Raw genomic sequence first — 72,089 nt, 5'->3', positions numbered from 1 at the left:
GTTGCTTGACTGCTTTTTGGGGAGGGTTTCTGATTTTTTTTTTTAATGGGAAACATAGGTTCCAAATGCTAGGGTATTTTTTCTCAATTAACACAAGAAAAAAGCCTTTTTCAAGCCTTTAAACTCATCTGTTGTGCTTCAATATAGTGAAAAGTAAAAATACCTTAGTTTTAGGAGTGGTATCAGCCAACTGAAAAATTTCCCTGGTTAAAGACAGGAATCAATGGAAATATTAAGTTATTGTTACAGCTCAGTCATGTGTTCTGTTTCCCAAGTGCTCTGTGCTGCCAGATTAAACTGTGGTTTACAGGGTTAGGCACTTGTGCCAGGTATCCTGCTCCCACAGGGCAGTTGCACTCCAGACAAATGTAAACTTTCCATGTGGAGCATTGCAATGGCTCTGTCTAAGCCACAGAAGCCCAAGAAAAATTTCTGTAAGGACATAACCTAGAAAAGCTCAACAGCTCACTGATGGGGTGGGAAGGTCACAGGGAAATGCTGGTCACTTGGATGCCTCAGATTGTAAATATCTTTCTGAAACATTGGGATGTTTTGTGCATCTGCAGCGAGTGAGCAAAAAGGAGAATGAGGCATGTGGGAAAAGACTGAAAAGTCTGAGATACTGAGAAGTGCTTCTAGTTGCTCTCCAACAAGCTCAGTGATTGATGATGGGTTTTTGTGTCTCTGGGTTGCAATGAGTATAGATACTCAGCACCAGAGCCCTCTGGGGTGAGCTCAGGCAAGTTTAGTTGTGCCTCTCTGCACAATAACATGACTGGGTCCTCTGCAGGTCCTCACAAGACACTCCTTCTATAGTAATCATACCATGTTGTGCACTGCAAATATTTTCTTAATGGCTTAGGATATTCTAGAAAAAGAGAAAGACTATTTTACTTAACAAAAATAGACATGATGATGGAATTTTGCTTCTCTTCTATCATTTTGGAAGTTCAGATTAATACTACAGTAATTTCTAAGATGCCTGTGCTACCAAATGGCAGTGTGTAGTTTATCTCCTATGTAGCTCTGGGGAGCAGAGTCTTTCTGCAGTTCATTTGGGGTCTTCCTGGGGTAGCCCCTGCTCAAAAGATATATCAAGAGGAAGATGTGCTGCCTCACCATCTTGAGATCTGCTCATTGTCCTCACTATGAGCCAGGGAATGGACAAAAAATTGTAATCAGACTTCAGGCCTCCACCATCACACCTTCTCTCAGTATTGATGTAAAAGGACATGAAGCCTCCACCCAGAGAAGTGCATCATCTAAGTGAGTAGGCAGGTGAGTAACCCCTTTCCTCCTTAGTGAGGCAAAGCATGTGTTTAAATCCTATCAAAGCCTGTTGGATTTAAACACATACTTAAAGTTTGGTGAAGTTGAAAGACAGAGGTGGAGCTGAAAGGCAGAAGTGGAAAATGAAACTGAAGAAATGCAACTCTGCCTGCTGGTTTAACAAAAGGCTGACTGTACTGTACGCTCGCTGTGTGTGGATTCTAGCTGCAGTATTTAACTTACACAAATGTCCTGCTACAGCCAGCTAATACCTGTAAGAGGATTGCCATGATTTTCAAATAGATTAGGATTTAGTTAGATCCTAATTGCCTTCATTACCCAGATGATTTGCCAAAGTTAGATGCTAGGCATAAGAATGTGGTTTTGCTTCTACAAATTTTGGGCCCCCTACATGTATTTGACAGAGAGAGAGAAATTTCAGTCTATTCTGAAGCTAGTTTGCATTTGGAATATATATTTTCTGGAAACTCATCTCCAGGTAAATAAATTTTGCTAAAAAAAGCTCTCAAGCACTAAGTTTTAGAAGGAAAGTGAAGTGAAATCCCACACTCAGTGAAGTAATCTGTTATGGATTTTTTAAAATTATATTTTCTGAGGTAAAAAAATACCTCTCCCCAAAAACCCCCAAAAACCAACACCACCACTGAATTTTCACTACTTGATGATTCTGAAACCAGCTCTGGGAACAGCAAGTCAAGCTGCTGAGGTGGGGGGCAAAAAGCACCATTGCTATCAGGTCCCCTGGGTTCTGTACTGCTTTGCTCTCTGATGGCACACAGTTCATTTCCTGATCTCTGGAGAGATGACAGAGATAAAAAAAAGAAAGGAAGAAAGCAACTCTTAATGCTAAGGAACGAACATGGAGTTCAACTTGAAATATAGGGAAGAGAGTCTTTCAAAAGTTGTAGCTGTATTTAGCATCAGAGTTCATGAGATCCACATGTCCCATCTTCTTTTTCTACAAATCCCAGAGGAGAAAAAAAACATTTATTCTGATAGCCTGGAAGGAAAAAAAATGTCTGTTCATCAATTTCCCTTTTTTTAAGAGATAACCACTGACTCTACCCGTATGTTATCTTTATCCTGAGGCAGCAAATTTATCATAATTTATTCTGGTATATTCTAAATTTACCATGTTGATTACCACTGTATAAACAATGTCTGGCATTTGCCTCAGCCAAAGAATTGAGGCTGGCGCTGATTTGGAGTCAAGATCTGTGGAAGAGCTTCAATTTACTGAAGTGGCTGTAATATCAGTACAAACACCAGAGATAGATAGCTAAGGATATGCTGGTTTTAAAAGGAAAAAAAGTAAGGATTCTTCTCCTGTGTGATGCTAATGAGCCACTTACTGAAATGAATCTGTTTGGAGAGGGAAGTCTGAATGACACAAGGTTAAAAAACATTAGAAAGTGGTCTGCAGGAACAGCTGACTGGACTCCTTCATGGAAAAGCTGCTCTTAATTCTTCTTAGGTATCAGTGGATAAGGGTTAAGAAAATCTTTATGTAATTACTGCATACAAATATGAGTAACATGAAAGGATTCTCAGAAGATTAGACTGAAGCCAGTCCCAATCTTTGGAGACTAAAAAAAGAATTTAAGGGAGGACCAAAAAAAAAAAAAAAAAAAGGGAGAGACTGTCTTAACTAGAGATAAGTTTCTATTCACAATAAAAAAGAGATTTTTTTGATCAACTGGCCAAACTGCGTATTTTCTGAAAAATGCCCGAGACCCCCCCATGCAAGCAAGAAGATGAAGCAAATAGAATAGAATAGAATTCCAATGTAATTCTTCAAATCTCTTCAATCATAATTCCAATTCCCATAGTAAATTCTGATACTAAAATAAATTTATGAACAAAACTTTTAAATAACATGATGAGCTTTTTCATAAAATAGCATATTCAGGATTTAACTTCTATTTACATACTTAAAATCATGTTTGTCTGTTGTCCTGTGCATCATGCTTATTCTAGAACACCATTTTGGCATTAAGATCTTGGATGAACTGCACCTGACTTTAATGAGGCTGAAAAAGTCTTATTTACCTCCCTGGCTAACTCTTTCTTATGGTCTTCTTTTCTTCATGTGATAAATACTTGGTTAAATTATATGCCTTCTTTTCTTACAAAAAACTAAAAAAAAACCCCAAAACAAGACCAACAAAAAAGCACCCAAAAGAAAACAACAAAAAATACCAACCCAAAACTAACCAACCAAACAAAAAAAACCTAACTGAAAACCTCACATGAACTTGTCATTTTAGAGTTCTGTCTTGTGTGTTGGCTGATTAAAATGAAAAATTAGCTCCTGTTATGTGTGGAGCATGCATTGTCATGATCTGTGTAAACATGAGAGATTTTAGGCAAGAAGTGTGTGCATGAGCTTAGCAAATGCTTCTTTGGAAGCATCTTAGAAAGTCTGTCTCTAATATTCTGTGGTTTTGTTTGTAATTCTTTATCTTTGCTTAATACTGTTAAGAAAATTCAGATTTAAGCTATGTTTCTGATTTTCTGAGTTAAGAAAGAAAGATCATTTCAAATTGTTTTCCTCCAACTTGGCACTTTCTACTTTTTCTGCTGTAGTCTGGTCTTTTTCCCTTAAATTTAGTATCAAAAGAGGATTCATTGCTAAGGAACAGCAAAGAGAATGGCTGAGGTTATTTACAGCAACAATAATAAATTTACTTTCTTCTGTTTTCAAAGACACAGTGCATCTCAAGGGGAAAGCAGATGATAAATGTGTCTCTCCACAAGGGATGTGGTGTCAGAAAATTCCGTTTTCCCTTAGACCACAATTGCCCTGGGCTCATGTGTAGCTTCAATTGCTTCCTAAACTCATGACATTGGTTGCTGTGTGGATGAAACTGGATGGAACAAAATCTTACAGGACTAAATATTAGAATGCATTTTTCATGTCTCAACACTCAGTTGTGTAATTTCAGCCTCCATTCAGCATCTTAGATTTATGCTACGCACATAGAAGCAACACAGGTGTATCTTCTATATAAGAGCAACAGGAAAATATGGGGATCATATATAAATAAAAATAAAATTCATCACAATTTTGAAGTCTGTTTTGTGCCAGTTATCATATGCATAGCAAACTCAAAGGCTGACACAAGTAAGTGCACAAGCATGCACTGACCTTTGAGCACGTCACCAGACCTGTAACATTATATGCTTGTAGGTAGGCACTCTGTTTCAACATTTTACTTTTTTGGGATCTATAAAGTATGGTGGCTTTCCACACTGAATCCAAAGAAAGTTGCTATTTTTGATCTTTGCTCTTTACAGGATTGTATTCTGATATAGACCATTCTTCATGACACAGCCAGTAGTATGGAATCTGATTTTTGGGGATTTTTTTCAGTACCTGTCAACCAGGAAATGAGATTATTTTAAGAGCAGCTGAAATTGTACCTTTTTCTTTTTACTCTGAGTTACTTGATGGTGTGCTAAAAGAAAGCCCTAAAACCCTATGTTGCAGATCAATTCAGCCTCTGACCTCTATGCCTATGCAAGGTACGAAAGAAAACAAGAATTTTAGGACTCCACACCAGCACCGGGTGACTTCTTGGCCCCCTGCAGTACAGATTTAAACATCTTCATTTGCAGCAGGGCAGAAGCCATTTGGGACAGCCAAAGGCAGCTGTGGGATTTGTTTTTTAATCAGTCTGTGTAATCTTCTAGGACAGTTTTACCAAACTCTGTGCATGAACAGTATGACTGTGATCTTTAATCTGTGTGTTTGAAGCATGAATAAAAAATGAGGGTATATCTCTGCGAAGATACTTGCTTTATCCAGTGAAATCAAAATAATTTTTACTTTAAAGTGACAACACCCAGCACCCAGCAAGTATTGCAATGTTTCATTTTCCACCATATATTGTGATTCTTTTGCCATTTTTTATTCCTGAATCTTCAGCTTGGTTTTCTGTAAAGTCAGCAGAAGCTGTGAAGACTCCTTCTGTCATTCTTTTTCTGTGTTCTGTTCTGAAGGGTTTCTCCATACTTATAATACTAAGTACATTTTTATAGGAATTGATTTTAATGGAACAGTTTGAAATGTTAAATTTCTCTTAATGCCATCATGATCTCCTGGCTCTTGAAGACAGAGACATTTGTTCCTGCCTGATACCTTTTGAATAATATTCTCCCTAAATACAGTATTAACCAAGGGAAAATACTGTACTGCCTTCTAAATGGCTTAAAGGGCTTTTTGGCTGGAAGACAGAGATTGTGTCTTTGCTAATGTAGTCTTAAGAGTGTCGTATTGTGAAATACAGTATTTTGTTGATAGTACAGAACAAACACACTTTACCAGGAAAAGAAAGCTGTGGTAAACCATTCTGTGGTAGAGGAGTTTCTTCTGTGGTTTTAGCAGCTAACCCATGTTATTCATAGATCAGTTTGGAGAACAATTTGAGATTATTCAGAATATTATGGTTTAAAAAAATGAGTAAAATAATTGCAAGTATTTACATTCCATTCATGTACTGCCATGTGTCTAGTAATGCCATTAAGAAAAAGCTCAAGTTCTTTCACAAAATATAATATAGCCTAAAAATAAATATAACATTGTCTTGTAGTTTAGCAATTATTATTAAAAAGTGCTAGCCCTCCACAAAAGAATGCAGTTTCTTTCTCCTCACAGACTGTTGCACACTAGGACACAGGCTAAAACAGAGGAGTGCACTATCCAACAGTCTCACTGCTCAGGATAAGGCGTTATAATGCCACGTCAAGGGACACAGAGCCAGGTAGGAGGCTCTGCTTGCCTCAGCTCTCATGGTGCTGGGTGAGATGCGAGTGGTTGAATGAAATACACTGCAGAATATGATATTACATGGACAACTTAACATGTTTTTTTTTTTTTTTAACTTGGGAGAAAAATGGTTTTATGGATTTCCAAAGAATGGCTTGCTTTCTTCACACAGTGTACAAGCCACCATGCTTTGATGCACTGTAGTGAAAATGGTGGAGGTGCTAATACTAGCGTTTTGGGGAAGAAATTGTTACCAGAGTCAAGGAACATCCTCTTAGTCTCTGTTTGTAACTAAAATTATAAGATCAAAGGCTGAGGGAAATGTCACAGCTGTCTCCTAGGAGACTGCTTTACAACATTCCAAAAAGGCATGGAGTTGATTTGGGCAACCAAACACTAATCTTGGTGCTCTAGTATGAATGGAACAGGGAGAAACCTGAAGATGCCATAAATAGAATTGGCAGTCAAACAGCCTACATTTCCTGTGAAAATTGCCCTTTATGTGAATGTTGGTTTCCCCACACCTGTTTTGCATTGCTAACATTTTTTTGGAAGTTTTTCTTTAAATTTGTTTGCTGAAGTTTAATCAGCTGAACTTCTCAACTGACTCAGCAGGGTGGGCACAGGATCTTGAAGGTAAGAGTTTGTTTTCTCAGAATAATATCACTGTGTCTGTTTAGTTTCATCCATATAGTGGAAGCTGTTTCCACTATGATGAGTCTAAACATAAAAGAAAAGACAAAAAAATATCCAAGACTCTTTATATTTTCAGCATTTAATTTAAACAAGGTATTATGGTGTCCTTGAATCTAAAGGAAATTTTTGCTCCTTTGACACTGCAAAATGTGATGCTGTAAGCTAACTGGATCTTTTCCAGCTCTACCTTATGTGCCTGGGTTGGCCTAGAACCAGATTTTAATGTTGCTATTGGGAGTACATTTTCAAAGTAATAAACAATTAAACAGTAGCAATGTGGTGGTGAGCAAATTTCTTTACTGTTAGACTTCAGTTGGCTCAGGTTTCTGTTTCCAGTGATTTTACAAGCAAACACTAAATTCCTTCTTTATTCTTTCCTTGGATGACTTACAACCAAAACAGAGCAGGAGAAGTTTAGTATCAGAATTTTATAAAATAAAGTAAATGTTATTAATTATTTAATTCTGTGATTCTCTGACAATTACCCAGAACCAGACTTTTTCAATCAATGGTCTCTCTACTACTAATTTTATCATACTTTCTGTTGATGGAATTATAGGACCAAGGCTACATACTATACAAGGTCTTGCTGAACTGTAAGTTATATTAGTTTGATTTCTATGGACTGCAAGAGTCATAGAGAAAATAATATAATAGTGAATGAGAAGAAAGCTTCGAGGGAATTTTTAAGGGCTATTCAGCACTGACTTTCACACTCTTGTAGATGTGGAATCACTCATTTAGATGTGAAAATCTGTCCCCATCCTGTAATTTTGTGCATTCTTGGAGGCTTACTTTCAAGTGTGTTACATACATTCAAGGCAGATTTTCTCTGTCCTGAAACACAAATGGAATGCTCTATGCTTTCTAACACATTAAAATGTCTATAGGAGTGTTCTGTGTGGGTACTTCATGGTGTCTGTGCTCAAAAAATAATATCTGAATATCAGTTGTGTGGTGTGTTAAATTTAATGCTAACTTAATATCCAGTCACAATAATGGATGGACTGGTTAGTGGAGAGAACTCACCCTTTAGTTAAAATTCTCAAAGGAAAAACATATGAGCAATAAGACAGAAAAATAAAAGAACTGGAAAACCAAATTTCATTGGGAGAAAAAACCAAACTCAAAAGTCTCATCCTGTACTTTGGATGCACTGTTTAGTGTCAGTGGAAATGTTAGATAGTAATGGAGGGGATGCTGGGAATCCTGAGAAGCAATGCCTTTTCTTTGGCTGCTGATTCCTCTGATCCGGTTTCAGCAGCATGGGCGTCCTGACACATGCAGTGTGCCAGTGGTTCTCCCAAACCTGTGGTGCACGGATAACTGCCCTGAGCTGCAGAATACTGTGCTTCTACCTCACTGGAGGCCACAGACATAGCTGCTTTGAGGTGTGCTGCCCTAGTTGCAGTGCTCATGTGACTATTACCCAAGGTATTTTATTTCCTGCTCTAGCCCTTTCTTACACTTGAGCCAGTGCCATGAAGTCTTAGCATGCTTCGTACTTGCACAAATGGAATAAAGCAATGCATGTCCTTGCAAGCTGAGATCAAGATGGTCCCACAGGTAAAAATGGTGTAAAATAATCCAGGAAGCCCTTTCCCTCCCCACTTGTAACTAGGCTTTTTTTTTGTGCTGCTTTCCCAGACATTTTCTCAAAGCATTCAACTGCAGTGTCACATTTTAAATCCTTGTGCAGTTGATGTTCTTTCCACTGACTTTAAAGAGCTTTGGATCAGGCCCTAAGTAAATAATGAGAATTTCTTCCACCTTAATTTATGTTTAATTTCCAAACTAAGCAGTTATGTCTTTCATCTTTATTCTTTATATTTTCTCATGACTCTGCTTGTTATTTTAAGGAAGCAGTAATATATACAGCATCTATATACACAGACTGCAATATATGTATACTGCCTGAAGTACAGTGGATTGTCTTGATGTTGGGAGGAATATATAACTGTAAGAAACCCTTTAGAGTTCATCCAGAATACATTGTTACTTATTACACTGTAGCCTGGATTCAGTCGGAGGTGTATTCAATAGTAATTTAAGATTTTTATTTTTAACCAGAGCAAACTATGATAAATGTTTTGGAAAATATGCATATTCCATGAGGATAAGAAGCACTCTTAGTATCGAGATTGCTACTTAAGACTGCAAAAATCAGGAAACATTAGATGTTCAATAACAAAGAATAAAGCCAATTATCTCATCTACCAACCAATGGAAAGTGGTTCCCAGCTGTACATTTTCTAGTGTTCAGTCCCCAAACGAAGTGCTTTCAAGTCCATTCCTGTGCACGTGTGCATTATGTGAGGGCTTTTCAGTATAAAATCACATCACACTAGAGATATTGACTTCTCCCTTCCACTTTCCAAATTAACTGTTGTCTATGAACAATATCATCACTGGCATGCTGGCTTTAAGCTGGTTTTGCTAGGACATGAAATGCTTTGCATCACACTGTACATTTTGTCACAGAGCAGCTTTCATTTTCATTTCTGAGTAGAAGGATAAATATTGCCTTGGCAAAGAGTGGAAGCAGAGGAAAAAGAGATGGGAGATTACTGTGGTAGTCATGCTTCAGAAAAGCGTCCTGTAAGATGGTCTGCATGTACCCCACCACCCCATAAGGATGGAAATTAACTCTTTCATTTGAAGTAACCATAGCTGAGACAATGTTACCTTCACTTTACCTCAGTCATGTTAGCTTTGAACTCCACAACTGATAGAAAGGCATCTCCAGAGTGGAATTTGTATTCCAGGTGCCTCTCCTCACTGCTAGTGGAGAAGGTAATGGATATCTCAGTGCCTGTGGTTAGTTGGTGTTTTGGCAATGTGGGATTTATTGAAATTTTATGACCCTTTGAGGAGCAACAAACATTCAGGAAAAAAATTGTATCTAGACATTTTCTGTGTAAATGTGCCCAAGACATATTATGGGGACACACAAGAATTTTGGGGTGTTTTCACTTCTGTAGATGAGGGAAACAGCAAAGCATACAAATGCCAGTATTCGCATTCAGATATTTACTTTATTTTAATCATTTATTATTTTAACTAATATTAAAGACCTGTGGCCAGTTTTGCAGGGGTATTGAACCTTCAGTCTTACTGCTGAAACTGTTCAGAGCTCACATTGAGAACCTATGTACATAGTCAAACTTTTCACACTACTATGGATGTGAAGTTCGTCTTACAAATTTATGACTTCTCCTGATGAATTTTTTGTTTCTCTGTGAGGATAAAAATACCCAGTCATTTCTTGGTTCTTAATAGTAAGGTAGCATGAAAATAAATCTGCAAAGTACTCTGTTAATCTGGGTGTGATGGAGGAAGGTAAATGTGGGTAGAGTTCCTAGCTTTGTATTTAAAGCAAGGCTGCATAACATGCCTCTGTGTAATGGTTAAAGATACAATAAATGCAGAAGACAAAAAATGCAGTATCATGATTTCACAAATAACACAGGAATTGTCTTGAAAATCTAATGCAGGATCACAGAATTAAAACTGCATAAAAGTGCACTTGCGTGAAAAGACAACTGATGTGGGTAGATCACATGAATTTAGACAATGTTATTGTGGCATTTCTAAACTTAAGACACCAGCCTTTATATTTTCTAAGTATCCTCTGGACCATGAAAGTTATAAAATATTTTTTCAATTTTCTCAAAATGTTGTGAAGAGTTAGGTTTGTTCTTACCCACAATACTTTGAAAGTTTAGACTCAGGAAAGGAAGGGTGATTTCAAGTAGAAGCTGATACACATGGTAAGAACCCCACCATTCCTTGGCATCCTTTGGTTATAATTAAACATTTTTCAGTTCTGTCACAGATTTTCTTCATCTAAATACATACAATCTTTATTAATGTTGAAATTCATTATACTTTTATTAACACTCACAGAACATATGTATAGACCCTTGAAATATTTAACTATCCCTGTATTGTACTATGCCAAGAATGCAGAATATGCTGTTTGGCTGTTTTAAATTCCCCTTTTGCACAGACAAGGTGCTGAATCTGAGATTCGACACTAATAGGAAATAAACAGCAAAGCTGGCAGGAAAACAACTGAGTTTCTCTGAAAATCAACTCCAACCACACCCTAGTTCCTTTTCAAAGTGGGATTCTCCCAGTCCTTCCTCCTTCTGTGACCAAGGGAGAGGAAACATATTACAGAAATTTATTAAGTTCTTTATTTGTATTCTTGTAGTGCCTTTAAGTCTCAGTATTGGCCAAGGTAAAGATGTTTCTTTGTCTAGAGACACTGATAGAAAAAGGATATTGTGTGAAACTACAGCACTTAAGCCAATAAATACAGTATGAATTTGGAAATTATGCAGTTTCTTTAAGGTTGCATGTTTGAGTGTGATGCCTAAGTTGTTCACAGTAGGAAATAAAGAAATTTATTTTCTTGCTTTAGAAATACCATGTCTGTGCAGAGAAAATATTTAATTACTCTGAAATGTGCATAGAGTGCTTTCCTGAGTGTGGTTTTGGCACATGATATAGGAAGCAAGTATAACACTACCGTTCTCTTGATCCTGAGTCCTGGTGCAGTAAATATAAAGCTTTTATAGGTACAAAGTGCCTCAGGAGTTTACAAAATAATCAGAGTTTACAAAATCAAACTTCAGAAATTTAAACATATGCACTTACAAATAGAGTTTAGAGAATTGTGGATAGTAGTATCTGTGTAAATATAGACTTTTTCACCTCTTTCAGTTTCATTTCCATGCACAGTGTACACAATAAGCATAGTCGATAACTTGATAGTTGCACACTAGTGGGCTGTTAAATTTGCTGGTAACATTTAAGTTTCTCATAAACATGAAGTTTTTTGTGAAAGTAACTAATGAAAAGGAGATTACATTTCAGAATCTTAGCTGGTGAAGAGATAAGAAAAAAGCTGCAAGATAAATATGTCAATATCATTCCTGAAGCGGGGTAAAAAATCTCAAATCTAGCAATGTCAACAAAAACATGTTTCTCTTCAGATTTAATTTCCATGAGAAACTATGTTAAATTAAAACCTTCCAGTGCAGTGTCCTTCCATTTTTTGCATTTTTACTACCTAGAGATCAAACAGTTTGACACAGCAAAAATTCTAGTGAGTTAAGAAGAACTGCTGATTGGTTTGTTGGCTGGTGGCCGGGGGAATGTTATGACCAAGTAATTATGTGTTCTGGACAGATGTATTAACCAGGCTTCGGGCTGGAGCCACTGCATATTATTTTAGTCATAAGACTAGGGGAACTGAATCATTTTCAAAGAGCTGGCTGGCTGACACTGCCTTAGTGATGCCTGTTCCAATGACTCTTTGGCAACAACTTCCAACGTTGCACTTATGACACAGTAAACAAAAACTACATTAAAGGTTTGTTTTTTAATCATAGAGAAGTTGAACATTTCCACTGAGCTATTTTGCTATTTATCAAGAAGCACTGAAGGTTATTGTACCGCTTCCATCCTTGTTTCCCTTACCAAAGAAGGGGAGCTGTTTAGCAAAACTGTTTTAGATCTGGTGATAGTAAAAATACTACAGAATTCAAGGTTTTTATCAGTTCATTGAGTTCTTATCTCCAAACTTGCTGTGTCATGTTTGTTTATTCACTCACTTTTTGAGGTAAGAATGTTTTTTGTTTTTAATTGGACTGCCAAGTAAAATGTAGGGGGCTTTCATTGTCAGCCTCAAGTTAAGAGATTGTGAGATTTCTTCTGTTCTGGTAAGTAACAGCATTGTTTTGCAAGATTCTGAAATATTATATTGAGAGGTGAAGAAAGAATTTTAAAGGGAAAATAAATCTGTATTAAATGCTGTCTTTGTTAAAAAAGTGTAATTTTTACATACAAAAATAGCATAATGTGTGCATACATTATGATTTAGAATCTTCTAAAAGTGATACTTGTGGTATTTCAGTAAGATTTGTCACTTGGTAAGTATTAAGAGGCCTTTAAGTTTTAATAAAAAAAGTTGCTTTATTAATTTTTCAGCCACTTGATTTTTGCAACTACTTTATAAATGCACATTGCCAAGGTGTAGTTAATTTGCAAATGCACATTGTACAAGGGTTATTTTTTGGGGATGGAGGTGTTCTGTGTTTTTAGTAGTTCCAATCTGACTTCATCACTGGTTCTTTCCCAAGGACCCAACATAGAACAAGAGCAGCCCTTCATAATGAAGCAGGAAAGAGTCTGTTGTTTTGATTTCCCTCTACAGTGATGGATTATGAATGTAAACTGTTATGTAAGGTCATTTTGAACATTGCCCTGGAGGCAGTATGTCAAGGGAAGCATAGCAAACAAGTCAAAGATTCTCTTTCTTGGAATCGCAATGGATTTAAATGAGAAAGGCTCTTTGCTGCCCTCTGATTCTAAGGGCACACTTTGTGACTGGAAAAATATAGATCTGCACCTAGGGCCCTGGCAGCTGGCTACAGGAGGTTTGAGAGGAAGCTTTATTTTTAGGTCTCTTACTTGCTCATTTGAGCGTGGTAAATGGCAGACTCCGTGCTCCAGGTTCACCTTCTGTAAAGCACAGGTGATAAAGTGTTGGGGCTGACGACAGCTACTGTAGTGCTGAATGTCTGTGGCTTTTGGGGTCTTTTGGTTTGGAGGGTGCTATGAAAAAATGAATAGTAAAAAACACAAGGGAAAGAGTATGTTATGGTAAAATGTAAAAGTCAGTCAAAACTCTCAGAACTGTGCAGGGCTAAATTATCCTTGTCCCTGGTGATTCATGGTGCCTTTTGATGTGCATGTTGGAGTCCCTTATAATTTGTACACCCCAGTCAATTATGAAGGACCAATTTGGCCTGCAAATTTGTCTTCCACCCAAATCCTGTTGGCAAAAGAGGAGTTTGTCTGCAAACTTCCTTTCCATATACCTCAGCTGCCAAAATCCAGGGTCACTTTGCTAAGACAGTGAACAAGGGAAAAGTGAGATCCTGTTAAGGTATTTGTTCTCTTTTTTCCATCAGGGTAGCACAGTGTTTCAGAAAAACGTAATGTTTTTTTCAGAAAGAGGAAAAGAAAGGGAAAGATACATTAATCTGACACCTGTAAAAACACATATTTTATTGTTTCTTTGTTTTTAAATATTTTTAATAAATGGTAAATTGTTGCCAGTGAAACATTGAGTATTGCCAATTTCTAGATATATTTTTAGCTTGATAGAAACTTAGTAAACAGAAGACAAAGAGATACTTCTCTAACACAGACCCACTGAATGGAGACTCAAGGGATGCCTTCTGTCTCATTGTCAGATCAGTAATAAACGTGGCCATTGCTCTGATTTGGATCTTTCAAGAATCTTTTTTGTCCTGGGAAGCTTTGAAAGAAAGTAGATCTCTTTTTCCTTTTCAGAACCGTGATATGGAATAAGAAAAGCAAATACTTAATTTTCTACATAAGTCTTCACACTCTACATGTTTGTGTGTATCCATGTATGTCCATCTGCCTGGGTGTGTGCATAAATGATGCAGATGATAACCTGAAAGCCATTCAGTGGAAGACTAACAGATAAAAATTAAAGCCTAAAGTGGTGTCTATAAATTTGTTCCAAACTCCCAAGGTATCTGAGTCTGTCCAAGAGAAAATCTGAAAATGTTTTCAAGACCTGCTTTCTTCAGCAGGCCAAACCCAGAACAACCTAATCCAAAAGGAGACCCTCCTTTTGCATTTGACTGGTTTGGAATGAGCCCAATGGATCCAACAAGTTGATGTAATAAGAAGCTAAGGGATTGCATATGCATAAATAAAACCCTGCTGTCAAAATTATGTTAATTTAAATCCCCAGAGTGCTCAACAGTTATTTATCAATTCCTTATCCACCAGGATGAGCTTAAATTGTGAGCTGAGTCCCTGGCAGATTTATGCAAGTTTCTTCTTTTCCTTAGTTAGAAAAATTTGTTGTGGGAATTTTTTGTTGGTGGTGGTGTTTTTGTGTATTATTTTTATGTGTTTGACTTTTTTGTTTGGCTGATTTTGGTTTTGTTTTTTTAAGAGTGAAAATAAACCAAATCCTTCTGGTTTAACAATGATTTATTTTCTTGTATTACATCTGAGATGTTACCACTAAAATGTACAGCCCAGACCTTGGAGTCTCATGAGGCAAATATGTTAATGGCTTTTAGATTAAAATAGCTATTATCTCATTTACTCTGGGAACAGACTATGAAAGCTAAAAAATTAACAGTATATTGAATAAATATACTCTAAACAAGACCAAAAGTTGTTTTTTAAAGACGAAAAGTGGAAGATCACAAGACTTCAGGCTGGCACTTTTTAATAAATTGTGCTGACAATTGTGTCAGGCTGCTATAATCCTTAGGCTACACTATACATACTCCTACAAATTTCTTTAAATGGAAATAAACAATGGTCCTCAGGGAGACTGGCTTAGCTTACAAAAAGCAAAGTAACTCACTGACAGTACAAGTGAAAATCATCTTTTTTCCTTCAGTTAATTTCTTCAAAGTGTGTCTATACTACTAAATTATGAAAAATCTATGAATAAATGAAATGTAGTCTCAACTGGATGTACAGAGAAGTGGGATGGATAAATGCCTTCAAGCATTAGGACCAGAAATCAATGATTTTTGTGATTTTGAATGGTAAATGATCAACTGGTGTAATCCTGGGAGATGAGACCAAGAGTGAGCATTTACCCAGTGACATCTCATTGCTTCTTTCGTATTTGGAAGCCAATGGAAGGCAGGAACTGCTACCTTGAAAAAAACTAAATCCTGGTCATCTGCAGGTGGGGGACACCTTTCCTTCATCAGTCAGAGCAGCTCTTGAATCCTGGTTAGCACATCATTTTAATTAAAAAAAAATTTAGTAGTTCAACATTTACTAGTGCCCTTAAAAGCCAAAGCATTTTCATCTTGTACACAGCATGGGGCTGATGCCAAGTGCCACCTCTGCTTTCCCCAGTGTGTTCCCCAGCTGTAACACCCAGCTCAGCCTGGTGCTGGGCTGCTATCCTGCTTTTCAGTGATTAGATTAAGTGTGGGATTTAGAGGCTGATTTGTTTGGCCCTGTTATCTTACAAGCTAGATTTTTTTTTTTTTTTACTGGCAAGGCTCCTGATACAGATAAGTTATGGATACAAAGGAAAGCAGAGTATAAATTAAGACATTTTGTTTTGGTTTTGAAACAAAGAAAAAAATACAAATTCTGGTGCTTACTGGGTTAGCAATGAGGATGTTTACAGGATCATTTGAGTGGGGACTAAAAGGAACATTTTCATCATTTCTGATTAATAGGTGTTTGTACAGCACCATGAAGATGAGAGGCATGTTAAGTGTTATTAATTAATATTCTTTTGAGATATTTATAAGATATTTATAATATTTATGTATTTATAACAACAAAAATGTTTCAATATCAAAGCGAATTATCCCAGAAAAAATGCCAAGCTTTTGATCTGCTTATACATCACATCACTGCAAACCTTTTCCTTTCAACCTAGAGTTACATTCAAAAGCAGAAAGATATACAGCTGATGTTTCGAACTGAACGACACCACGATAAACTAGGGTTTCTCTAGAAGATAAAATACATCATAAATCGGTGCAACACTTACCTCATTTTAAATATTACTGTCTCCTTTTATCAGGTAACACTATATAACCTCCCTTTACCTCCTTTCTTCCCATATTTTATTTGGTATATTAATTCTGAACAATGATCACAAGCAGAATTTTTTTTTAATTAAAATCAAATATATGGCCTTAGAGGCTTAGGTTATCTGATAAAAATATTTTAATTAAAAAGATACCAATTCTTTTGGCTCCCTGACGAATTGATAATAATTGAAATGTACAGTGTTAATTTTAATCTGCAGCCAGTTGTTTAAAAAAATAATTCTTACCCTTTGTCAAAGTCAAAAATAAATAAGTAAAAAGAAATTCCTTAAGGGGAAGAGGAAACTTGCCCAATGGGCTTTTTATTGCAGATTGTCAAAAAATCACCCAATATTGGTCAGAGATTATTACATTTACTTTTAAAGTTATTTTGTTTTTCTAAGGACAAAGAAATGCTTGCCTGACTAAAGTAACTGAGTTGTTTCTACTTTCATGGCACTCTACCTCTAGAGGAACTTTATATCTCTTACAAATGTACTTTCTTTACAAAATGCTGACTCTGCCATGATCATTGGGAAATGCATTTCACTAAAGCAAGGTTTCACACCTGGGCCTTGCCCCGAGGAGTGTGCACAAGACAAGGAGAGATTTCAAATGGACGAAATTGTTTTTATGTTGGGAACACTCGGCTGTTGTGCAGCAGCCCTGCAACACCCACTGCAGAAATGTGGTTTAAGGAGAGGATAGCAAATAGCATTCTCACACTACAAGAAAAAAATCAAGATCATACACAAAGCAAGACAGGAAATGTTCACTTCTTATACTTTATTTATTTATACTGTAAACCACTATCAGTACAACTTATCTTTTGAGGTATTTTTAAGAAATTCTGGATCAAATGTCTACAGGAAAATCAATTTTAGTGCAAGATTCTTAGGATGAATCAGAAGTTTAGGAATGGCTAGTTATTATTTTAAAGGGATACCCAGTGTAACATGAATTTGAAAGCTGATGCTGAAGCAAAAGTATAGATCTTGAGTGACAGCTACCATATAAGAGCTTCTATATCAGAAAAATTGAAAATGCCAGGTACAGTGCATAAGTCACTAAGAAGTTTTATTTTTTCCTTTAGAGATTGTAGGGCTTAATTAGATATTAATTCCAGGTGGGATGTTGTCTGGAATTCTTTCATTAATAATGATTGATTTTTAAGATCTAATCCGTTTTTATAAATCATTGGATGAGCATGGCTTCATTCAGAAGAATGATTTAATTCTATTGTGACTGTTCTGACCTTAAATATTATGCAAACTTGGGATAGTAAGTAAAATACTTTTTTAAATAAATAACTAGCATAATTTATATTTTCACAGAAATTTGAAGTTTATTTTCTAAGTTTGGCAGTGCTTATGCAAAATCAACTAACTACAATCAAAATCCACTACATTCAAATAAGCAATCACGTTTTGGTTTGTGGCTTTTAATTTATCAACTTAGGTTGATCAACACACTAAAATAAAAAAAAAATAATAAAATGTTTGGAAGCAGAGCCAATCTGTGTGTGCCACTGAATAACATATAAGAGTAAAAACTGTTACTGTGCTACCCACAGGAAAAAAAAGCATCAACTATGCACAGGAGCAGACCAACTACACTGAAATTATGTGTGCAAATGTTAGGATATGGAGGGCTACTCCCTGCCTTCAATGTGCCCTCTGCCTAATCAAACACCTTAGCTAGGCAGTTCAATGAGTATTGTAGTTTTCAAATGTGCAGGGCACTTTCCACTAACATTGCTGAGAGCTGTTGGCCAGAATTCAATAGGGGGCTAAATAAGATCCTAAGAGTTCAACCTCTAATAATTTTGTTCAGCAGCCTTAACTTTTAAAATTTCTTAATCTATTCACGGTCATTCTTTCCAAATAGTTCAGTTTCCCGAGAATCTTCTTGTGAGTTCTGTAAATAGTGCCTAAAAATTTTCATGTGTATCAGTTTTCACTTAGCACATTTTGCTGTGATCCTGGAGTAGAGAAAGGAGGAAGATTTATTTGTGCATATTATTTCCTATTTTATATGGTATTTCAGTGAAAGTTTAATGAGTTTTAATAAGATTTGTAATTTTTAAATATTTCCTGAGCATGTAAATGTGTTTAGGGTATGAGAGAGGAGGGAACTTCAGCTGGTGAATCAATTAAATCAGACACCAGAATTGTAGAAACAGGTAGGTAACTGATTTTAATTCCTTGACATTAAACTAAAAAATATTGGGGTCTGAAGGGGTGTTGCTGTTTTATCATCATTTAGTGTTATACCTTGACACTTTTGTCTTTCTTATATCTATCTAATTACAATTATGGAAACATAATAGAATTAAGGAGGCATGTAGGATCAATATTTAAAATCAAGACTAATCCTTGGTGAGCAGTAATCTTTCTTTAAGATAAAATGCATTTGTTATGGACTCCACAAAAAAGTATATTAATTTGGTATTTTTTAGTCCCTTTCAGCTCTGTAGTAGGAAAAAATAAATTAGGATCAGCGTAGAAATCTTATGTTCACTAAGTCAGTGGCACAGTTTAGAAACAGGTTAGTGGCAATCAGATATCCAGTGGCTTTTACTTTGCCTTATGTCATGTCTATAGTATTTACTCCATAAGACAACTTCAACGGAAAATATCAAGAAGTTTGGGCTGCTTAAATGTTATGTCAGTCAGTCTGTGCTTTTCTTGAGTATAGCTTAAAACAATGTATTTCTTCTCTTCTCTTTCTGGATTTTTTTTCCTTTTTGAAGAATCAATCTTTTATTATCTCCCTTCACAGAAGGGCAACATTTGTTTCTTTATTTTTGTATATGAATTTACTACAACAGATAACAGGATATTGCAGTCTTTGTGATGATTTAGAAGCAAGGGGGGGTTTTCTTTTTTCTTTTTTTTTACGTGCTGTTTCTTTACCTCCTTTGCTTTTGGTTTTGCTCATGTTGGATTGACCTGCACATGTGCTGTAGACAGTCTTCTGGCTTGCATGCATACACACACATGTGGTGCCTATGCCAGGAGGATCCACCACAAGATCTGCATGTGCTCCGGCAATTAAAACTGCTCTCGTTTAAAAATAGGGCTTATTGACATGTGTCACTACAGACAAACAAAAGAAAAGAAAAAAAACAACCTCAAATTCAGTGTTTCCTGAGAGGGGAATGCTCAAAAGCGATGCTAATATCTGGGGGAGAGGTCTGGTTTTGTGACTGCTTTTCACTTCCCGTTTCTCTACAGGAGGAATCCTAGTACTGTGTGGGGTAGTCTTTCAGCTTTGAAAAGCACACACACCCTGCGGAGACCACACCCTGAATACGTGCTTATTGTATATTTGGTGATAATCAATATGTGTTGTTAAGATAATTTTTGGTTTTCTGATAAAGAAGTAGAAATAATCATACAGATCGCAGAAAAACAGAATTTCTAAAAAAATTACATATTCACTAGTTAAAATGGCAGTTGAATAGTCTGCTAAAGGAGAACATTGAACAGTTTAGTCTTTAAAAAAATCAGAGGAAAATTGTATAAATTCTTTTGAGATAACATTTATAATTGTGATTATATGCAGAAAATTTTGTCCAGAAATTAGTTGCACTAATAGGTTTTATCTTAAGAAGGAATAAAGAAAAACATTTTAATAACCACAAAATTTGATGCAGTTTTGCATTTTATAAACTGCTATAAAATTATGTAAATTTTTAAACATAATTTTACTTTGTCATCAGAAAAAAAATCCACTTCTAGTTGTGTATTACTGCTAAAGTATAAAAATCTGTTCAAAAATTAAATTTACTGTTAAAGGTATTACAGAAGTAAAATGTTAAAACCCTGCATTGGTATGTTGGAAGCATTTAATTTTGATAGGCATGATGTATAGCTCGGGAAGTAAATGTACTCAAATTATGCTGTCTTTGAAAGACTAGGTAATTTAAAAGTAGATTATCCAATGAGACCGAAGTAGTAGTTGTCAAATTTTCAGGAAGTAATTAAAGAAGCAGAGGGTCTCTCTTTTTTACTGGCTGTTTCTGGGTTGCATAGAGATTATGAAGAGAGACAAGAAAAATGACAGAGCAGGCTAAACAGCACATCAAACTCCCCTTGAAGAAAGCTTTTTTTCCCCCCTTAGTGGCCTTCTGAATAAGCTAGGTAATGTTTTATGGTATTTTTGTTGCAGGTATCTGGTAAAATGTGCCCTTTGGGAAAGCAAGAGACACCACAGGCAACTTCTTTTTTTTTTTTTTAATACCTCTTAATGAAATCTGTGTTACTCCAAAAAGCATCTTGCCTATATATGGTATTGTTTTGTTGTTTTGTTTAAGATTTTTGTTTAGATCTCAGTTCTTCTGGTTGACTGCCATCTGGTACTCTGCCTTCTCTTTCCAAAAGTCAGGTCACAATTACTTGTCCAGCTGCTGTTGGTGCTGCCCAAGCTTTCGCACAGCTCCACACTCACAGAGCACCTCAGTCCTTCTCTGGCACACACAGCCTCGCTTTTGCTCTGCTTTTTCCAGTTTGCATGCTGCAACATGAAGTAGCTGCCCCTGGGTTTCTGAGCAACATAACATCAGGCAATGAGCTGGGGTCTCACTTTGGCTAAGAAATGTCAGTGCCTGCCCCTCTGAGTAGAAAGCAAGAGTCCAGAGTGGGGATGATGTTAGATGATAAAACGCAACCCTCTGGCCAGGGTAAATATGGAGGGGCAGGGCTGTCTTTTTATTTTGCAAATTCCTATGTAACCATTTTAGGAATCAGCTCTCCAGAATCTAGGTAGTATGTTCTGTATCAAATAAACATTAAAATGGCTTTCATGATAATTCTCAAAATTACCCTTTCCCCCTGTATATTCAATAGTGCAAATGCGAGAAATCAAATGGTATCAACTTAGAAGGTGAAGCACCAGATCAGATTAGTTTGAGAAATCAGTAGTAAAACCCACTCCTGGCTTTTCAGGAAACCTTCGGTGTCCTGTGTCAGATTTGTCATTGCACCACACAGATCAGTAAGGGACCACCCGGGGCCATTGACTCAAGGCCAATCTGATTGGCCTCCCACAAAAATAGGAGGGAAATGTAAGGATTTTGGATAGCCAGACTGACACTACAATTCCCTTTAAGTAGCCACTTCTCCCTCTACTTCTTCTTAGGCATAACATTTCTGCTGTGAATGTTCTGTTGACCTTGTCCTTTTCTGTTGCCCAAAGAGCTAGCAGCCAGTGCTTCAGCCACTCTCTCACCTAGTGCCAGGACTAGTGTGGAAACTTTCCATATTGATAATAGAGCCTCAAAAGGCTTTCTTCGCCTTCTTCGCCTTTTTTTTTCTTGCCCTTTCATATGACAGACTAATGCAAGATTTCTCTCTTAGACATGAGGATTTATATGTGTTTACCTTACCTATTCACTGCTTTAAACTTTGGGATGTAGGCTACTGATTAATGTTGCTAACTACTGAGAAACTGCTGCTGTGCTCCCTAAGGAGGACTGGAAGTCACCAATGGGATCTCTTGTAGGCTATAGCTGTCTGTGCATCAAATAGTCTGATAACATTTCCATAACTAAAACTTATAAATTAACTAAAAATTAAATCCGTGCTTTAATTTTAAAAGTGGGAATATGAGAAATTGAGCAAGACAAATATTTTTAAAATTTTTTAAACAATCACCTTAAGTATTTTTGGTTCCACATCTCAAGAGAGTGGGGACATCTTTTTTAAAACTAAATTACCTTTTAAAATTATTATCTCATCAGCTTCGTATTTCTACATGAAAACTGCATTTTCAAAAGACTGTTTCTGGTAGCTGGAAAATTAAGATGATAGGAAAATATGACAGTAGATGAAGGTGATAGTTATTTTTCTGAAGACTTTCTACAGTCACAGTTGTACTGGCCTAGAGTGAGCTGAGAGGCCATTGCTTTTCTGCAGTTGCACCATCTGATTAGCAGTGTATGCATGGCTCTAGATAGCACTGATGACCCTAAACGGGCCCTTTTCAACCCAGATATGCACCTGCACATCAAGAATATTCCACACCAGTTGTGAAAGACACTTCCACAATGTACATCCTCAAACTGCATCCACAATGTACAAGAGAGGTATCAGAAAAAGTACTGCTATTTGTTAGAAATATGCATATGTGTACATTTAGTTTCAGGATCCGTTAACAGACTGCTTTTTTTTCTCTACTGAAACGGATGAATGCAACAGGTTGTACTGTCTTTGGAGTTACGAGCCTGATGTTTTTATGGAAGACGCTGGAAGCAGTGTCCAGAAAGAGGCTGACTTATGAAGGGGCTGAATTGCTACAAACAAGTTTGGGACTGGTGGGGAAAGGCTCTCCTGGATACCAGGGAGAGGGGTACCTGAAAGGTCATGTTTGAGAAATGTTTGGGAGTTGCTCTGCATGTTGTAGTAACACTGAAAACTGCAAACTGCAGGTTATCAGTATATTTTTATGTGGAGAACACTAAGATATAAAGTTGGAACAGTTCATCACAGTTGTTCTTACTGTGGGTGAACAAAGGATTAACAGAAGGAATAAGATTGATTTGCATGTGTTTACACGAAAGCATGTACTTAGAGCATCCTTTGGTATTCTGCACTCCCTGAAGTTAAAGAGCTAAATTCTTCAAACAAGTGCATTGTGAACAAATTCACAGTTCCAGGAAAGGGTTTGGTCATATTCATTACCCTCTACATTTGGGGAATTATTGGGCATTGATTTTCAATGCAGGGAGAAAACTTGTGGTTGTACATAAGACAATAAAAAGACTTCAGATTTTTTTTTCAGTCAATTATCATATTAGATTGGAATGACAAAGGCCCCGTTTGATCCTTTGGCTTCTATGCAGAGAAACGTGTGCAAATACACTTGCCAAGGCAATTCATTTTAAAAGAAAACTCCATAAATGCTATTTCTTTTCACCAGGTTTGTTTGCACTTTTCCGGTTTCGTTGCCCGTTCGGCACGGGTGCTCCTCCCCAGCGGCAGGGCGCAGTCTGGCTCCCTCCCCGCAGCGGGAGAGCTCTCCGCGCCGCCCAGCCTTTCGCCCCAGTTACTGCGCTCCTCCTAACACATTTTTCCTCTTTCTGTCTGTCTCTCTTTGGATGGGGAAGACGGCCGGGCGAAGGGAAATCTCCCGCGGGCAGGACCAAGGGGAGCCCCTGACCTCCCCCCGCTTTCCCCGTGCTCTGGCTTTCCTCTCCCTGAAGCCCTGTGTACACAAAGGGCTCGCTGCTGCCTTTCAATTAGGTAACAGAGATTTATTTACTTTTACTCTTTCTCCCATCCCTACACGTATTTGGTGTCTGTGGCCCCTGCCAGCTTTGGGATTGGGTGTTCTTTTGATTTCCCCCCACCCCTCCTCCCTATGAAGTTATTTTTTCCTTTCCCCGGAGGCAGATTTATATCCAATGTCCGTGTAAGGGAGGACTCCATCCAGCCTGACTCCTACACCCAGCAGTCAGACGCGTCTCGGCCAGCCCGCCGCTCCGGCCGAGCGCCTGACCCTCGCCTCAGTGCAGGGCTCCTGCGGCTCTGGGGGTGACCGAGGAGCCCCAGCTGGCCGGGAGGGCTGGCGGGGCTCAGCCTCAGTACATACCCTCAGGAGGAAAAGCCACCAACAAAATCCCCAACGACAGAAACACACCAAACCCACCAGGGCTGCAGGAGGAGGGTTTCCCCGTGTTTAAGTTGCTGAGGCGGGGTTGGGCGACCCGAAGTGTCGGGGACAGCGCTTGGCACCGGCGGGTCCTGCGGGGCTTTCCCGGAGCGCCTTATATGGCGGGGGCGGGGGTCCGGCCGGCTGCGAGGCCGAGCCCCAGCCCGGGAGCGTCCGCGGGGCCGCCGCGGGGTACACGCGCTTTGTGTCGTTCTAGGGGAGCGGACGAGACGGGCATCTCCGAGGAGACCCCATCCCGCCAGAAGGGAGGACCATAGAAACCTTCCCGGCCACGGAAGGTAAATGAGATTTGGTTTCTGTTGCGGCTGTGTTGTTGTTGTTCGGAACTTTTTCTTTGCGCTGGTGGTTTGTTTTGTTGTGGGAGCTTTTCTGCGTGTGTTTGTTTGTGATTTTTAAAAAATATGTATATTAAAATTCTCTCTCTTTTTCCCTCCTCGTCGTTTTCTGAGCGGCACGGACCTGCCGTGGGGAGGCGGCCCTTAGCATCCCGGGGAGCGCCAATGCCCTGTCCCCGCCCGCGGTGTGTCCCGCGGGGGACAGCGCGGGGACGCGGAGTGCGCGGCGCTGCTCGCCTCGCCGGCGGCCCCTCCGCCCCCGTCCTCCTCCTCTCGGCTCTGCCTGGCCCCGCGGTCCCTTTGCTGCCGGCCGCCGCGGGCGCTCCGCGTCCCCTCCGAAGCTCCGTGCGTGACTTCATGAAGAAATGAAGGGGAGGAAAGTCGAGGTATTGAAGCGCAGAAAAAGAAAAACCGCGAGTTCGGTCACCTGCTCTGCGTCCTGACCGGAGGAGAGCCCGGGGCCTGCGGGAGCTTTTATTGCCCATAAAAAGTACCGGGGGAGCGGCCGGTAATGCGATCAGGAAGGGAGGCATTAGGCAGAACAGCGCTCAGGCACCGGGCGCCTACAAGCGCGCTCTCTAAAGACGCTTCGAGGCGAGTCGCAGTAAAGGTTTTATTGGTAACTGAGAAGCGCCTCGCAGCCGCGGGTTTGGCATTAATGACCGCTTCGGCGGGTAGGAATTACACTGCCGGGCTGGCGGAGAGACCCAGCGGGCAAAGGGCGCTACGCCGTAGGAACAAGTATTTACTAAAAGAGTTAGTGCCAAATGAATGCCGGGTTTCAGCCTTCGATCTCCCGGATAAAATTTTTAGTAACTATGAAAGCAGGCCAATAACGTTTATAGAGGAAAGAAAAATATAGTTACAAATTTCTCTAATAGCTGAAAATTAACTTCTGACAACAAGCGGGATTTCTCCTCCTCGTTGGTTCAAAGAAACGTTTATACTTAAATTTCACCCTAAAAGATCGACTATTTTAAAAATAACAGCACCCCTCAGGGCAATTTTCCAGACGTAGAAGAGCCTTTAAAAGCAAACCGCAGCGTTGCCTGTGGGCAGACGTGTTTAAAGCCGGTAAGAGTAGAGCATCTTATGAGCATATTTACGTTAGGATTTTTCGGTATGAAAGGAGCACAGGAATGTTATTCTCTCCTGCAGATCCTGAAGTCCTTCCTACAAGATTTTCTTTTTGATCTGCTTGTTGTCAAGTAATTAGTAAAAGGATTTACCCACTCCTGCGCGGCGCCTTCAGGTACCAGAGGCATTAGGGCTGTAAACTTCGCGTTTTCTGCATATCTCCGGCTCGCCTTCCTCCTCCAGCAGCAGCAGTCCTTTCAGGGGGGTTAAATTTTAATTTAATTCCTTGTAAGTTGTGAAGGGATGTGTTACGTCGCCGTCTCTGCGTATTTGAAGTTAATAGAATGGTTGCAGTGACTTCACCCCTCCGGGCAAAGGCAGAGGGGGTTTGGTGGCGAGGGAGCGCTGCCGGCAGCCCTGTCCTGCCTCCCGGCCAACCCCGCAGCAGGGCTGGCAAAGTCAGATGGCGCGACCATCAGAGCAACTTCCACTGTCCTTGGGAAAGTCTCCTTTTGTCTTTGCAAATACATCACGCGAATTTCCCCAGGTGGACAACTGTATTTTAATATGCTCTGGGATTTTAAGGTTACCTTGAGGGAGGAGAGGGGGGAAGAGAAAGAGAAGAAATCAAAGGCACTCATAAGTAATTAACCTTTGAATTTTTGCCTTTTCTTGGACACGGATTTAATCTCTAAATTTTGCCCGTGTGAGGTAGAATTTATAAAGATACCTAAATGAACACAAAGCGTGACTGTGTACATATGGATATAAACAGTTTTGTTAGAGCACTTTCAATGAAGAAGAAGAAAAGCTGACAGAACGATTATCCCTTTATCAGATTAAAAAAGGTCTGTTGTTTTTAAATGTTTAAATCCTTTCATCAGGAATATGGCTGTATTCCAAAAGATGAAATAGAGGAATTTTGCTTGTAACAGGGAAAAAAACAAACAAACAAACCACAAAACAAAAACAAAAACAAAGAAATAAACAGCTTCATCCCCAAGAAATTTTTTCACCTTCTCACCTCCAAAATAACAAAACCCCAAAGCTTCTGAGAATTTTTTGTTTTTATTTTGATTTCATTATTCAGTGCTAGGAGTTAACAATTACAGGTTGGAAAACCTATTTGAAAACAGTAGGGCCACGTTGCAACAAAGGTCTGGCCAGCATTAATCTGGTTTTTGGAAAACACTTGTCAGTTGCGAGGGCTCCCCCCTTTCCTTCCGTTTCATTAAAAGTTATCCCTTTCAAAAGGGAATCACAGCCCCTATCTCTGCTTCTCCAGATAGATTCGCTTCTCTCTCTCTCTCTTTCTCCTTGCATGAAGGAGTGAATTGAAAAATCATTTAATTATTTTCATTCTAATCGCCTTAATCCCCTTTATACTAGGAGCAAATGATGATAATGGGATCCACATGGAAAAGACCCCTGGATTGGGGGGTAGGGCAGGGATCCTCCCGGCCCTGGGCCTGGCAGGTGGAGACGGGCGGGGCGGGGCGGGGCTCTAACATAAATTAGGCATTGGACGAAGCCTTCTCAATCCGCGGGCAATTTACTTTTCATCACTTTATTTTTGCTCCAGATGACGCGACTGTGAAGTGACCCGGTTGTCACTCTGGGGGAACAGGGGACCCTCCTGGAACAGGAGAAGAAAAAGCAAACCCTATCTCACGCTCCCCCTCGCCATCCCCCCGCCTCCTCGGAGCCTGAGCAAGGACAAGCTGATTAATTTCCCCGGGTCGCCCCGGCAATCCCCGAGGGCCGCTCCGCTTTGCCGCCATCCACGGCCGGCGACCGGGCAAATCCCTCCGGCTGCGGGGGCTCAGCTGCGGCCCGAGGAGGAGGAGGAGGAGGAGGAAGGGCAGCTCGCGGCGGCATTCGTAATAAGCACTGCCGTAACAGTACTGCTATCTGAGGCTGCAGGAATGGAGCCAACAGCGAGATCGCCGGGCGCTGGCGTTTCTTCGGGCGTGTGCAGATCTCTACGAATACGGCGCCTGCCGGTTTTCATAAACAACTTTCAGGACACAGTCGATCAATCATGCTGGCAAGCAAGCAGACCAGGAGCCTAGGATATATACAAGGCATAAATATATATATATATATATTATATATATATATATATATATATATATATATATATATATATATATATAATATATATATATATATATATGTTATATATATATATATATATATATATATAAACCCTGTCAATTTTGGAGTAGTTACAATTTTTTTTTTCTATAAGCCTAAGGGAAACCATATCTAGAAAGATTCTGACAAGTCAGGAAATCACAGTGGAAAAGTAGAAGGTATTGTTAGCAAGTTATGTTATATTGTAATGTTTTAATACCAGCAAGAGAAATATTGGGAAAGAGAAAGAAAAATGTCCAAGCAAGCCAAAGGTTTATAAAAGCCATAAAATATTATGCTTACAGTCAGAGAGACAATTTCAAGAATATGTGGCTGAAAACATGAAACCTGGCCACTTTAAAATATAATGCGATAGATTTGTAAAAGACATGAGTTTACCAGATTTTCTAGTCAGCAAAGTATTCTTTATGTTGCAGTTATTTCTAGTCTTAATTTGAAACTTATTTTGTATCTAGGGATAGGTCCTTGCAATTGCACCATGTTGTTTTGTTCTGTTTTTTTTTAATGATCTTTTGATAATAAGAGCTCTGCACAGCATGGAGTTTGTGCTCTCTCTTTCTGACACCGAGTATTTTTCTTGCCAAAGGGAATATGTGAACAAGGAACTCACAAAATGAAGGGTGCAACAGGTTTGAACATCCCAGTATTGCAGAAAGAATAGTTGCATATCAAGGTAGGAGAAAGATAAGCAAGGTTCCAGACTTAAAAGAGGAGGACATGTTATGTGCTGGTGTAAAATAGGAGTTCCACTGAAATAGATGACTGGCTGCTACTGCAGAAACTGAGTGTTGTTCTTATGCTGCTATGAACCAAAACAGTGGCTCCTTCTTCTGCATAGTGAGCACTGAGGAGAGCCTGGGCAATGATGCACAGAGAGCAGAAGCTGTGCTCTAGAGGAAAGCATCATGCTTTTCCCAGCTGGTAAAACCTGCCAAATGAGCTTGTAAAATTGAGGACCAGAGTGCTGGTTTTGCTCAGGAAAGACCTTGTGGCTACAATGCCTCTATGCAGCTATTGTCAGGAATAATTTTATTTTTTTGAAATTACTGCATTTGTGTAAGTTTTTGTATCAAGAATAAATTTGCTATTTGGTCATTTCCCTCTGTGGTCAAAACAAATCTGACAAGGAGCCCAAGACAAAAACTACTCATGTCAGGAGAGTGGGTTTTGGTGATGACCTTCCAAGCTGACTGTGTTTTAGAGACATAAACAGTAAGAAAATTGTGTCACTGCCTTCTTGCCTTCTCAGGAACTTAATGTATTAGAGATGTGTATGGTCAGCAGAATGGGGACTTGGTTTACATCTAAGACCTTCCCCTTTTAAGGACTTGTGTTTAAACTGATTGGATTACTTACTTGTTTACAGGCAGTTTCATTTTTATATAACATTTTATGCTTATCACCATATAAATGAATGCTTCGTCAGTCACAGATTTATTCTTGAGGATCCAATGTATTATTTTTCATAGCAATATATTATGGAGTCCTTTCACTGAAACTTGCTTGATTTGTAGCACATGAAATAAATAACAATTAAAATAGTATCTGAAGACTCTGTAAATAAATAATTTTGATGTTATTTTAATGTTATGGAAAAACTGTGAAAGCTCACATGCTTTTTTTACCCTCAAAGATTCAGTTTGTTTTGTTGGGGCTTTTTTGTATCCCAGGTTAAATGATTTTTAAGGCTAATATAAACAATCTTTTCTGGAAATTAAGAAGGTGGAAAGGGAAGAAAGGGGGATAGAAATATACCATACATATTGAAGGTATCAACAATTCCACCCCGTCCACCCCATAATCCGCTTCCTTCTCCCTTTGAGTATTCTTTCTAAACTTTGTAATATGACAAGCAACAAGTGTCTTTGCAGAAGGTTTTACAATGCTACTGATTCACCAAAGACTGTTTGTGAGAAGTGCCTGCCACAGCAGACAGGCTACCTCATCAGCCTACTAACAAACAAATTCTCCTGTGCTCCATTATGTGGTACAGCTGTATACTGAGGCCTGGCTACAAAGGGGGTGAAGCCAAATGGATACTTTAATCACTGCTAGAGAAATTATAATCTTATATACATAGTTACATACTAAACTGAGGCATCTTTTCCTTTACACCAATATACTGCTACACCTGTACAGGACTCTGCTATTTATTTTACAGCTTTCCTTTGCATCATGGTCATTGAATTTTACTATTCTATTTGCTCTGAGGTTAAATGCTTTTTGGCACTACTTGTATGAAGTAATAGCATTACTAGCACTACTTACAGTAAGCATAAGTCTCCTTTTGGTTCCTCTTCTTTATTGAGAATACATTATTCAAGAATATGTGAGAGTACTGCTTTGTTTCAGTTGATAACACAGTGACATCTATTACCTTAAACAGCATGTTGACCATGGCTCTGTCAGGAGGTGAGTCATTAAAGATACTTCTAAACCTTTACTTCTTCAAATGCAATGACATCCTGAATCTCCTCTCTTGAGTTACCGATTTGCTTTTGACAGAGGTAGGGCAACAACTTTACTAGGGTGTAACTTGTTAGGTGTGTGGCAAGGAAAACACAGATAAGCTTCTCCAAGTATTATCTCATATTCTGGGTAAAATTCTTCTTAGTTAAATTTGTTGTGAACAACTTCTAAGAGAGACTAAAGATATTTACTTAGCATTAAATTAATCTGCAGATGGTTTTGGAATGGACTGAGGAAAACCTGGGCAATGATGCTCAGAGAGCATAACTAAATATTTTCTCTAAAAGTTATTCACATAACACTGTACACTTTGCAACATGGGCTTCCTTTTCTGTTGCTTTTCTATAATAGAACTGTCTGTACTTAGAAAATACTGATACTCACTGAGAGTAATTCTTAACTGCTAATTTCTCATGTTTCTGTTATTTAACCGCTGTGAAGAAATTACAGGGAACACTTTATATTTTAAAAGTAATAAGATTACACACTATTTACTAATTTGGGGGAAGAGGTGTAGTTTGCAAAGAAAGGCTGCACTGTTTCCCTGTGGACAGCTGTGGGAAGGTGCAGATGTGTTGGGCAGGGCAGAAAAGTTATGTTACTGCAGGAAAGAGGGAGGATGAGGTATGAATATGTCTGGGACCTGGTATTCTGTAACAGAGACCACCAATCTCATATCTTCAAAACTTCTGTCTCAATTTACATTAAAACCAACAAGATCTTAGCTTTAATAAAGTCTTATCACAGAAAATTTCCTTTGCTTTTTTCTGTTTTACTCATTTGAGTCTTTATACTCAGGCTATACATCTTGATTTATGACTGACAATTTAATTTAATATTATGAAATATCACTAATTGAAAAGAATTTTCAATACATTTCAGTCTTTATGATTTTAAACAAAATCTATTTTACATAGGAAGCCAGAATAATGTCTATATTCCATTAGCTCTTCAAATTAGCCCTTTCAGTGCTGTGACTTTCAGTATATGTCATGCAGTACTACACATATTGTGAAGATTTAATAACAAGAAAGGGAGATAATATTTTAATTTTAAAAAATTGAAAAAGAATTTAACAAAAGCTGATTAGTAATCAGCTTCTGTATTACTTCTGTATTTTATTCCATATCTAAACTGCATTTATATATAAAAAGATGCAAGCATTTCTTACTGTATTTTTTCAGTGATAGATGAATGTTGAGTATTTAATTTTTTCTGCTATTCCATGGGAAAAAAACCCAACAAAAGTCAACTTTTGCTAATACAAATCAGAAATGGTGCTGTCAGACTTCAGACAGTGTGGAACAGTAATAAATGTTTTTATTGATATAAATTCCTAAGTGGGATATAGAAATAAGAAGTTACATTTAATGTGAAAAAATACAGCATCTTGATTGTTACTAAGAAGCACACTGAGAGATGCACTTCTTTAGAACTTGTAAAGAAGTTCTGTGATTTCCTTATTTCTTTTGTCATGCAGGTGATTAATGCTGCAGACGGCAAGTAAACTCAAGAAGTTCTCCAGTTATAAAAATATATTTCAGTTCTGTTGTGTTACATGAAATTATGGCAATTAGCCTGAATTTTGGATCTCAAGACAGGGAAACTGCAGTTGTGGAAGTATTTTTCTAACATATAAAAAGCAGCTAAGATAAAAGAAATACAAAGAATACATGTGCCATCATACCCCTCAAAGGAGTATGTCCTGCCTGGTGCAGGAGAGCAGTACAAACTCTTTTTAACCACCTACATCTCTGTGAAGCTTGTAGGATTTTTTACCTGCTGAGTTAATGGACAGAACTGGTGTATAAAGGGGATCAAAGGAGTGAATTCAAGGTCAATTTTTTGATACAGCATTATGTGATTGCAGGACATGCACAGCACAGGCAGGCACGTTTTCTCTGAAGGGGAAGGCTGCTTTTGAAATGGAAATAATCTGAGTATCTCATGAATAAGAAAACACAATGCTCAAACTGTAGATCAACAGAACAAACTGCCACAAGGAAAGCAAAAAAGACAAATTGTAAATAACTTTCAATATCAACCTTATATTTCAAAAAATTACTCATTTGCTTATATTATGGTCATATATGAGAAGCATTGCAAACTTCTCAGATTTTTGCTCTCGGCATACACACAGATGCATCTGTCTCAAGTCCAACAGAACATTCCTTGCCACTCAGCAAGCTACTGGCATGCAAAGTGCTCAAAAGATGAATTCCTCCTAACAGAATACAGTATACAGATTGAATAGATGGTCATTCTCCAGAAAAACTTAGCTAAATAAGCTTTGATACATATTTTTACCTTTTAAAGTCTTTCTCTTCTGCACAGATTATAGGATTTTCCACAAGGTTAAAAAAATGGCTATGCTTGCTCTAAAAATTTAAGTTTACACTGGTACCCACTGTCAAAAACAGACTATTGAAGTAACAAATGAGGTTCACTTCCTCAGAATGTGTAAATGTCCCAGCTTAGAGTTAAACTTTCAACAGCTGAAAGACAATACCATCAACATGTACCTGGCACTAGTTACTCGGGTTTATTTTTTCCTGGAAAGCAGTTTTGGGCGACAGAGTGGCGTCCGGGCTTCCCAGGTTGTTGTGCTGACAAACTGCAGTGGTGGTAAAGGCAGGGAGCCTGACAAAATCTCATTAATCATTTTAAATTAAATCCAACATTCCACTCCAACACTGCCAAGAAGAAAGCTAACTTTTACAAATGAATACTCTCTCTGAAAATAACTAGTATCCTGACCATATTGCTCTCACAAAAACATGCTTGATTTCTGTTAGGTACACATACACTATTCTTAAGCTTAAAAAATAAATTTGTTTTTTGATTGCTGGGAATCTGAACAGTGCTTTTTGCTCATTTTCTCTATTAGGGTCTATGAGTGAACCACACAACTGAAAATTAAGAGCCTCTTTTTTCTTTCAATGAATTTAAGTTTTTTTCTTTTCTAGTATTTTAAGTACAAAAAGTTTGTTTTTAATGCAAGTAAATTTCACATAGGAAATTGAAGTATTCAATTTAAATCTTTTCTCTAAGCATATTTATATGAATAAGAAAGGAAAACTGCAAACTTGCTAACATTAGTATCAGTAAAAACACTGGTGATGAAGGAGCAATGCAATCTCCTTTAGGTTTTTTACAGACACACTTCTGTAACTACTCCTAGCTATCTATGATTTAATTACACATGGCAAGTCTGAACTTTAAACATCTCATAAATAATATTAGATTATCACATAAAATTTTATCTTACTAAAAACACTATTACATGCAGATTATAAAAGTTTGTGTTTCTCTTTCAAGGCAAAATGAAACCATAATATGCTGATGTGAGACAAAGGAATCTGTTCTTTGCCCACTTTAATAGTGCTCTTGAGCTTAGAGTGGGAAATTTTACACTGGCAGAGAATCAGTCATCAGCCTTAATGTTTATTAGTTTTAATACATCCATGAAATATTTTAAAAGAAAAAAAATCCTAATTTAATAGAGGGCAAATAAATCTGATTTTCCCACATACTTATTATAATTTTGGCATTTTAACATAATCAAGGAGGTATACCTCAATTTCGTTTAAGTGCTTAAAATAGCACTTGTTTTCTAAAACAGAGCTATAAACAGTATCAGATAGCACAATGACATCCTTATGCAAAGAACAGAAGTATTACCACTTCAAAAAAAGAGCAATTCCTGTTGATAAACTTGCTTATGTTAAGAACATTAATAAACTGCAGAATACTGAAAAAGAAATAGTATAACATTTATTTGTCTAGCACGTCAGTTTATTTTCTTAAAGCTGTATTTTGAAACTTGTTTACATTTTTTCTTTTTCCGATGTTGCAAGGGGGAGGGTGGAAGGGAAAGGTTAAAGAGAACAAACTGATTTTTTTTCCTGAATGTAAATTTCTCACTTGCTTCAAAATTGACAAACATGTCTCAAACTTCTAATTGTTTGGGCTTCTGTATGTTACAGCAGCTTTGATTTATTTTAATAAAGTCAAAGCTGTATAAATGTGTTGTTTAGAGTTTGAATGAAAAGTATTCTAGACAAAAACAGAGTTTGAGAAAACAGATAATATCAGATGCTAAGCCATGTGAATATCTAATACATGCCATATTCCTTCAATAAATGCAATCAGAGCCTCAGACTTTATAAAAGCAAACACGAGCTGCATTTGTGTGACACTTTACATGAACACAGGTACACTCATTTTTCCAACATAAACAGAAAAGTTTTCCTTCTGTCACATCCGTGTATACTGAAGTTACCACTTTCAGAAATGGCCATTCAGAACAATTCCAGTGTCTCTTAGGACAGAACAGTGAGTGTTTGCAGAGGGATGGGCTGCAGGGTCACTTCAGTGCTTTGTACAGTGCATACAATTAAGAATTAAGGCAACACCACATGGCCAAAGTTCAAAGGACATACAGTGGTGGAATCACAATAGCTTGGAAATCACTTCAGTTTTAAGCATGATCATGCTCATGTAATTTGGCTTGAGATCCTCTCCTTAAGTCTTCTGAAGTGCTTGATCAAGTAGCTATTTCCACATCACAAAATTTAGTGACACATGGATCAATGAAGTATTATTATTTTAAAATGTGTGTGGAGACATCAAATGCATTGAAGAAAACACTGCATAAAACTTTGTTTTTTAAAGAGTTTTTGGAGGATAACCAAGACTATTTTGGTCACTTTTCAAGAGTACTTTTTACTCTTTAATGAGTACTTTACGAGTACTCATTACACCTGATTAAGACTTTTTTTCCTTTTAAGACAGAAAACTGTTTAACTTCATGTAAAGTCTAGATTGCTAAAATGCAAAAAATTACTTCTCAGCCAGACTAGACTCAAACTGGAAAAAGGACAGAAGAAATGTCTGTATTAATTAGTTGCTTTGTGATTGCCTCTGAGGGAATTCACACTTGGCATATTGTGTTTGCTGTTTTCTGTTCCACTCTGAGTTAGTAACATAATGTAGAGTATCAGTGCTAATCCTCTAACACTGTTCCAAATCCTGTTGTGAAGATCAGATGCTATTATCTGCATGTCATTAGCGTTTTGTTTTCTTTTGCCCTGGCCATGTCCTATGGAAAATTGAATTGTATCATCCTGTTTCTAATTTATCTTCTTGGCTGCTACACTGGCCTAGAAGTTTTCTAGACCTAGCTAATAGATGTACTTATCTATTCCAGAAAAAACATGTTCTGTCTGCCTGAAGGTTGTGTACTGTATCAGGGTAACTGGAAATTAGGAGAAACACAAGACTAACAATTCATACTCTCTTATTAGTGCAAAATCAAAACCAGTATCACTTATGTCAACCTAAGCATATGTCAGAAGAGAATTGAACATTGCTCTGCATTTGTGGTTTGAGAAGAAAATATTTCCTACCAAGAAAAGTTGTGATTTCAAAATTCACTGAATTCTTCTTTTAAAACATGTAACCTTTGAGTGTGTTTCTTAGAAAACTATATTCTGCTGTCTCCACTTCAGATCACTTAAAAGAGCCCAGAGACACTTGTCTTTTATAAATGGTTTTACAAATTACATGAAAAGCTTTCATTTTTTTTTTTTTCCTGTAATACAGGAGGCAGACACCTGTGCCTTAAACAAAGCTCCCCACTGTACCATACACTCTTAATTTGTTTTTGAGATTAACAGACCACTGCAGAACGCATCCTTGCACTTCCTGCAATACATGAAACAACACTGGGTGAGGAGTAGTTATCCTGAGGAAGGCAGGTGGTACTGTAAACCTGTCTGGAACGTGGCCGCAATACTGCTGGCTCCTGGCTTTGGCTGTGTATGCTACATAAATGCAATGGCATTTACACTTGATCAAAGGTAATGTAATAAAAAAGTACTTTTTTTGCATGCATTTCGGCTTGTGGAGCAGAGCTATAAACACTTGAAATAGCAGTAATAGCTACAACTTTTTCTTCCTGTCATTCACATAGCCCTTGTAGGACTGTCCTTCTCACATCTAAAACAAACATACCACTCTCTAGGTGCTAAACGGAAAGCAGCAGCATAGGCAAAGGGCATGGCTGTGAGGGGTCATTCCTGAATTAAATTCTTGGCTCTGCAATAGTCTTTCTATGTAAAAACTCAGATTAGTTCTGTTTTACAGATTAAGAATACCTTCTCACATCACCTCATGGCATAGTAAGGAGAAAGAAGAAATATACTTGTTACCATGATGTATCCAGATGCTACTGATAGCTGAATATTATGTAAACAAATATAATCAGAACAGCTCTTGCTTCAACTACGCGTTATGTCAACTGCTCCGTGAGTTGTCTTGAACAAAAACTAGGCAAATCCTTAGTCAATTCCTGGACATGCACAGCAGTTTCACTCTTAATATTCTCAACACTTCAGAAAAAGTCAAGACACAACCTGACAAAGTAATTTCTGAAGTATTTCCATAAATTTAGAGCCGTTTAAAACATGACCATCTTAGTAATTCACTGACACTGAAATGGCTCTCCAATCCTGCACAGTCACTGCTCTAATCTTGCACTGTCAGTTTTTAACAGCTTCAGCAACGTGTCATCTGGTATACATTTGCCAAGGCATTTCCATCATTAACACTTCTAGACTGAGGGAATCAGTTATAAGCAGCAACACGTTACTCATTCCTACCACTTTCCCTGTTAAGATTTTTTCTTTCTTACTGTGCTGAACAAGTGATTGTAGTTGCCCTGTTTCTCAAAAACCAGTATCTGCAAAATAGGTTACGTATGTAAATAACATAAACCTCTCTGTACACTGCATGTTTTCCCCTGGCTAACCCTGTATGGCATCAGGGTTCACCTAATATAGAGCCTGTACTCTTTAAAATTGAGTGAATAGCAGATTGGCAACATGATAATTCAAGTTAATAAATATAGTATAAAACACCAAATTAGATATTTTACAAGTGTTCTATCATCTCCTAGAATAAACTTTATTGTAGTATTCAGATCAATGTTCCTCTAACTTAAGTATCTGAGGTAGTCAGCATTGTAAAAAAATGCAAACGAAAGTCAAACACTAATTTAAGAGATAAAAGGAGAAATTTTAGTTAAAATACTTTACAATAAAATAATTATGATTATAAATCTCTTTAGTTAAATATATACACATTACATAGTATTCTAAAAAGAATGAACTTATTAAAGTTTCAAGCAGATCTAATGCACAAATTCACCACTTTTTCAGCTTAGACTGTAATGTCAGTTTAACATTCATAAATGGCTGTGTCAGACTAATGGCAATGTTTTGTGCAAAAAAAAAAAAAAAAAAAAAGAAGAAAAAAAATCCTTCTGTTCCCACAGTAAATAGATAGAAAAGGTAGTTTACACATACACACACTTACACACACAAACTTTGATTGCATACAGAGGTTAGAATGACCAGCACTAAAATAACCCCCATCTCTACAAAATAATTAATATCTTGAATTGATGTAGTTTTTGAAAATTACAAATTTTAAGTGCTAGCAAATTGTGCTTTTAGGCAGCCACGTGGCCAATAAGGTAGATGTTGTCATAAAGGTGCCCTACAAAATCTTCACTAATATTCTGTGCAGCTCGTCGTGTATTTCGGATGAATTCCCTCTTTGACATTTTGTTCTTCACATGAGGGCTTGTTAGATCAATTGAAAGTAGAATCAAAGAGTAACACAGTACATAAACTGCATCTAGACAAGAGAGAATAAAAAAAAAAGTTTAAAAAAGAAACTGTGATCATTAAAAGTATTTTTCTCTAAGATCCTTATGGTATTTATCATCTAGGCTCATAATTTTTTTTATATACATATACATAGAACTACTCAGAAGAATATCCATAGAAATAAAATTCAATAGAGGAACTTTCAAAGTAATAATGTCAGCACACTGCCAAATGAGAATTTAGAAATATCTTAATATTTCTACATAATACAAAAGCCACTAAGGGCTTTATACATTTTCATTTACACAGATTCTTGAAGTTTGTGTAAACTAAAGCCAACATCCTAAAAAAGCGTATCTTTTAAACATGTAAGCAATTCCACTGCTGAAAACTGCCTCCTCCAACCAATTAGAAATGCTTGTTAACTTGAATGTGGCCCAATATTCCCTTTCATTTCTGTGAGACTATCCACAAGGTAGTTAAGTGCATAAGACCCTGCAAGAGGAACTTTGGAAAAGAAAAAAGCTCAAAGTACATACAAAAATGAAAGAAAGATAACATGGAAATGAACCAAACTAGTCAGCTAAAAAAAAAAAATCTGCATGTTGCTTTTTTTTTTTTTTCAACCCAAGTGGGATGATGACTCTATAGTGAACTATTTTGTACTTTCAGATACACATGTTCAGATGCTGATTTTAAAGCTGTCAGAAACAGTCGCATCATCCAGAAGTATAAAGACTGATCCACTGCTCATTTTTGCTTACCAGGGCTAAGGCCAAGCTCTCTCATCAAATCAGGATTACAAGCACAGAATCTGTGAGAGAACTTTGTTATGAGAGTTTCAAGGTACTCTCCACGCTCCTCAGGAGCGTGAATGTGTCTGAAGAACTCTCTCAGTGCATTTGGCAAGAACTGATTTCTGAAGTTGTGCAGCGTCACAAGGTCATCCAAAACATCTCTCCTGGCAGAACAAAAACCCATATCATTAGAAATGTTTCTTTTAACTGTTTAAATATTAAAATGTGTAATGTTAAAAACAAAAATTAAAACTTTAGAATAGTATGAGCTTTTCTTTTTGCTAAAAGGCAAAATTATCACTAACAGCACAATGATAATATAAACACATGCTCTTTGCCTATTTATAGCCAAATACTATAAAAACATACATGAATCAGAACTCAAAGTTTGTATGCATATTCAATCAAGGTCTACACAGAGGCTTTGATTCCTTTAATCTGTGATAAAACCATTAAAAAAGACAGTAAAGGGAATAGATTGATGCATGCCACACATTTTGATGCATAAGTAGAAGCTGTTACAGGATTGTCTTAAAACCAGGCTTCAGCTAGGCAAAATTTATTCATGGAAGTCCATCAGAATATGATGTTCTCAAGTGTTTTGCACTGAACACAGACACATATAAAAGATTCAGACCACCAGATGTGCAAAAGACAGTAGAAAAAAACTGGGAAGCAAATTTGAAGTGAACCTAAGAATATTTACTAAGTTTAACCTGATTTTTACCTTGCTTGTGAGTTTCAACATTTAAAAAAGTAGTTTTTATTTTTAGTGTCTAATCATACTCTGTTTATGAAGGGAAGATAAATGGCAGTAGGAGTCGCTAACATTAACTTGCATCTCATCCATTAAATGGTTTTGTATCTTTATTATTGTCTAAAAGATTTATAAAGCTGAAGTTTTACTGCACAGAATTGCCAGTGGTAATAACATTACAGACTCCATTTGAGTCCTGTTGAAGTGCTGTTGGCTCTCTCTGTTCTTCCTATTCAGGTGCAGTTACTATTCTCCTTCTTCATGATATTGCCCTACCCCAACCTGATGGCATTAGGAAGCACTGTGGAGACAGAACAGCATGCTACAGCACAGAGTTCCTTTCTGCAGCTCCTGAGGTCTCCAAGAGGATGCTCCATTCCATCTCATGAGGTGTGTGCAATTTCCAATCCAGAAATATCAGGCAATCAAGTAAGGGTTAGATGATGCAACATTAATTAAAAATCTATCATCCCCCAGTAAAATTATTTTTTTGAATAAGACCCACAAGAAAGGGAAAAAAAAAAATCAAGTCAACAAACCAGCAAAATATCTATGTAAGATTTTGTGAGGATGTGAGATTTATCACTTACAGGTGATATTTTTGAGGATTTTTATTAAGTGTTACAGTCACATAAATACTTGAACTGAGTAACTGCTCAGATTTAGAAGAACCATTACCAAGCTGCGTTTTCTTGCCTTTTACATCCTTGAAGTGGCATCTTTACATCCAAAATATTGTTAAATGGGGATGAACATTGAAAATTAATAGAAAATATCTTAAGAGAAATTGGAATTACCTTTCATCAAGGTAGATTCTCAGCTTCTTCCAATTCAGTGTTCTTGTGCAAAAGATAAACTTAGCTATTTCTTTCGGTGAATCATCTAGTATGCCTTTGGACATAAAGTAGTTGACTCCCTATGATAAAATACATATACATATAAATATGTTTAATCTTCACAATGTATTTAGGAACTGTACTTCACAATATAGGAATGTAATCCTATGAATTAACTGGTTTGTTTTTCAGAATGATTCCTCCTCCTCTAAATCACATTTCAACATGCAGAATACACTCTAAAATTATAAATCAAATACAAAGAAACAATTTATTGTTATGGTTGAGATTTTACATACAGTCATAGTAGAATATTTTAAATTATGAACCTCATAACAAGCATGATGGTTCTTTAGTAATTTCTTTACTGTGTATATCAGTATTTTGCTTTTCATACTTTTGCAATAGTATTTAAAATGTTTCAGGGACCATATCTGGCAATTTAATAACTTTTACAAGTAAGAAAATCTTAGCCATAATGTGTTTAGTCTTAGAAATCTTTCATTAAAACAGTAATGTTCTCACATGTACACAATGTATCACATTCAAATAGATGCATTAAATGCATTTGTTTAAATGTGTAATAATGTAAATAAACACAAGCACGCTGATTTCAAAGCATAGGTAAGTATCAACATATATAAATATGCATACACATAAATAAGAACGCTGTGCCTAACATAAAAATAGTTTAAAAATACAGAATTTCATGTAATTTATATTATGATTTCCAGAATTTTACACTTTGACAAAACACACATTTCTTATAGAATAAACATGGTAAATTTAAAGTACTTCAGTGATATTCTGGATTCTTTCTGGTCATTGAACTATCCCGAAGCATAAACCTATTTTCCTTACAATCTCAGAAATCAAAACCCAACTAATGAATTTAAAAAATGTTCACTCTTCAACAGTAAAAATCTAAACCTGAGAATAACTAACCAAGTTCTTCTGATTCAATTTGGCAGGGCTTGTGAGCAGTTCTCAGCATTTGTTACCAAGAAGTGTTGTGATACATATGTACAACAGATCTTGACTACAGCATAAAGTTGAAATATAAAATGAATAGGACAGTGCATTTTTACATAGAATAATGTACCAAGACCACAACCTAAATCACCTTTAAAATACTTCTGAAATATTCTTTCATAAATCTTCTGATATCAAACTTTACAATATTTTGTAAGTCTGCCCTTTTAATTTACATTACAGCTACAAAGATGTAGGGATAACCTCATTCAGTGTATAAACTAAACTTCCCAGTGCTCTTGAATTTTATGTGAAAAAGAAATAAAGGACTGACTGCTGGTTTGGAACATTTTGTGAAGTGTCTTAGTAAAGCAAACTCTTAGATGCATCAAGCAGGAAAACAGAATATATGGTTACAAACATAAATTAAAAGCCAAGAAATGTGTAGTATTAACTAGCTATTTTTATGAGTCCAGAGTTTTTGCTTATAAATTTATAGGAAGTAGCAGTTAATCAAGATACATTTATTTTGTTAAAATAATGGTTTATAAAAAATAAATAAAACCATAAAGGTTTTTAGATAGGTAAAACAAAAAATCTAGCAGTGTTATGCCCCAATTTTAAGAAAAATCTATATTTAGGATGACAGTGTAACATGTATTGCTCTATCATCTTGCATTTTAGTCCAAATTAGATCATATTTAAGTTTGTCCATAATATGGATGGACAACATATTAAGTACTTTCTTCAACTAGAGCTAAATAAAAAATTAAAAATGGGATATAACAAGGATTTTGGCAATTTATGTAAGATGAGCAGCAGAATATCTCCTTTACATATATCCCGAGTTAATGAGATTTATGTGTTTGCTTCAGTAAGAAGTATTTGCTTAAGGTAATACAAACTGAAGCCTAGCAAGGAAGTCCTGAATAGCATTCATGCTCCAATTAACAAACACTTCTGCAACACGTCCAGAAAATACCTAGCATGACATAGCAGAAGCAGGATGAAGATAACACTTTCTCTAAGATAGTGGGCTTGTTTCTCTGTGACAGTAAAGGCTGCAGTTTCTTTCTCATGCGCTAGCTCACAACACAATGTAGGATCTGTGTCGGACAGGCTACAGAGCCTTTGCATTATTATTCTCTATGTCTAATTCCTTTCTCCGCTACCACACAAATACTTGACAATATTTTTCCCTCTGAATGCATTTTTCTCATCTCCTTCATAAGTAAACAGGGTATAAATAAAATACACTTCACCACATGCACTGCTTCTAGTTGCTTTTTATTTAATCATAAGCTATCAAAGTTATCAAAAATACTTTGCAACAGTAGAAGCCTGATTTCTATTTTAAGTTCTTAAATTTTGTCTCACAGCAAATGACATTTATTTACAAGATTTACAGCATGTCATTGGATCTGTTTTTTGTAACACCATAAATACTACCTTAAAAACCTCTCAAAACCCTTGCTTCAAATAAATCACTTTTGGTAGCTACAATGGTTGCTTGTGGCATAAATACTAGATGAAGTAAGCAGTCCTACACACTTAAAACCTATGCTAAGATTACTTATCAGTCAGCTGGTGATTCTCTTAGGAAACATTTTACTGCAGTCAGGTAGGCTATTCTGTGCCATGATCCATCACCTCTGAAGAGGCCTTTTTCCTTTTTAACACTTGGGAAACATTGCAGAATGAGCACATACAGTATTTTTAAAATTCTTATTACAGCAATGTAATGTTCTTAGCATCAGAGAATTAGGAAAGATGCCTTAAAACTTGCCTCTGTGGCAAGCATGTTATCTCTGAATTTCAGACAGCTCTGGATAAAATATGAATGTATGGAAGTGTTGATTTAAGTTATACATGCAAACAACAAATTTAAATATAGACTAATTGTAAGAACAAAAACCATTTGTTGTATTTCAGTATGTTTTTTTTTTACAGTTGTTTTTTTCCCGGCACACAATGCTTATTTGTCAGCCTATTCTATTACAGCAGTGACACTCCTTGCTTGTTTTCTACCTGTTTCCAATAGGCTTTGGATTTGTTTATATCCATACAGGATCTCTAAAATGGAAAACTTTTAAAGTTTTTCAGTTCTGCAGTGACTATCTTCTTTGCTAAGAGTACTTTCAGAGCACTTCAGTACAGCAGTCAATATTAAAACTTTTGTAGTCGCCTTTGACACCTCTGTTTAGATATGCATACAAAACAAACCAGACATATCCTAAGTTAATGGCACAGAAATTCTGGAATCAGTATCTAATATAGCAGGGTTTCACCTTCTGTTGGTGATTCTAGGTAACACTAACATTATTAGTAAATAATAATTAGACACACATGGTATCATTGTTCCCATTTTTCTAGGGAAGTACACTATCTTAATATATCTAATAGTGCATCCTCTGGAACAATGCAGAGTATTGATGAGATATTGTATAATACAAATTTTCATGATTGTTTTACTAAGTTATGAATTAAGTAATTTGGCGACAAATGTGGATACAATATGTAACATAGATTTCAAACAGTGTCTCTTTCACTGTGTGCCCTTAAAATACAGTCTCAGTGATTCAAACAGGACAGCAGAAATTGCAAATAGAATGCAGAAATATTTTTCATGTTACACAGAATCCATAATTAATAATTTACAAGATTAAACCACTCTGATTTTAATGTAGAATTATCAAAAGGCTTCAACTCAATGTTCCTTTCCAACTTTTTTGATAAATCACAGAAAATAATTTCTTTCCTCTACAACATACACATAATATTCTTCAAACTGATAAGGCATCTCAACTGGTTTGCTTAGTAGATCACTATGAAATACGGTAAGTTTCAAAATTTGCTTAGAAATACAGCACAGTAAACAATCCATCATCTACAGACTATCTATAATTAAAAGTCAGGTAAGGTAGCTTTACACAAGTGGTTAACAATTTATAACCAGGAAAGGGTCAGAAAAACCTGGCCTCCCCATCAAAAACTAAGGGCAACTTGTAGAACGAGACAATCAGAAGAGTGGAAAGACAAGTTTAGTATAAGCACTGTCTTACCGTATTTTATTATTATGCTACGCAAAGGAAATCCTGACCTCACTAGACAGATAATTTTGGTAGAGTACAGATTCCACGAGGTCCATAAAAATAAATGCTATTAAATAGATCAGTTAGAACCATTAATAATGAAAAAAACCAAAAATATCTTCTTTCCTGACCAGAAGATTCTTGTTTGTACCTTCAGTTTCAATTTTTGCTACATAGCATTGATCCATATAATAAACTTGAAAAAATATTTTGTAGGGAGTTAGAAAATGGATACAAAACAATGGGAAATAACTTCTGGTTGCTTACAAATTCTGTGTCATAAGCACAAAAGATGAAATGAGCACTGCATGAGGACCATCTCACATACGCCATACACTCTTTAAAATAAAATACGGCAGAAACCAGGTAGGCAGATTAAACAACATGGTGTTTATATTCAAGTGCTAATACTAACACTAAACTATTCCCTCTCTCCAAAGAGACAACAAAAACTAGGTTCCAAAATCTTGTCTACAATGGTGGTGCCATATGAAAAAAACCTAACAAAATCAACCAACCAACAAAAAAAAAAAAAAAAAAACAACAAACCAAAAAACAAAACAACAAAAAAACCAAAACAAAAACCCCAACCCAAACATGCACTGGAGTTTTTTTTTTTTTCAGGTTACATGTCATGTGTTTAGGCACATCCTTTTAGCAGAATGTGAGTACCTGCTATGAATTATGCAAGCTCATGCACACAATCAACACGTTAAATTACAGCAGATATCACAACACCATGCACACAACAATGGCTAACCGGAGAATCCTACCACAAAGTGTGCAGATGCTCTTCCCTACCCCGTGAGCCACCGCTAGCTCTGGAGCTGTTGCTGTGGAGCCTGGTTACCCATTTTCATGACATGGGCGGTGTCCTTTGGAGAATCTTGCTCCTGTGGCTGTAAGTATTCCTATTTTTTTAGTAATTTGATCAGGTCTGTTATCAAATGTAAAGCAGAGTTTGGCAGGAAATTCGGAGACACAATTTGTAATAGTGGAATGTCATATCATACGTTCCAGTCACAGTGTCCTTATAAGAGTAATTCTGCCAATATTGCAATTGTAAACAGTAAAAGCAATAGTATTTGTGAGTTCTCCTGAAACTCAGGCCCTGCATGATTCCTACCAGGCTACGGTGCTCCACAGGGAGAGAGGAACAGAGCCCTTAGGAGATACCCTATAAGGTTCTGATCTCTCATTGAAGCAGTGTTTGTACTTCTGTTGTAAAATATAACCATAATGAAGAAGTAAGAGTAGCATAATAAAGTTAATACCTAATTTAGGTATGCCATAAATTAGTTCTAAATTTTTTGATCTTAACTGCCTTTAAAAATAATGAATCTTCTATTACCTTTTATGGAGGCTCCAAATGCTTTAGAAATATGAATATTACTATAAATAAGGTTGAAACATAATGAATGGTACGTTATAAACTGAGATAGTTGAGTGAAAAATTGTGTTAAAAAAACTGAAATACAAAGAAAAATTTGAACGGACAATGTTGCTAGCAATATATTTGATATATTACTGAAAACATGTAAGTTACCTATATATTGCATCTAGTTTGAAAACTTTCACATTTATTACTAAATTTGTGAAAACTATGCAGAAAAACAATACTAATCACTCAAGTGGCCAGGTGCTGATGTCTTGATGCTGTGTATCAGAGTTCAAGGCAGAGTTCTACCAGAGAAATTACAAAACACTATATTTGTGACTGATAAAAGTAATGGTCTCTTAATCAAGCAGAATATGAGATAAAACAAGAACTTAAACAAAATTACATTATTGCAATGATTCATAGAACTGCTGTATTTATTTTACCCCATGGTCACAAGTTCACACTTTCTGTATCATTTCAGCTGAGTGAAATTTGCTTCTAGAAGTGTTTCTTTTCATATCTCAATCCTTTTTCTACTTGAGATTTATTTAATTACCACCTCCATGTATACGTGTAACTATATGCAGAAAGTTAACAGCATTTTTGTTCAGTACTGTGTACACTCTTTTCCTAGGAAAAATGAAGCAGGAGTCTTGTTTTATACACAAAAGTCTCTCTCTGTCACTTGGGCATTAACTGTCTATCTTCCAGGCAAAAGCTGTCTACTCTCAAACTGTTTTCTTTGAAAGGTGACAGACTGAAAGCAGAAACTGACTTTTTCAGTTGTTACATGAATTTATAAATGGAAACCTTTCAGCCTGACAAAGGATGTTTTTATTTTGAAGATAAATTTATGTTGTTCTCTAAGAAAAGATTATGCACAACAAACACCTACAGAAATTAAAGCAAACTGATCTTCAGGATAGTTTAGTAGCAGATCTTTTTCATATTTCAAGATTTGCTCCTCGATAGTGGAAATAGGTGAAAATCCCTTATAGGTAAATGTGATTGTGATAGAAGTAATCAGACTTTATACCTCATTCTGCTTTGTCTAAAGTGAACCAAACTCATACTCTGCATTTTAACATATTTATTTATGTAAGCTCATTGTTATGCTCTTACTGTTCATCACTGTCTCTTCAGTTAGGGTATCTGCCTTGTTCATAAGTTAATACGTGGTTATGAACTTCTGGCATCCACAGAAGTGTACAGATCACTTAACAGGCAAGTCATCTAAATGATGCACACAGGTACAATACTCAAAAAAAAAAGACCAGAATACCCCACAGCTCGGTATTAACCATCTCTACAGTAAAAAAAATACTGCTTAAAACTTTGTTTTTATATGGCTATAATTATAAAAAAACAATCACAATTAATATAACTTTTTATTACTGTCAGCAACAGTTCACTTACCTCATCAGGGTTGGCATTAAAGGTGAGACTGCCCTCATCTAGCTGCATATATAATTTTCTAAAAGAAAATCCTAGAGGCGGATTCTTATTGTATATAGAACAGTGACCCCAAGTGGATTTGCACAACCTATGAAAATAGAATTAATCTATTATAAAAACTCCTTTCTGAATTTCATGGATTTTATAGAAGCAAAATGTAATCAACACTGCAAAGATAAATCCTCAAACCATAGGAAAAGTTAGAAGTAGGTTGCTGTAACACTTATTAAGTCTTTTTGCCATATTTTCCTAAAATCTTCAATTATATGATTAATGTTTTCTTATCATAGAGGTTTTAGTGCATTTGAGTGCAACATCAAAACATATCCCAGCAGGTGGCATCATAATGACAACCACACAGCAGAGACCTCTGGCACTCCTAGAACCTGAACACTGGAGAACAGTGACAAGTTGTTCTCCTGGGGTACTGTGACAGATTAAAACATTCTGTTTCTTTTCCTGTGCCCCAGTTGTGCAGTGAATTGGACACTGTATCTGCACACAATTATGTCATTAATTCAGGACTTTCCCCATCTGTCCTTCATCACCCAACTCTTCCTCCTCTTGTCCTAATTGGCCAGTCCTAATGACTAGATCCAGTCCCATCCCTCTCTATCTTCTATGATTTTTGAGCTTCTTTCCTTTTTATTCCACCCTGACTCCATATCAGTTCCATCAGTTTCTGTCCCTCATCTCAGTTTCTTTGATGATACCATCTGCAACTCCCTTTCTACACACTCAAGATTCCTTATTGAACTGGTAGTTCTGCTTCAACACACCTGCCCTGTAACTAATTAGGAACAATGTTTAGGACCCAGCAGGTAGTCACTAGAGACATGGCAAAGATTCTGTTTTCAATTCTGGAATGTGGGTCTCATTTGGACTGAGTTTGGAACTGCAACCACAGTACTTGCCAAAGCTTAAACATGCCCTTCCTTATACATGTGGAATAGTGAAGAATTTTACAGAGACTATGCACATTGAGATTTTTATTTATTGCTAAATTAGGATGCACTTTCATTACCAAAACAAATGTGGCATGAATGTGAGAACCTTATTTGAGAAGATTTCACAAAACATGGTTGAACTGTTTCCCAGAATGAACTTCAAGGAAAAGGTGTATTTCCACCCCACATGTTAAGAATATATACTGCATGCAATTAAGAAGCTCTACTATCTTCAAGATTTGGTGAAGGGAATTTATTTGTATTTAGGTCAGCTTTGATACCAAGAACTGAGCACAGTACAATGCATATTGATAAACTTAGCTTACTGCTATGCTTCACTAGAATTCCTGTTTCCAGTCAATAGAACAGTCCCTAACAGCAGAACAATTGTGACTAAGAAGTTACGCTGCATTATCCTTTTGCTAGGTTCAAAAGCATGATAGGAAGGGAAGCTGCTTAATTCAAATACAGCAGGGCAAGGAAACAGATGAGGTAACGAAGAGATGTAGAGCATAATGAAAGGTAAATAAACAACCTGAACAGCAAACCAACTGCTACAGTAGTCATACTGTCTGTTAAGGGAGAAGAAAATGTTGTGAAAGAAGTTATAAGTTCTGCTGATCATCTACTCTAAAGATAAGTATGATTTAATGAGTCTTTCCTAGTGCTGTAAAACATAAAATACCAAAGAATATGTTAATTCCATTTTGATATTAGACTATTTTATCTTAAAAATATTCCTTTATTTATTTCCCACACATACAAATTCTATATATGTTATACATAAATGCGTTTCAAGTGTTAGGCTGAAGAAATTTTACTCGAGAAAAAATGACCTTTCCTCTCTCCATAACCATCTTGCAAAAAAGACACACCTAGTTTGCTTCAAATCTAGTAGATGAATTCTCACTTCTCTTCCTTTGGAATTTTGGCTGAATAGGTTTGCTTGCTTAAGCTAGACAACTGTTCAAAGTTCAGAGAAGTAATGATACAAGCCCCTGAGACGTGCTCTGAGCTAATACAAAAGTGAAGACAAGTCCCTGTTTTTATCCCATGCTATCTCAAACACCAGGTGCTTAATAATACACATGTATACTTGTGCCAAGCACACTTGTGTATATAGTAATCTCCAGTAATACCCCATACTAATTAGAAATCCAGAATAACACATAAACTATGTATGTTTCCTCTATATAAATCTCATTTAGCACAGGAAACCATTGCTAGGTTAGAAAGACAAAAAGCACTTACTGAGGCAAATTTAAAATCTAATACTCTTTACTATGCCCAGGTGATACTTCTTTTTTTCGTGCTTACCCTTGCCAGAGGAGCTCATCATTAGCAAGATCCTGCCAGACACATGATGCTAGACAGAGATCAGTTGCATTCAGGTATGACAAAATGGTAAAACTGAGCTCTGGTGGCAACATTTCCAGGTTAATGAATCCTTCTTGTTCTTTAGATTTTCTTGTCTTCAGCAGGTGGTAGATGTCAATGCCTCCTTGAGCTTGTTTGCGATGGCTCGTATTGGAAACATTGTTAGCAGGTATCCTCCTACCATGCTCTCTGGTAAGATAGCCTTGTCCACTGTACCCTTGCTGTTGCAATTGCTGGTTTCTAGCAATTCTCCAGAGTCCCTGACCCATCTGCGAGCCTGCTGGACATAAAATCCAAATTAGATGTTGATGGCTATTTGTAAACATTTGTAAGACAGATTCAGCACATAAGTAAAATTTTAGGACCCATCTGAATAGGTAGAAAGTGAGTTCTGGCAAAGTTATGTTGAGCAGGTAATCAGTCTTCATGGGGCAACTGAAAAAATACTAAAAACAAAACCCATTAAAAAAATGTAGATTTTTTTCGAAAATTTCCATGCTTGAAGAGCTACAAAATTACAAATACGCTTCTTCAAAGAGTATCAAATATTATCTACATCCCATGCAAGTTAAGAAACCTTAGGCTTCAGAACATTTGGAATCTTAAGACTTCCTTCAAAATTTAATTTAAAAACCTTATTTAGAGTTAATATAAAACATAGGGAGAAACAATAATGTATTGGGTGACTGACACTGAAACAGAGTTTAACAACTTCAGTGGTAATGCAAAAAGGATTCTGAGTGCTCAGAAACAAGAGAGTAAGTATCTTTTTGAAGCTTTCTTACCTAGTAGCATAACATAAAGCCTTTATAATAAGGTACTCACATACTTATATAGAGAGTATCACTGCAGAAATAGTATAAAAAGCCATTTTGTAATGTGTAAAAAAAAAAAGAAAAATGTATTTGCTATTTTAAGGACTGACTGAACAAATTTCACAGAAGAAACAAAATGAGAGAATTCAAACCAGTCTAGAACCAGCTGCTGAAAATCCACAAGCTCTGCTATTCGTGTAGCTATTCAGCAGCTTATATGCCTTTGTTAGAACACATATAATTTTCTCTATCACATAATTACTTTCAGCCTTGTAATAATCATCCAGGATGAATGCTTTCAGAACCCATCATAAGATGAACAAACCCATTGTTATAAAGCCTTTTAAGTAATGGCATCAAAAACTGTATTTTTAATTTACTTTGAACCTATATTTCCAACCTTCAGCTTCAGTATGGCACTCAAATGCATGTTTTCACACCTCTAATAATGTTATTTTATCTAGTAATTGAAACCTCTTGATAGCTTGGCTGGAGTAACTACCACAGTAAAAATAACATCGGCCTTGTTTATAAATCGCTGATCTTCTCTATCTCTGTCCGCTATCTATCAAAGTCTGATTTAAATTCTAATTGTGTCTTCCTCATGTTACTTTGCTACTACACAATAAATTCTTCTAGCAGTGTTGACAAGCATGATAGGATGCTAAAAGTAATCTAGATTAATGCTGTATTAGCACTGCAATCTACTTCATTAAATAAAAACCAACATGCACTCTAGATATAAACACTCTCCAGTAACTGAACCATACAGCTGCTGATTCGCAGCCACGATTATCCCAACAGGAAAACGTTCCTTCCTTCGATGCAAACCTATGGAAGCTGAAGCTTCGTTCATAGCAGCTGCATTACAACCGAGGCGTGCTGGTCTCCCTCGTAACGTGAAAACCCTTCAATCCCGACTCCGGGCAACCGGGCTGAAGGCTGGGGGCACAGCCCGTCCCGCAGGTGCTGAGCCGCCCCAGGGAGCCGAGGGCCGAAGCCGCCCAAGGCCGCACCGCGTCCCGAGAGCTCCGCAACCGTGCCGGCCCCGAGCCGCTCCTCCCTGCGCCGGGCGGCGCCGGGCACCGGCCCGGGCCCCAGGCCCCGCCGCCCCGCTCCCGGCTCCCCGGCTCCCGGGCCCCGCCGCCCCGCTCCCGGGCCCCGGCTCCCGGACCCCGGCTCCCGGCTCCCCGGCTCCCGGGCCCCGCCGCCCCGCTCCCGGGCCCCGGCTCCCGGCTCCCCGGCTCCGCCGCCCCGCTCCCGGCTCCCCGGCTCCCGGGCCCCGGCGATCGCGGCCCGGCGGTGCCGCCCCCCGGCCCCATTGGGCCGCCCGCGGAGCCCCGGCTGCCCATTGGCCGCCCCGGCTGCCCATTGGCCGCGCCGGCTGCCCATTGGCCGCCCCGGCTGCCCATTGGCCGCGCCGGCTGCCCATTGGCCGCGCCGCCCGCCCGTCCGCGCCGCGCCGGGCGCCGCGGGCCCTACCTGTGCCAGCCCGGCTCCAACCGCCGCCGCGACGAGCCCGGCCCGCCTGCGTGCGAGGGCCGCGCCGGGCGGGACGGGCTGCGGGGCCCGGCGGCGCGGACGGGCGGACGGGCCCAGGGAAGGAGCCTCGGCAGGGAGGCCGACCCCGCCGCCGCCGCCGCCGCCCCGACTCCTGCCCCGGCAGCTCTGACGTCTGCTGTTGTTGCTGGAAGTGACGTCCGCGGGGCGGGGCGGGCGGGGAGAGGAAGTGCCCGTCAGGTTCGGCGGCGGCAGATTCGGTCTGCGCCCGCCGCGTCCGGGAGCGGCCGCGGGGCCCGGCGCTGTGCCGGGGAACGGCGGTGCTCCCGGCACACCGCCAGGGAACGGCAGGGAGCGGCGCTCCCGCTGCGCGGGTGAGCGTCAGCAGCGCTCTCGGGGCGGGGCTCTGTCCTCACCTGGGGCTTTCACTCGGAGACGGCGAGCTCCAGGGAGGGCCCGCTCCGGCTGTTGCAGGGGCGAGAAGGGCGGCCGCGGAGCCGGCCGCGGTCCCACGCTGGCGAGTTCGCCGCAGCGCGCTGGTTCCGGGAGCGCAGCCCGCCTTGCCGTGTCCCGGCTGGGACACGCGTTTTGCCCGCTGGTGCCCAGGGCAACCAGCCGAGGACGCGCAGTCCCTTGTGCCGCTCGCTGGTGTGCGGGCGGCTCCTGCGCGAAGGGCGTCGCGGCTGGCACGGCGGCCAAGTCCCGTGCGTGTCAGTGAGGTTTGTGCATCTCGCGGAATGGTGCGATTTCCCCCAGCTCCCTGCCCGTGCAACAGGGGAGTCTAGATTCACCTGGAAGAAATCAAAAGTCTAGTTGTTGGGCATTTCAAAGACAGCGTTTACAGTGGTAACATACTTGGTAACCTGCAGGGGGTAGTTTTTTAAGTTTTTCTTTGTTTGTTTTGGTATTTTTGTTTCGTTTTTTACATTGATCCTTTGAATAGCATATGCAGTTTTGAGAGTTGTTCTTTGAACTGCTTTTTCGAAGTGCTATATTATCATATGCTGAAACTTCATTATACTCGATTTTATTGATATCTAGGGCTCTGTAACTTATGCTACAGATTTCTACAGTCAAAAGCTATGTGTCCCATTTTACTGGGTTCACCTTCCCAAGATTTACTACCAACTTGACAGTTACTTTTGTGATCTCTTAAGCTATTTAGTAGTGACAGTAGTTACCAGTTTTTATATCCAGAGGTCTGGTGTAAAAAGAAAGGATTGTTGATACTTCTGGGAAACAGCCTATATAGGATTAGACAATATCCTGTGAGAGTGTCTTCTGTGAATATTTGCATTGCAGATTAGAGCTTCCATTTTATGTCAGATAATTGGTTAAATTCTTCCAAGCTTTGAAAAGTAAGTATTGTGTACTTCTGTTTAGTGCAAATAATAAACCAGGATCTAATGTTTAAATTAAAAGGAACCTGATGATTAAGTAGGAAGAAAATCCTTTTAACAAGGGCAAAACCCATGGGAAGAGCTTAATCTTGAGGACTGCTGATTAACCACTATAGAAACACAAGAAGAAAAACACCCACAACAAACCCAGCCCACTGTAAATGGAAGCTTTAACTGTTTCTTGAGACCATTGCTTCATTTATAGGCTGTGTGACCATGTTTCTTCACTGCTTGGGATGGTAGGCTTCAAAATACTTGTTTTCTTCTAAGAAAAGAAATTTAGTGAAGATAATGGCAGGTAATTATCTCCCAGGTTCTAGCAGAAAATTGCATTTTCTAATTTTTGTGTACATACTTTTTTTGAACATATGTACTTTTTAGATTTATTTCATAATCTGAAAGAAGAATAGCATTTGGAATAATGGCAACAGGAGACCTAAATGGAAGTTTAAGAAAAATTGAACAAGGACTTCGCTTGTTAAATTATCCAAGAGATGTGGATTATACAGTGTAAGTGGCAGTGTGAAAACTTATGCTAATACATGATGACGGCAAGATGTGTAAATAGGATATGTATAAATATTAGCATTGCCCCAGTGGTAAGTAGGCAGAACATAACTGGGAAGTTGGGGTGTGGCCTGTGTGAACTGGAATATAAAATTATGCAGTTTTGCTCTTCTGAGCAATCCTTAGAACAATCCTGAGCTGTATTAATGTCTTGCTCTTCTTCTGCTGTTCTTGTCTTTGTTTTGGTTAATCTTACCTTTTGGATTTCTTTGGAAGGCGCTTGCAAAGTTTTTTTCAGGAAATTTCATCCCATAAAGATTAGAAACAAACAAAAAAAAAAGGTCTGAATGTTGAGCTGGAAATGCTGGTGGGCTTTAGACTTAAATTATATGAAGATCACAAAAACATTGTTTTGAGCATTTTAAGGATAACAGCAAAGACAGCTGAATGAGAGATGCCCAGATAAAGAAATGTTAAGATGAAAGATATTTGGATAGAACACGCTGTGGGCTAGAACATTCCTTTCAAGTTAGATGTTGTAATTCATGTCATGAAATGCTTTTTTTACCTTCTGGTGTGTAAAATACTTTTGTTTCTTTATAGGTTAGTAAAGGGTGATCCAGCTGCATTTTTACCTATCATCAGCTATTGTTTTACATCTTTTTCAACTTGCATAGCAGAGCTTTTGGTAAAGTGTGATGTGGAACTGACAGCCAAGAGTGACTTGCGTTTTATTGAAGCTGTTTATAAGGTATCTCTTCATGTTCTTTGCTGGAGAAACATGGGTTTGAGTATAGCTTCACAGAAATTAAACGTTTACCATGATCTTTACTAGAAAGTGCAAGTTTTTGGCAATGAACATGAATTTTAGTTCTGTTAGGATTTAAGATGAGTAGCAAGTCACTATGTGCAAGATTTAGATTTTAATGAAAATAAGGATTGGTGGTGGTAGCCAAATCTCAGTTTTGAGACATTTGCATGAATAATAATATTGTTAGATGTTAATTTTGAAGAACAGAGAAATGCTTATTGGACAATAAGATTTATGGAAGTGATTTTGGCAAAAATCTTAACCACCAAAAAAATCACAAGGAACTCAAAAAATTGTAATGTAAGCACAGTTTAGAAATACAGCTATTTTGATACACTATGCCATTTTAATACATAAAGTTGAATATTAACCTTTTATAAATCGGAATCAAATTCTTAACTGATTGAAAATAACTTTGAACTATCCTTAAAATATACAAAAGCACATTTTTATGAAAGGTGGATTGATGAATTAAGAAATAGGAGCTTATTCAGACTAGTTTTCTATCTGAGAGACTGCTTTACAGGCTTCTGTGTGAGCATTATGTAGCCCTCTGATGTATTTGCAGAGATAAATATAACTTATTGTAAGTTCAGTTTAAAAATTTTTTTAGTCTTAATTTCTATAGTCAGTTATTTCTTGAATTTTAAGACTGGGAGTTGATGTTTACAAGAGTGATGTGAATGAAAGATGAGATATGTTTAAAGCCTAGTTAAAAGAAACATCTATTTATTAGTATATATATAAATAAATGAAAAAAGGCTTAGCTGCTGATGTGCAGAATGAAAGACAAGATTGTAGTAAAATAAGAATATGGGCAGGCCATTTCTACAGCAAATTGTAAGGTGAATTTGAAAATGAAGTAAACTCTTATTTTGTTGCAGTTTCTTCGAGATCAATTTCAGTATAAACCAATTTTAACTAAAGAGCAGTTTCTTCAGGTTGGCTTTGCAGAAAGAAAAATGCAAATTGTTTGTGACATTATCAACTGTGTGGTGAAGAAACATAAGGAGTTGAGTAACTCTAGTAAGGTACTGATCAAATTGTTACCTTCATTATAAGTATTTTTGACATGTTTGATGCTGCTGAAGCTGGTCTTCAGTTTCTATTTGAAAATGCAGCATTACTCATGGACCAGATAATGGAAAGTTAGTATGAAGTTTCATTGTAAGATGCTTGAATGCTTTCATTCAAGACATAAAGCTGCCAATACTTTGTAGTATAAAAAAAATTAGAATGGAGATAAAGCTAATTGTTGTTTTTACAGTAAGTGATATATTTTCTTTTACACTTCTTGATACAATGAACATATGAATTAAACTTCTCAGATAAATTTAAAGGCAAAACAAAATCCTCATATGTTGAATTTCTCTAACAATTTAAAAATTATACTTGTATTTTTTTTCTCAAATATGATTATTTTAATCAACAATACTTGTAATGGCATTGTTTTTTATCAGTATGTGTTGTGTATGAGTCTCTGCTTTAATGAAAGGAATTTCCAGTCAGTATATTTTGTTTTGTTTCCTTTGAGTTTTTAACAAGTCTTCAGGACTTCTGCATACTTAATTTGTCAGTTTTGAAGACGTAACTACATTTTTTTTATATTTGTTTTACTTTCTACTCTGGTGCAAGTTGTCTTTTCTATTTATAACCATCTATTGATGCATCCTAGCATAGGTATTAGTAAAAGTATGGCATTTACTTCTGGATCTGTGTTCTCTATAAATTTGGGTAATATTTAAGTTTTTTTAGACATTATTGTACTACAGAGATTTAAGTGTGTTTGTGTGTGTGCACCATTAAATATTCCTGACTGTCAGTGATGGCGGTTAGCAAGTAGGGTGTGGAATCCTGAAAATTTTCCTGTGTTATTTTCTTCTGTTCACTTTGGAGGTTAAATCCCAAACAAGAAAAAAAATCAGACCTTTTAAATTTGAAGTATGGTCAAATTGTGGTAAAGGTCTTGCTGATCCAAGTCGCAGTGCTCTGAATTCTAAACAGGTATGAAAATAATTTTTATGTTTAATGTCTAAAGGTTGATCTCGTTTGTAGCAAGTCAGGCTCTTGCTGAAATTTTTTGCTTTCATTTAGGTTTTAATATTTAGTCAAACCAGTTTTGAGGTGGACTGGTGTTTGTTTGTTTTTCCCTGAAGTGTAGTTGGCTGAAATAATGGCTGAAATGCAGAGGATGTTGCCTCTCTCACTGAGTATTTCATCTCAAAGTCTTGCTGGTAATGACCTAGTGCTGTTGTTTATATCAAGTGTAAGGGAGAGCAATGGAAGAAGATAAAATGGGACAAATAAGTTGTGTTTGAAGAGTGAAGTGTGCTTGGCTTAGCATGTGTTTTCAACCCAGCTTTCAACACAGTTTCGTCTTTTGTCTGAATCTGTTCAGCAAGTTTTCATAATGTAGCATTCCTTTTGGCTTTGGTTTTACAGAGGTAAAATGATTATGCATTGAGTAAAAATGATTATACATTATGCCATTCTTGGCATGTGAAGGAGGCTGCTTTCCTAATATTTTCTGCTAAAAGAGTGCAAAATAAAATTGTAGAAAACTTTTAGGACTATGACTATGTCTGTTAATAGCTGGTGGTTTCTACTTGTAAGGAAAATGCTGCTTTTATCAAGGAGAATTTTGCAAACAAAATATTTGGAATGGCTTCTTTGTCTCTTCTAGTTGTTTAATATTAGCACTGAATGGGATAGATAGGTGTGTTTTAAGAATTTCCTAGTAGAGGAGAGTTTCAGCTTAACAAAAACACAGAGGAATCTGAACATGTTAAGATACTGCATAGAACTAGTAATTGCGCATTATTAATCATTAAGTATTTTGTTTTGTGATAGTATCATAAGATTTAATCTACCTAGGAAGAATTGCAAAATTTCTCTTAGTTTTCTCTAAGGGAAGCCTTCAAAAGAAATGAATGTGTAGCTCATAGGCTATTTTGCTGACAGTTGTCAAGAAAAAAGGAAGAATTCTAATCTTCCTAGTTAAACTTGTTTTGTTCTTAATGTTTTAGTCATGGTTTTGCTGTTGAAACTGTCTATGCATATGAATTTCACTGTGTGTAATAATGCATTTTCCAGTCCACACTTAGAAATCTAACAACCTTTAAATTAAGGGAGGACATTCATGTCTTTTTTACTGTTTATGGAAAGGAAACAAAGTACATCGTATATATGGTAAAGTGTGTCCATATTTGTTTTACAGTTCCTTCAAGTCTGTGTGATTTTTTAAAAATTAAACTGCCTGCTGTTGCTTTCTATATTTTGTAAACAGTTGGGATAAGATAGTTAGATTTAAATAAATATTGAAATAATAGGTCTTATGTGTTATTACTTGGCTAATGAATTGAAATACTCTTGTAACAAATAACACCAGCAGTTTGTTGGGTTTGTTTGTTTGTTTGTTTTTTAACATACTCAAAAGAAGCCTCTAGTTGAACGGCACTCAGGAAATGAAGTTAATGGTGATCTTCATCTACTGCCCCTGCCAGCACAGGGAGGGGCTGAGGAAGAATTGTGCCCAGATCATGGTATTGTGGAAGTTAAATGTGAACAAGTAAGAACTTCTCTTTTAAGATGCTGTATTTTTTTTTGCAGGATTTTTCTAAAGGGATGAGGGTTTTTACTTTATAGTTACAGTTCAGGAGCATGCAGTTGATATTTAATAAATACTTTGAAAAAGTTGGGAAAAGGAAAAGTCAGTTAAATTGTACTGTCTTTTTCAAGACACAGTTCTGTCAACAACTTGTTTTAACAGCTGTGTTCCCTGAGTAGGCATATTTTGATAGTTATGGAAGAAAAATAATTTTCTAATGTAGCAGGATGTGGTTACTGAACTTGAAGATTGCACTTTATTAGTTTGATCAAATGATAAATTGTTTCTGTTTTGAAATTAGCGGACATGTTCTTATCCACATTTTCAGGTCATAGAAGAAAATTCAAAAATTGAGTTTTTAGAGAATCAGCTTGCAGATTTCCAGGAAAAGCTTAATAAGCTAGATTGGATGGAAGATAAGCTACAAGTTTTAGAAGAGAAACTGCAAGGAAAGGTGATCATAGACGAGAAGGACTGGAATAACTTATTGAATCGAGTTTTGCTTCTTGAAACAGAACTGTTGTTACAATCCAGAAAGGTGTGTTAACTTGTCTTTTAATTCTATAACAAAAATTGGCTAAACACAATCTTATTTGTCTGTTTCTGCCCTTCCTGCCTCCTGATTTTTTTTTCCACTGGTTTTAAAGATTCAATCTGAATGCAAGTGCTGTTTATAAAGTTGATGGTATTTTTTTCTTAACTGTTAAATTATATTCTCTGCGACTCTATGAACCAAAGCTTTCCATCTGTTCTCATTAGTAATGATTCAGTGTCATTTTATTTACTACTAAAGTTTTAGAAGAAAGTTTTTTAACATGGAGTCTTCATTCTCTACAACAGATAATGACAAAAATGGATGTCATACACAGTGGAAAATACAGGGTTAATCAAAAAAGTTATTTCTTATTTTAGTCCTATATGTAATTTATGGGTCCTTGAAATTTCTAATCTAATCAGTGGGGTTTTTTCTCCTATTCTCACTCTCCTATTTCTTATCAGTGATGTTCATTGCATTTTTGAACGTGTAAAGGCACTACAGTTGTGATGTGGCTACATTTGGCACAGCAAATAAAGCCTCTTGTTGCATTAAGACTGGGTTATTTTTCATGCTGTTGAAAGGTCCTTGTGTGCACATTATGTAATGTGATATATGTACACATGTAAATATTTTGACTTGCAGTGAGCCATAGCATCACTTTGAAATTAATCATGTGATCCAAAATTTTTAATCTCTATGCATCTCGTGTATCCTTCAGATGCTGTTAGATGCTTTTCAGAAGTTGAAAATCCTTGTGGAAAATATTTGATTGGTGTTGCATTTTTCTTCGCATTTGTAAAACTGTTGAATTTATTCATACCCAAGAGCTCTGTGCATGTTGACCCCACAAATTTGAAAATGCTGCTAATACTTGTATACACGATGTGTTTTACTGTATGCCTTGCAAGTGTGGTAGTTATGCAAAGTCTTGAAATGGACAGGTATTCAGACTGATCACTAGGTTATTTCTAAAAGCTGTAGCTCAATTAGTAAGGATGGATACTCTCACTCACCTAAAAAAAAAAAGTTTTAGGTCAGTAGTAGCTCATGTGATTTTACCATCTGAAATCAGATTCTTATGGATTAGTAGACGTGTCCAAATAACACCACCAATGGTTATGGTTTTATTTTCTGGCAGCAGTCTCAAGAGGCCTTCAGGAGAACAGCCATAGACAGTTTTTCTCCTGTTTCAAATGTATTCTTTTCAAGAAATTACTGTAGCACATGGGAAAGCTCATGTTTCAGACTAGACTTGTTCTTTTGTTTTTGTAAATTTGGTTTATTACTGCTTCAGTAACATGTTTATTGCAGTTCATATGGTTGAAATAGTATTTGGAAAATACTCTAAAAAATATCCCTCAGAAATTTCCAGAGGTAATTATATTTCTGTACTGCATGTTACTGAGTCACCTGCAGTAACTTGTTCAATTATAGTTTATGTATGGCATTGTATATACAGGTATATAAGACTATATATGTTTATGTATACACAGTCTTCAAAGCTAGCTGTTTGGCAATAGGCATTTGAAAACTGCTAAGAAATAATCCTTTGGGCCACGGAATTACTGTTTTTTTTGTTTAATGAAATTGCATCCAAGTCGTGCTTCACACATACAGAAACAATTCAGAATTACTCCTCTCTTACTCTTGTACTTTACAGGGAATTTTTGGCATCTAGCCAACATAGCAGGAACACTTGAAGATCTGTATTTTGTTGTTGCCAAAATAGCAGCAGCTGTGCATTTAAGCTCTGGGAAAGTCTGAAAGCTACCAAATCCATTTCAATGGAAGGAATTGAACAGATGTACTCTGTGCAGATTCTATTTTTGTATTTTTTTAAGAGATGAACATTATTACAGTTTTTTTCCAGCATTTTCCCATACAATACCTACTATTTGTCCTTCATTCATTTATTTGGGTTTAGTATTCCTCTGTTAGCTGATGTAGTTACTCCAGTATATAAAGTAACATATTTTAAAGGCTGAGATGTCAAATCATAATGATAACTCGTTGGTAAAAAAAAAGACTAAATGTTGTTTGAGTGTTGTATTTTTTTACTTTGAAATGAGAAAGTTAAACTCAAAAATACTATTGTTTCCTTGCTTATAAACAACCTCTTTAAAGTTTAGATGAAGTTAAACTGAGAATGTTTCTTGAGAGAGCTCTCTTTCATTAGGAGCCTGGGAAACCAGCTTAAAATAGCCTTCTGGGTTCTAAGCATTTAGGTGGAACGAATTTCAGTTAATCTATAGGCTATTTTTTTTAGGACTGAGAACTGTATTTTTGAATATCAACCAGCAGTAGAAGAAGGCACACTTACTTTAAGCTAATGGCAACCAGTGTTGAGATGAAATGATTAGTACAGCTAAGAGCATTCTGATTGTCCATTCTACTTATAAATATGTTATATGCACTGTATTTTGGACTGGTTTCGACCTCTTAATGAACAGCAATATTGATATTAAGAAAAAAAGACCCATTAAATAGACTAGTTTTTTGATGAAGTGCATTTATGGAAATCTTGAACTTTTTTAGTCCTGTGAAGATGTTTGTGCAGTGCCAACATATCTGGATGGTGTAGCGAGCAAATACATACATACTTAGTACCTAAATATAGTTTTGTTCAGTCGGATTTAAACAGGGTATGTGGCTAAAATGAAGTAAATTTGTATTTCAGAGAGACTTACCTAAAGAGTTCAGCAATATAAATCAAAAAAGAACTTCTAGTAGCATTCCAGTTTCTCTTGGTGAGTATTAATGATTTTCCTTTTAATTAACGTAAATCTGCTAAGCACTTCTTGCTGACCTTGACTAAAATAAAACTACTTTTAAGTATGTAACTGCAATTTAGTGACCTCTGAATTTAAAACCATATTATAGATTAGAAATTAACCTCCTCATCATTTCATGTTTCTAACTTAACTTTTAGATTTCATTGCTATAGCATAGTAAGTGCTAGTTAAAAATAGCTACTAAAAATATCAAAGATGCAAATTTAATTAAGGTTCTGTTATTAAAGCTGTGAAAAATAGTACTGTCATTTGGACTTTAAAGCAGTTATCATCATGTTTTAAAAATGCGCTGTTCTCAAGCCCAAATGGAGTTATTTTTGCTGCTACTAATATCTTTTAGATTGCTGTTTTCTTCTTTTTTTAATGGGACTCAGACAAATCATGATTCGTAATCTTTGTTGGTTTTCAACTACTAAATGTTTTCTATATTTCATCTCTGAAGCATTTAGCAGCTATCCAACTGACATTTTTGATAAACTTTCTTGTTTTGAAGAGAAAGTCAAAATCTTTTTCTTCTATTTCCAACTTCCGTTTAATTTTGATAACATACAAGAAGTAAATGAAGCAGACTTGAATGTCAAAGAAGTTAAAAGCACTACTCAGGCCATGAATAAATCTTCTGTCTTCTTCAATGGTAGCTCTTTAGCCCTTAGCTCTATTAGCTCCCTCTGTTCTCTTCCTTGATTTGGCCTGTTTCCCTTGTGGCAGCTGTTATTCTTACCACCAGTGCTTAGGAGGATGTTCTATTTTCCATTTTCACATATTAGGCTTTTTTGTCCAGTGTTGGGCTTTTGAATTGTAATTAAAAGGGAGTCTCAGTAATCCAGTTTCCATGGAAATTAGGAAGGCAGTTCTTGGTTATTTCAAAGCTTGTTTTTATTGTGGAGTTGCAGAAATGGGACCTTCGCAGAAAGCATGCAACATGTTTACTTCCTGTGATAAGTTTAGTGGTGTGTTACTGACACTTGAGGACTTTTTAGTAAGTAAACAGGCTGATGGATTTTGAAAGAGAAATTTCATATTTTCAGACTTCCCAAATTATTCTGAATTTGTTAATCCTGCTTTTCTAAAATTCAGGAAATTTTAGGCATGAAAGTTATGAAGACAGTATTAACTCTTATATGAGAGTATAAGAATCCTTTCAGGCTCTTTTTTGTTAGAAATCACAGCTGTACCAATTAAACTATTTTTAATTTTAGGTATTTAAAAACAGTTTAATATTAATTATAGATACAAAATAATGTAGCTAAGTATGTTTCAAGGGTATGATGTCTACATGGTGACATTACTAAAAAGTGGGTATGGAAACGTGTTTTTTTCAAGATACTAAGTTCTCTTCCCTGACAATAGTAATCTAAAATTGCAAGGAATATCACAGCCTTTCAAATGAAAAAAAAAAAAAAAAAAAAAAAAAAATTGCTACTTATAAGACAGCTTACTTAGCACAAATGAAAGACATGTTTGAACAGGGAGTTTACAATAAAAATAATGTAAACTATATGAAATTACTATTAAATGCTTGGCACTGTAATCAAACGTTCATAAGTTTTGGTTTTACTGTAATCAGGAAAAAATAATTTTATTAGTAATCTTTGGAATTTGTTTTTTCTATATTATATATAGAATACATAGTGTCATATTGCACTTGTTTTAAAAAAATGACAAGCCTATTCTGAACTCTTATCGTAGCTTTTTCTTTTCCCTCTCTAAACAATGCATTCTCTTCTGTTACTGCCTACTGTAAATCAAGTTATTTGATAGCTGACCTTGCAAAAGAGAGCAAAAAGGCAAAGGTGACATAAAACTGAGCATTTCTCTATAGATACAGAGAGGAATGAGGAGATGCCAGAGAGTCATCTTCAGTCGTCTGGATGCAGTTCACTGTTATCCACAGACCAATCTCCCAGAGACATGACCATTAATTCTCATGATCTGACAGACATTTCAAAGGTAAGTAAAGCTGGTGAACGCTCAGTTGATTTCCTTTGAGGTCAAGAGAACAAGTAAGCATTGGTTTTAGTTGTATGTACTGATAGAAAAACAAGAAAACTATGCAAAACTACATCTAGGTCTGTCTCATAAAAATACTTTTCATATGTAAACAGTGCTTAAAGTCAAATTTTCTCTGAATTTAAATTAAAAATCCATCTGAAAAATGTAAGCTTTGAAGAGTTCACTAACTATGTTGCTTTTAAATTGTAGGAGACAATAACACAAAGAATGGAAAAGATAAGTAAAATGTAAGTAATAGGAAAGGGCAGCAGGAATTTATTTCCCAGGAGGGAGTTGTACTGGACTAAGGCACACAGAGAATGTACATATGTGTTCCAAACCTCAAAGTCTGTGCATCAGGTGTGGCATTTCCTTATGGCTCTACTGGATAATAAATCCACTTACAGTTTTGTATTTGTGGGATGAGTCACTGTTTTGGTTTCTAAAAAGCAATAGAAAGCACTCTTAATAATATTAACTAGAGATTAAAGAGTGTTTAGAATTTGGTTGATAAGATATAGGAATATTATTTATTTCCTGATAGAAATTCCCTGGTACTTGCATTTTTTCTTCCTAAAAAATACCTGTTATCTTCACTGTTTTTTATTATTTAAGGAAAAGTAAAACTAATTTCAGTTTAAGCATTATAATAACTGTATTAAGATGTATTTGATATTAATTCTGATATCTATAATAAGTTTTTTTATTTTTATTATGCTTGAAGAGAAATGTGCTGCTTTACAATGTTTCTCTAACAAGAGATTTCTCTAAGTGTGTGGCCTATAAAAAGCTCTAGCCTTTTCTGTGATTTTAATTTTATTGTGTGGGTTACTTCTTTTTTTGTTACTTGAGGTTTATTGATATATGGTAGGCATTTAAAATAGAAACCAATTGCAGAGGAAAAGGGTGGGATGAGAGAAAATATATGGGATCATGCTGCTCATTAGTATTTTGGATAATTAGGAAGTCAAAAGCAAGTCAGTTATTTTGTACCTTATTTTATTAAGTGTATGTAAACAAAATTTATTTTCAGAATTGAAGAAACCTTCAACTTGTTCAAATCACCAAGTCCACCTCTGGGAATACCTGCAAGCACAAGTCTTCAGACCTGTTCTCTGCAGACTTACGGATACCAGAAATAATCTGTTTGTACAGTGTTAAATTTTTAATATATCGAATTAGTAATGATCACCAGTGCTTTTTTTGCTTTGAATATTTTACTCATGCATCTGTGTATTGATTTCCCTCCCTACGACCACAATTTTTGGTTTTAAAGACTGTTCAAATAGCTTCTTCCCCTCTCCTTGCACTTTTGTAAATTGAAATCATTACAGCAGTGTATTCTTGTGTTGACATTTGTTAGCAGTGTGCTAAGTAATATGTTTTTTAAAGTGTGGGCTTGAGGACTGCGGTTTACATCCTGTTGGAAACATTCCAGCTGGAACTTGCATATTACACCCAAGAGGCATTCTTACATACCATCTTACCATCTGTACTGTTGAATAAGTCTTAATAAAAAACTTACATCCAGTTTCAAATATGTACCTTTTTTGCTGTTTGTTTGGGTTTTTTTTAATTTTTATTTTTAAATATAAGTTTTCATGCTGAGCTGGAGAGCACCAACACTTTATGGCTTCCATTAACACTTACAAAGTGAGGGTCAGTTTGATCCTAAACACAAAAATGTGCGAGTAAGTCCACAGACTTTGACTGCAAGAGATGTGTTGAGTGTTTTAGTGCTCTTACCCAACACATTTTAAGACCAGCAGCACAGATGGAGACCAGTCAGTATACAAAGAAACACAACATTTTCATTATTTGAAGCCATATTAAGAGTTCTGTTTAGACACATAAGTAGATGTAAGACTTCCATAAACATATGATCAAACCAAAGATGTGTGAGGCTTGATTAGATCTATTTAATTGCTTATTGCTTTTTGTAAATTGGTAGCCTATCATATCAAGGTTCCTTTGTGTTTTAATACTTCACTTTAAAAGATTTTTGTAGTTTAATATTACAGACCAGTTGGAATTTTTTGGGGGGGCAGAGTTTACAGGTGAAGGCAAATGCCTTCATGTTTGACATGCTGTAAAAAGTAATTTCTATGTTTTAACAACAATTATGATTTTTTTCTATAACCATATGTAATATAAATGGACTTTATTTTACACAAAAAACAGAAGAGCTTACAGCGAGTTATGTTATATAAACTAGTTCTGGGTTTTTAGACTTCTGTGATTTGATTTACTTTTTCAGTTGTTTAAAAATAAAAGAACCTATAAAGATTGAATTGTAGGAATGTATTTTGCTTCTCATTTGAAAATAGGCCTTGAAAATCACTGTTCATTATTCTAATAATGAAATTAAATTAGGTTTCTTTCTAAATGTTAGCGCAATTAACATCTTAAAATAGGGCTACAGCACCATCTTGTGGAAACCTTTATAAATTCATCAAAGAAGTAAAAATTAGTATTTGTCTGCTTTAAGTGGCTATGATCAAATATTTTGAATTGACTCTCTTATTTTTCCTTTTTGTCTTGAAGTCAAAGATGCTTTAATGTTCAGTAAGATCTTTATTCTCTGTGATATTTGGTAAAGTTTGTGGCAGGAATGAGAGGAATGGCTTGTTTATTGATGTCATGGCAAAAATGAGAAGTCAGTATACTTGATTCATGTTACAGAAGCTTATCATTGAATGTATCTGGGGAATGCAGCAAGTGTTAGAAAAAGCTCTTTCTCTGTGTGTGCAATTCAGTATCATCTCTATTTAGTGCTATACAATTGAAAATCCCAAGTTGTTCAGTTATTTACTTCTTCCAGCAACTTACATAATACTGGAAAGCTAAAATCAAGGATACAGACAAACTGAAGCTTGAGCAGTGCATTATTGTCTTGCAAAGGTTAATTTTTCTGGAGAAAGGGGAAAGTGAGATGATCAAAATATATTAGAAGCTACTAATCATGGAAATTATTTAATTACTTTGTATTACACATGCTTAAAATTCTTTACTAATCACTAGTGAACAGGGCTTGAAACAGCTTTTTCTATCAGCTACTTGTTTTGACAGGTTAGGCATCATTGCAAACAAGTTTCACTTGTAATATATTCTACCTTAAAATTATTCATTTGCTAATTATTTACCATTATCTTTGCAAACACTTTTTGCCACATGTAGTTTCTCTTCAGTTTTTTTTTTTTTTTTTAGGATCTTTTTTAATTCTGTGTGGTGAAAACAACTTGTAATCCTCAGACAGCAAATTATGCTTCCTCAGGAAAAGTATTATATCTGCAAAAATGTTTTAATGGTAGTATTTTGCTTCTGTGATCTGTAGGAAGATTTCTGTATGATAGAGATCTGTGTTGTGGCCTTTGTAGGATACTGGGGATAATGCACTCTTGTCACCTATGCCAGATGACCAGTCAATAGAAGGATAGTGGCTAAAACACTTTTGAGTGACCCAAATGGGGCAAAGAAGTTGTTCAAAAACTGTGATATTTCTTCCCCGGAACCTCTAATTTCTTATTTAACGAGGAGTAGTAAAGTTAGTATCTCTGTTTAGGCAATGTGACCTTATCTGATAGAAAAATGCTGTATCAGTCATTGCAAAACTCATTATCTTTAGACAATCTAGAGCAGATGCTTGATTGGTAGAGCTTTTTATTCTCTAGAAGCAAACTGCTCTAATTACAGGTTCACAACAACTAGCAGTAGTGTGGAACACTGATGTTCTAATGCAGCATTGTGTGTTGGTTTTTTCCTCTCCCTTTTCCCTATGCAGTTATTTTAAAGAAAACTTATGCTGTATAGCAAAATCACTTGATGATAGACTCAAAATCAACAGAAATATAATTTTTCCAGTGTTAGGTTTATAATTATAAAATCTTAGCATAAGTAATGTCAGAGAATATTATGCCTCAGGGTATTTTAATCAAAGGTGAAATTCTATTTCTCAAACATACTGCAAGGTCTTCATAAACTTTCACACTTGTGTGTCTGTTCTCTTACCTGGTGTTGCTGCACTGCATTGAGTGCATGTTGAAATATGAACTGGGATTAAGAGTTAGAGAGCCTTGAATACTTTCCATGAATGCTGAGAATAGTTTCACAAAGCTGAAGTTTTTGGCAGCTTAAGGGATTTCCTCCCAGTGCTGATCATTCCCATCTGTCTGTGTTATCAACTGTGTTTTGTAACTGATGTGACTTAAATATACCCTTCTGAAAATAAATAATGAGGGGTATTGGTTGTATATTTTTGGGTGGTCTTGTTTTTTGTTTTTTTGTTTTTTTTTTTCCTCATTCACATCAGCTCTGTGGTCAGCTTATGACATTTCATCCAAATGTTTGTGCCTTAACTTTCAGTTGGAGTAGTCTGCTATGCTGTCAACAAGTAACTGTGCAAGAGGAGAGATAATGGATCAAGTTGGTGTTTTACTGCTGAAAGATATCTTTGAGTCTGCAGAGCGCTAGAAGTGAGGAAGTTCCTGTGCAAAGTCCCAATGTACATATTCATGAAAGCTTGTTTAGTATATATTTGAATTGATTGAATGAAAGGGCAAAAATGTGTCTGAGAAAAACATGGAAAATAGGATTAAGGGAAATTTATAATTTGGAATTGGGTCAGTTTTCCGGAGCTGAAATAGCTCTGTTTATTACATATGCTTTTGTTTTTTGTTATTTTTTTTCCCTTGGCCAGTTTTCTTGGATTTTGACGCATATTTTTCATATGTTCAAAAATACCTGAAAAACTCAACCCGTTCTTTGCTGTGTAAAATGACCATAAAATATACAGGCAAATACAAACCCAAACCTTGGGGAACATTGTTTATAATCTTTTGTATTGTGGAATAAATATGTATGAATATGTAACACATTTAAAATATTTCACATAGGCAATCACTGTGTTATAAAAATAAGAAACATATTCTCCTTACAACCTTAGTTTAACTGTAGTGATAAACTAGGCAATATAATTAATAGATTTTGAAGCATTTAGTTGCTATCAATATAAGCAAGTTTCACTATGCTCATTTATTTCTAGCAGTGTGTGTCCATTTGCCCCATTGGTGATCAAGTAGAATGAAAGCACTATGCCTTTCCTGTCGTGCTGACGGGTGGTCTGGCATTGCATAGTCTTTGTCCCTGAATTGTTGCATAAGACACTGATAGTAATTTCTTTGCCTGCTTGCTCCAACTGCAAAATTAAGAGATTCCCCTTGTTTTTCTCTTGAGTAAATGGTGTGATCTGGTTCATTGTTTATGCCCACTTTAAGAATTACTTAGGAAAAAAGCTAATGGAAAAAAATGTAGTCTGTTTTTTTCTTGAAATTGAAACCATCCCATTGGAACCTATTGAAGGGAACTAAGGATAAGTTCATGAACTTACTTGAGTTTATGTATTAGTGGTATCTTAGGGTCCAGCTTCTTGTAATTATTAAAGTGGTTGACAGCTGTGGTAATTTCAGTAAAAGTAGCGGTGCTTTTGTGTAAACTACAGAAAAATAGGTGATGTTATGGTAGATTACTAGCCTGAATATTTATCAAGTCCCATTTTAAGATGAGACATAACAATTTAAGATCAGTGATTCAAATTTTCTGTAGGTTTTTTTCTTGTATCACTGTTGGAACATTTCTGTATTCTCCTTATAGCCTTTTTCATGAAGATATACCAGCAAACAATATATGGCTCTAAGTATTTTGTGATTGAATGTCATATTCAAAATGTAAATATTTTTGTTTGAAATTGACTTGGACTTTGTTGATGAACTGATCATAAGTTGTCTTGAATATAAAATATATAGAGGGAAGGGATACAGTAGTTAGGTTACTTTAGCTTAGAAGGAACAAAAGGTAGTTTTTCTAGTGATTGAGAAGGCACTGAGATTAATGTTATTTCATTGTTGTTTTAAAGGCTTCAGCCTTGAGTTGAAAGTATTTTTTGTTACAGGAATGTCTTTGATAAGTGTTTGGATTTTGAGTGAGTTTTCTGATGGTTTTTTCCTCATTTTAAAGATTGACATAAATATGTGCTAATCCTGATCTAGTAGTAAGTACAAGCAGCAGCAGTGATCTGTAGGTGTTCTGGTAAGGTTTGTGAGCTTTGCTGTACAGGTGTAGTTTCACCTTAGCAATACATAAAGATAAGTTATCTGTGAATCCCTTCTTGCTTAAGGAGAGAAGTTGTCTTGAGTAAAGAGCAAACTGAAGTCCTCATAGAGGTGAGACCTTGAAATATCAAAATCCAGAATCTGGAGGACTTTCCTGGTTATTAAGTAAGGTCCACAGGAAATTTCTCTGGAGAAGATAAAAATGGAACTACAAGGGAAGTAGGAAAAGGCTCTGGATGATCCAAATGTGGGTATCAGCAGGACATATTTTATTTAAGTCATGCTTTGAAAGTTACCTTCAGAATGTAATGTGTCTGACAGCCAAGCAGCACAAAATACCAATGGGGTGCATTTAATTGAAAGTATACCCATGTTGAGAACCATATGAAATTAAAGTTAAAATGCATAGGAAAAATTTGCTGTAGTGTGGTGATCACATGCATAAGAAAGGGGTAGGTAAGTACCCATATGAACAGACCAAGCAACCTTGTGACCGGTGGCTCCATACCTAATACACAAATGCTTAGATCAAAATTGTTTCAACCTCCTTTGGGCAGACCTATTGTTACCTCAACCCTTCATGCCCTACACTGGGCACTAATTAAGACTGTCCTGGTTTAGGAATGTTATTCCCCAGTTCACTGTCTCCACTGAGACTCTCCAAAACCACAGCGCTGGTCGTTCTCCCTGTTTTGCCCTCCCCTTTCCTGCTGGGTGGGATGGAGTTGAGAATTGGAGGCTAAAAAGGCAAAGATCATGGGCTGAGACAACACTTTACTAGAAACAATGATGAGATACGAAAAACAGTAATAGCAACAAGATTGAACCAAAGGGTTCAAAAAAGAGAGTGATTCCATGCAAAGTGCTCACTGAGCCTAGAAAGAACCCCTTTTCCCTGGACAAGTGTCCCTTTCCCCTAACCTCAGCAATGAGGTAAAGTGATATAGAATAAACTCCATGTCCTAATCACACCCTCTCCCTGCTACTGCAAAAAATTAACCATGTCCTGGCTGGAACCAGGATAGGCAGCAACATTGCTTCAGCAAATGTTTTCATCAACCTTTAATCAATAAGAGGAGACGGAATTTGACAGTATCCTGAGTCTTGTACAAATCACAGACCTGTAAATAAGATGTGAATACTTAATGTAACAGGTTATCTAAAACTGCACAGGTGTCAGAGAGGGTTTTTGAGAATGTACTAGACCTTCAAGACCTGTGCTGACATCAGCAGCACACTTTTGCACATAGGTAACTTTAAAATGTCTGCGTATGTTAAGCTGTTTTGATTACTCATTTAGCTCCTCATTTACAGTGTCTTTTAGTACATTTACACATTTATTTTTTATTTTCACATTTATTATACACATTTAGTACATTTACAGTATATTTTTATCACCATTTGAGTCCCATCAGGCATGCTAGCAGTATTTATTTCTTTTATGCTTATGTATTTAAGGTCTGGAGGGGAGGGGAGCAAAGAATAACTGGTGTGGTTTTTTCTGTCTACCTGAGTGAGGTTTAATGTGAACACTTAAACCGCAGCTGTACTCGGAAGCATATGGTAGCTCAGGTAATCACTCTTAAGTCCGTGTAAATAAAATTGTTAACTGCAGCCAGTGCTAGCATTCCTAAGTTATCAGTAACTTGAGGAGCTCAGGTCCTGACTTGTTGCTGGGGCTAATGCTGAGGTCAGCACAGGCTGCAGGACCCAGGAAGTCTGTGAGTCAGAACATGCCAATCTCTGTTGCAGTAACTGCGCTCTTGCTGATAACCGGGCTAGTTTGGTGACTCCAGTCTTAACATCTTGGACAGCAGCACATACATCATGAACTGAATGTGAGATCTGAAGTTAAATGGTGTTCATGTTATGCAGTTGAATTATCTCATGCATCCCACCATGACTATTGTATGTATGCTTTTCTATGGGAAAAGCATATGGTTTAGTTCTAGGGGAACTAAAGGGACAAATATGTATATAAATATCAGTGAAATATTCAAAACATAATTAATACTAGTTTTTAACAGAAATGGTAAAATCAAGTAAGGATAACCTGAACTAAGATTTCTATTTTTAAATTAGCTCAATGCTTTCCTGTTAAAAATTGAAGTAGTATTTGGAGAGATTTAAGAAAGTTGTCATGTAAAGTAGATGTGAAATTCAAGCAAAAAAAATCACAGAATATCCTCGGTTGGAAGGGGCCCACAAGGATCATCATCCTGGCCCTTCAAAGGACCATTCCCAAAAGTCAAATATTTTTAAATCTGAACATTAAGTCAGACAATTTGGTAAAGGGTCATTCTTTTTTGTTGCTCCTGTGCAAATTCTTGCACAAAATTAAAAGTGGACTCTTACCAAAGAGACCCTAAATAAAGCATATGAACTAGGATATGTATATTCTATTTTGGTGTATTTTACTGGAAAATGTAGACAGACTTGTCTACTATAATATAAACAATTTAGTCTAAGCGACATTTTTTTCATAAAAGATTGACATTTGCTGCTTTTTCCAGATAACAGTAGCCAATGTTGTCTTATCAGGAAATGGATTAGCTGCAGCTCTGTAAGTCATGGAGAAGATAAGAACGACTTTGAATAATGGAGCAATGGTGCAACAAGATCCTTGTGTTTGAGA

At 36.8% G+C, this 72,089-nt stretch overlaps 2 protein-coding genes across 10 annotated transcripts; one reads left to right on the top strand and one right to left on the bottom strand.

The window, feature by feature from the left end:
* Window positions 1-30,775: 30,775 nt before the first annotated feature.
* FBXO8 (F-box protein 8) lies at window positions 30,776-51,769 on the bottom strand. 6 transcript variants are annotated; one of them, XM_021552226.3, is made up of 6 exons: window positions 51,683-51,769; window positions 49,326-49,665; window positions 47,023-47,149; window positions 40,123-40,241; window positions 38,536-38,732; window positions 30,776-37,799 (listed from the first exon to the last, which is right to left on the bottom strand). In XM_021552226.3, the coding sequence occupies exons 2-6, from the start codon at window positions 49,652-49,654 to the stop codon at window positions 37,612-37,614; spliced, it is 960 nt and encodes a 319-aa protein (XP_021407901.1). In that variant the 5' UTR covers window positions 49,655-49,665; window positions 51,683-51,769; the 3' UTR covers window positions 30,776-37,611. The 6 variants fall into 6 exon arrangements, with proteins under 6 accessions (XP_021407901.1, XP_021407739.1, XP_021407820.1 ...); XM_021552064.2 differs by having other exon boundaries at window positions 49,326-49,662; window positions 51,683-51,767; XM_021552145.3 differs by lacking the exon at window positions 51,683-51,769 and adding an exon at window positions 50,971-51,267.
* Window positions 51,770-51,886: 117 nt separating this feature from the next.
* On the top strand, window positions 51,887-64,885 carry CEP44 (centrosomal protein 44). Of its 4 annotated transcripts, none has more exons than XM_021551454.3 (11): window positions 51,887-52,074; window positions 53,482-53,610; window positions 54,211-54,358; window positions 55,303-55,449; window positions 56,315-56,422; window positions 57,858-57,986; window positions 58,354-58,563; window positions 61,241-61,310; window positions 63,178-63,305; window positions 63,558-63,595; window positions 64,381-64,885. In XM_021551454.3, the coding sequence occupies exons 2-11, from the start codon at window positions 53,522-53,524 to the stop codon at window positions 64,487-64,489; spliced, it is 1,176 nt and encodes a 391-aa protein (XP_021407129.1). In that variant the 5' UTR covers window positions 51,887-52,074; window positions 53,482-53,521; the 3' UTR covers window positions 64,490-64,885. The 4 variants fall into 4 exon arrangements, with proteins under 4 accessions (XP_021407129.1, XP_077639032.1, XP_021407368.1 ...); XM_021551373.3 differs by having other exon boundaries at window positions 51,889-52,074; window positions 57,855-57,986; XM_077782906.1 differs by lacking the exon at window positions 56,315-56,422 and having other exon boundaries at window positions 57,855-57,986.
* Window positions 64,886-72,089: the final 7,204 nt, after the last annotated feature.

Source organism: Lonchura striata, chromosome 4 (genome assembly GCF_046129695.1).
Source record: "Lonchura striata isolate bLonStr1 chromosome 4, bLonStr1.mat, whole genome shotgun sequence".
Lineage (NCBI taxonomy): Eukaryota > Metazoa > Chordata > Aves > Passeriformes > Estrildidae > Lonchura > Lonchura striata.
Note: the sequence above shows the minus strand (reverse complement) of the source record. Positions and strands in the feature narration are given on the sequence as shown.

What these genes read in the sequence shown, in the direction of transcription:
- FBXO8 (XM_021551819.2), bottom strand. Translation starts at nt 49,813, where the DNA reads ATGAAGACTGATTACCTGCTCAACATAACTTTGCCAGAACTCACTTTC. An exon ending in GATGAGCTCCTCTGGCAAGG is followed by an intron (nt 47,150 to 49,325) that starts GTAAGCACGAAA and finishes CTATTTTCATAG; the next exon opens with GTTGTGCAAATCCACTTGGG. An exon ending in TTAATGCCAACCCTGATGAG is followed by an intron (nt 40,242 to 47,022) that starts GTAAGTGAACTG and finishes ATTTTATCATAG; the next exon opens with GGAGTCAACTACTTTATGTC.
- CEP44 (XM_021551373.3), top strand. Translation starts at nt 53,522, where the DNA reads ATGGCAACAGGAGACCTAAATGGAAGTTTAAGAAAAATTGAACAAGGA. An exon ending in TTATTGAAGCTGTTTATAAG is followed by an intron (nt 54,359 to 55,302) that starts GTATCTCTTCAT and finishes ATTTTGTTGCAG; the next exon opens with TTTCTTCGAGATCAATTTCA. An exon ending in TGGAAGTTAAATGTGAACAA is followed by an intron (nt 57,987 to 58,353) that starts GTAAGAACTTCT and finishes CCACATTTTCAG; the next exon opens with GTCATAGAAGAAAATTCAAA.